General features: G+C 33.7%; 4 protein-coding genes across 5 annotated transcripts; all 4 read right to left on the bottom strand.

The window, feature by feature from the left end:
- Positions 1–16,247: 16,247 nt before the first annotated feature.
- Positions 16,248–20,385, bottom strand: LOC140890559 (protein SAWADEE HOMEODOMAIN HOMOLOG 2). 2 transcript variants are annotated; one of them, XM_073298433.1, is made up of 10 exons: positions 20,245–20,385; positions 19,318–19,403; positions 19,198–19,243; positions 18,966–19,122; positions 18,803–18,853; positions 18,004–18,082; positions 17,810–17,861; positions 17,299–17,442; positions 17,060–17,179; positions 16,248–16,806 (listed from the first exon to the last, which is right to left on the bottom strand). In XM_073298433.1, the coding sequence occupies exons 1-10, from the start codon at positions 20,296–20,298 to the stop codon at positions 16,444–16,446; spliced, it is 1,152 nt and encodes a 383-aa protein (XP_073154534.1). In that variant the 5' UTR covers positions 20,299–20,385; the 3' UTR covers positions 16,248–16,443. The 2 variants fall into 2 exon arrangements, with proteins under 2 accessions (XP_073154534.1, XP_073154535.1); XM_073298434.1 differs by having other exon boundaries at positions 18,004–18,079.
- A 720-nt stretch (positions 20,386–21,105) lies between these two features.
- Positions 21,106–22,972, bottom strand: LOC140892982 (ras-related protein Rab11B). The gene is made up of 2 exons (XM_073302044.1): positions 22,597–22,972; positions 21,106–21,768 (listed from the first exon to the last, which is right to left on the bottom strand). The coding sequence occupies exons 1-2, from the start codon at positions 22,818–22,820 to the stop codon at positions 21,339–21,341; spliced, it is 654 nt and encodes a 217-aa protein (XP_073158145.1). The 5' UTR covers positions 22,821–22,972; the 3' UTR covers positions 21,106–21,338.
- A 1,042-nt stretch (positions 22,973–24,014) lies between these two features.
- LOC140892981 (uncharacterized) lies at positions 24,015–28,722 on the bottom strand. Its single transcript, XM_073302043.1, has 9 exons — positions 28,293–28,722; positions 27,629–27,745; positions 27,415–27,497; positions 26,694–27,157; positions 26,425–26,600; positions 25,560–25,645; positions 24,831–24,964; positions 24,378–24,680; positions 24,015–24,212 (listed from the first exon to the last, which is right to left on the bottom strand). The coding sequence occupies exons 1-9, from the start codon at positions 28,659–28,661 to the stop codon at positions 24,025–24,027; spliced, it is 1,920 nt and encodes a 639-aa protein (XP_073158144.1). The 5' UTR covers positions 28,662–28,722; the 3' UTR covers positions 24,015–24,024.
- A 38,734-nt stretch (positions 28,723–67,456) lies between these two features.
- LOC140890033 (uncharacterized) lies at positions 67,457–68,167 on the bottom strand. The gene has a single exon (XM_073297781.1). It carries the CDS (start codon positions 68,165–68,167, stop codon positions 67,457–67,459), a length of 711 nt encoding a protein of 236 aa, XP_073153882.1.
- Between the last annotated feature and the right edge of the window lie 3,922 nt (positions 68,168–72,089).

The raw sequence follows: 72,089 nt of genomic DNA, 5'->3' as shown, positions 1-72,089 counted from the left end.
TATTCTTTAGCCCCTGCTTTAGATATGATGTAAAGGATAAAAGCGTTGTTAAGCTCTCCCTACCATGTGCCTGTCTGAAGTGCAGATAACCGACGTCCTTCATCTTCATAAATTTTTACTGCCAAGTGTTGTGTTAATTCATCTTCCATGGCAAACCCCAAATATTCACTCCAGACGATATGCCACCATTTGTTATTGACAAGTGTCGTGTTCTCCTTTGCCTCCAAGGTTCTCAGCGGCTTCCATTCCATGCCACTGACTTTGAGTACAAAAATCAGCCTCTTCTTTTACCTCCAAGAAAGACAAACTGGTCTAAATCTCTGGAACCTCAATTTCTCCACAACAGTACGTAAAACAAAATTTTGGCTGGCCTTCATGTCCATCACTTCCAACATAAGGTTTATATTAAACATACATGTGTTAAATCCAGCTCCTACTTTAATTACGTACTTCACGGCAATCGAGTCCCCAAGCAAAAGATGTTCGCCCTTTTCTGTTTTTTCGGCCCTTCCTTCTTCTGCTGCATACAATTCCGGTTGTTTATGTTTTCCACTGTAGTGTTTCATTCGGCCACCAGTGATAATGGGGTGTGGGGTGTCGCCCCTTCCGATCAAGTGCGACTTTCCGTTGATGGATCCCTCCCCTTCTTGGGTTGTTTGGTCATAAACAATGGGAAAAAAAAAAAAAGTGAATGGATCTTAGATTCTTGCATGCTGGTAATTATTGGGGCCCAAACTCTATACCTAACATGCTTGTGAATGGGCCAACTTGAGCCCAATTCTTTCCAATTATCAATTTGGGCTCTAATAACCAGACAGTCCATAGTAGTGTCTTCAACCCAAGTTCATACCTCCAGATCATCAGCCAGGTTAGTGCCGCGATCCACCGCCGGAAAGAGGTGTCAACATAGATCTGGATTCTTCGTTCAGCCTGAGATTCCCAACCATGCGAATCTCTCCCACTAAGGCCCGGTGACTTCAATTTCCCGAGAATATGGTTCTTATACAATCGGAGTTCATCTTTCTCAGTACCATCTTTATCTAGCTCTGTACAAGTCGCACCGCCGCCTCCAATGTCTAGTGTGTTTTGACGAGTTGCATCTCATCCTATAGTATATCTATGAGGCAATTTCCTTTTGATTGTCGGAACCATGAATTTTTTTTTATTATCAATTTTTGCTTCTCATCGAGGAGTTGCAATTTCTCGTTCGAGAGCTCGTCTGGGGAACCCGTCTCATCCAGGCTAGGATGATTACTATCTTTCACCTCGGACATCTGCTAGGTGCGGTTTTTATTGCTTTTAGGAGCGGTTATCAGCCGCTCTTAAACTTTTACCAACTGTTATAAAAATGCTCCTCTTATTGGCGTCCCTATATCTTATAAAAGCGGTTTTGTTAACCGTTGGTAAAATTTAAAAAACCGCTCTTATTATTCACTATAAGAATGGTTATAAACCATTCTTACACTACTTGGATATAAGAATGGTTTCACACCACCTCTAAAACTTGGAATCTTAGAGCGGTTTCGAACTGATTTTAAATTCATTGTATTTAAGAACAACTTTAAACCACTATTATATCTAGTGGATTCAGGAGCGATTTCTAATCGCTTCTAAAGTTAGTAATTTAAGAATAATTTCAAACTGCTCTTGAAGCCCACTAGATATTAGAATGGGTTTGAAGTGTTCTTAAAATAATGATTTTAGAAACAATTTAAAACCACTCTTGAAGTAATGGAGTTTGAGCAATTTGAAAAACTCAAATCTTGAATATAAAAATCGTTTTATACCCTTCCTAAACCAAGGTATGGAAGCATTTTTTGATCCACAATTAAATCCCGTGCACATCACCGATTTAGCATTAGATTCTATTTCTTTTATATTCCTTTTCAATTAATATTATATTATTTCATTGCCATTCAAAATCAATAACAAAAATTAATAATATGACTAATACTAAAATTTAATAGATAAAACTGTTTCAAAATCATATATCAATAACAATCAACGTTCTTCATAAAAATAAAAAGATCATTACAAATGCTAAAATTAAATAGATGACATTAATTTTCAAAATATCTAACTACTATCCAATTCCAAAGTCACGTCTTGCAATATTTCTTCTGCTAACTTTAGCATGAAAGCATGTCCTCCCTTGTTACCAGAAAATATATATAAAATATAAATTTTATTTCAGGTCCTAAAAATTAAGTAGATATTCAGAATTTTTTCTTACGAAGTATAAAAAATTAAAATTTTTACCTTAGCTTCTTTACAAAGGCATCTATTACTTTATTCATATCTCCCGAATTGCCTTCAAATATCTTGAATCAATTTTCACATCCTTTTGGTGTCATGTCTAATATAAACTTGAAAATTAAAGAAAAGTAACATCAATCAATTTTATGCAAAATTCACCCAATACTAAATGATTGGGGAAAAAAAATCTAAAGTAAATGAGATACATCCAAAAACAAAAAGTAAATACAACAAAAGTAGGAATGGAGAAGTGGTTAGAAAAACAGAGAAGAATCAATAATTATAAACGTTAGATCAGAATGGACACCGAGAAGAGGAACCATGAGAGAGTTGAAGTTGAAGATAAATGGAGAGGTTTAGGATTTATTTCATCGTCAATGGAAAACTTGAAACTTAAATAGAGGTTTATCTTTAAAAGTTTTGAATCTTCCATATTAGTGGTGGAAATTTTTTAAAATATTTATCTTGTAGATTGGCGGTGAAAATTGAATGTGTGATATATTTGACGAAAATAATTTAATTTTTGGTGGTTCATATTAATTCAGTTACCCGCCAGTTGAAAATTTGAAATATTACTAAAATAAAATGATCTACCTATCTTCGGCATGCATTTGCATATACCAATCAGATTAATCACAAATTTAAATAATTAAACATGAATTGTAATTATTATAACTCGATAATTTATATTTAAAATCTTGAATGAATATTGATAAATGGTTTAAATTTACGTTACATTGATTATGAATTTATGAATCATTTGTATATATTTAATTAATATAATGTAAATTATTTAAATATTTTTCATTTTAAAAATGCGATTAATATATGATTTATATTTCGTGATTTCATGGTATTCGATTTTAAGCATTAGACTTTGATCTTCTTCGATTTATAACTTGATTTAATAAAATTTAAAGACTAAGATTAAAAATATTATAAGTTTTATTATACTTTTAGCATGAGAATTAATAGTAAATTTGAATTTACAATAGTGTTAATTATTATTATTAGATATCGAGATACATGCGATGCATGTATAATATAATAAATAAAAACAACATACATAAAATTTGAGCAAGATAAAGATAAAATAATTATATATGAAGTGAAAGGAAGTTGATAAATATTTTTTATAATTTTTAAATTGGAGATGATAATAGATTCTATTAGATAATGGAGAAATTTAAGTGTAATTTTGATTTTGACCTTGTTGCACTTAAACAATATAAATCAATGAGTATTTTACTACTTATATAGGTTAGAAATGTAATTCGACATTGGTGTCAAATTTTCAAACCAAATATGTTAGTATAGATATCTCAAACTTTATATATTATTATTATTATTATTATTGATAACTCATTAGTTTTAAAATTTAATATTAATCGTTTTATCAAATTTATAACTAGTAGTAAAATATAATTCATCTATTTTGAAACATACATCAGCACAAGAATCGCGTTTTGATCGCCCTTCAATAATTGCACTATTCTAATCTATGAAAATCAAACAAATGATCTTAGCTCTGATATTAATTGTAGGAATGAGTATTTTTCATTTCACCAAATTGTTCAATGTAATTCAATAAAAGCATTTTTTATACCATTACTAAAATTAAAAGCAATAGAACCGGTTTATAGAATCGAGTAACACAAACCATTACTAAAAATTTGGAATAAGCGGTTTAAAAAACACTCCTAAAATTTAAAGCAATAGAAGTGGTTTATCGTTTATAATAACGATTTAAATAAATCATGACTAAAAATATTTAATATGACCGGTTTATAAACCGCCACTAAAAGTTAAAACAATAGAAGCGATTAATAGCATTGGTTGCTACGAACCACTGCTAAAGCTATTCAATGTGAGTGGTTTTTTTACCGTTCTTAAAAAATTAAGCAATAGAAGCGGATAATAGCAACGGTTTATACCAACCATTCCTATAAGCATTCAATAAAAGCGGTTGTAAAACCGCTTTTAAAAGCCATGGCAATAACAACGGTTATTTCTGAACCGATTTTATTGCTTTGACTTCAGGAGCAGTTTATTAACCCACCCCTAAAAAACCACTCTTAAAAGCACATTTTTTTTAGTTATCCGCATCATTTGTTGAACACATGCGAGGCTCTCGTCGAAGGTACGTGGTCGACCTTGAGTTTTATGATCTCTCTCCAATCTCGAAAGATCGTGATCTATCCAATTCCCTTTCACATCTACCACCCAAGCACCCGTATCCTTTTTGTTATTTTTTTTCACAACATCATCCAATACTTGAACGGAAACAGTTAAAGCACTAATCCGTCCATCTAATGATTGTAATCTGGATTGTAATTTGGTGAGGTTAACCCGATGGGTTTCTTCCTGAGCAACTATCATCTTCCTTGGCTGGCGTGGCAGGTCGGACCAATTGATACGAACTCAAGCGCTTAACTCGATTTGATAAATATAAAACAGAGAATTGAAGCAATCAATCAGAAGCAACAAGTAAAATTGTATTAATGGGAATTATGAATTAATATGAAAGAACACAGTATGATAACTCCACGATATTCTAACCCACTCTCACTCAAGAAGGAGCATTCAAACTCCCCTTGCCCTAGCTAAGCTAGCTTAACAACACAATAACCATCCTCTCTCTCTCTCTTCGCAACAACCACCTTCTATTTATCCCCTATTTCGACAGTCTCGGCTCTTCCACTTGTGAGATAAAAGCTTTGGCCTCCTTTATGGGCTTTTGTCTCTCTTTTGGGCTTGGGCTTGGGCTTAACAACATTTTTTTCCCGTAATAGATTCAAAAAACAAATTGTGTTTTTCAAGTAGAGTCTACTAAGCGTGTTCATCATAAAGACATCATGAGAAAAGCGAGAGTATTTTTTATATGGTTTAATCCTTGTATGATTATAAAATTCTCGAGGTTTAGTGGATTTTCTTGATAACTGGGCGTGGTCCCGTAAATGTAGGTCTTTCGACCAAACTACGTTAAAATTAATCGTTTCTTTTATTTTTCTTTTAGCTTTATTTTTTATAAATCAGACTAACAATGAAAACTTGGCAAAATAAGGGAAAATCGGATCAACATGTCTACTAACATATGTCCTGAAATTTAAGAATATATAAGCTTGAGTATATTTTTTATTCTTCTTTGTATCTTGATTTTTAAAATAATCCACACCCACAAACTATGCTTTAAAAAAGTGATCATTTTTCCAGCTATCTCACTAAGGGACTCTCCTACATAGACTGATTCTATGGTTTTTGCTTATGTCATCTCCCAAGAGATCTTTATTGATCCCATGATATTCATCTCTAAAAGTTTAATGAATCCTTCTTTATTAAGATCAAGCGTTCCTGCTGCGATTCTAATAGCTGACGTCTAGTCATCTATAAAATCTTATCTGATTTTGAAGTCGAGTACATCAAGGTTAAGCATAACCCCATAAGAATGTATTGGTTTTAAAACAGTCTTCCCATAAGGTGTTTGGTGTAAGGAAATTTGATTCCTTCTTGACATGGTCCCCGCTGTGTGTAATTTTCTTTCTGTTTGGAAGTCCATATGATTTTCTCCTATATTTGTGTTATGAGATCCCAGACTTTCTTCTCTATGTGTAATCTTTTTTACCAGGGATTGATTACACCCACTCGTGTTCATTTTTAGATCTACGACCTTCTTGAGATTTGCAAACAATTCTACTAGATTATGTAGATCCTTAAGACCAATCTTTTCTATAGGGGTGACAAAAATTCCCAAAATCCCAACCCTTCCCGAATCTCATCCCATTTCCGTCCCGAAAAAATTTCAACCCAAAATTTTCCCGACCCGAACTTTCGGGATTTTTCCCATCCCGATTAATATCGGGAGAGGGATCGGAATAAAACATTATCCCGACGGAATTCCCGACCTGTCCCGAAATAATATAATAATATATTTTTAATAACTTTATTAATATAATAAGCTAAATATTATTAGGTTTCAATTCATATAAAACTTAATTGTGGACTTAATTCGCATAATTTTTATTATTGAAACGATCAAATTGTAAAATCACGAAATGACATTATATTTTTGTGTATTTTAAAAAAAATTAAATTTAATAATTTAATTAACGATATTAATTCATATGTATAGTTATCTAATTAGAACAAATATGTAGAACAAGACTCAAGAGATTAATGAAAAAAATTTATTTAACAAAATTTATTTAGTAATTGTATCCAAATATTTTATTAATAATTATCCGATACATTTTTCTCTTAACAAAACTTTGAAATATTATCCGGAATATTTTAATATTATATGTTTTAAGTTGAATATTTATTTTTATTTATAAATATAAGTTTCTAAATAGTATATTTAATAAAATAATCACATTTTTTTTTATATTTTTTGAACGAAATCTTGAATACAAAAAAAAAATTCGGGATTTCCTCTCCCTACCCGACGGGATCCCGAACATTCGGGATCCCGAATAATCGGGTCCCGAAATGTTTTGGGTATGGGATCGGGAGAAAAAAAAGTTTTTCGATTTTTTTCGGGACGGGAGTTGGGTAGGAGGTTTACGGGACGGGTCCCGACCCTATTCCACCCCTACTTTTCTATAGTTGTCATCAACTTATCTTTTCTTTGACAATTTTTATAAGATTGATCAATTCTTCTTCTTCGGTTATAGGTTTCCGCACCATTTTGGCTTTTTCCCTATGATGTAATAGAGGTTCTATACCAAATGATGCTGGTAACCTTTCGCTCTTGATCCTTTGACTTGAACCAAGTTGTTGTTCTAGATTTTGGATCCTTGTTTGAATATCCTTAAAATTTTTCAGAATTGCTTCTTGATTTTTAAGGATACCTTCAATTAATTGTGGTATATTATAATTTATTCTTGAATTTCTCTAAAATCTCCCGAGATCTTAGATGAATCCAGAATAATTTCTAAGAATTTATTACTTTGAATCATAATTTACCTTATGTAGGACCGATCTATTGCCGCTTTAACAAAAACTATAGCTGCTCTAAGATCACATCGGATTCTAACCCTCAGGGTCGTGATGGTACAACTCAAATCTTTTAAGCTGTACAACAACTCAAGCGCCATGATTCGATCGCTCTACCAGCGGAGACAATTATTGCACTCCAACAATCTGTCTTCCAATAATTGCACTCTTTGCAATCAATGGAAATCCAAACTCATGACCTTGGCTTTGATACCATTTGTAGGACCGGACGCTTTTCACTTTATCAAAAGCTATAGCTGATGGTAATGATGCAACTTAAATTTTTTAAACCACACAACATCTCAAGCGTCATTGTTCAATTGCTCTACCATCAGGAATATTTATTGTACTCCAACACCTTAGTATTCTGATTGGCTTCCAACTCTTCCTGATATCTAATCTTAGTCAGATCTCCTTGCCTAAAATTTTCCAAAATATTAGAATTAATCCTGAAAATAAAAAATCTCGAACATGTGTTTGGATCCATAATTTGAGAAGAAATATCATCTTCCACCAAATAAGTTATAGAGTAATAATAATTTTATACGTCTGAAAGAAAATACATAGGCTCCAATACCATTTTCATGGTCCAATAAATATAATTATGAACTAGGGGTATTATATAAATTTCGTGAGTGTTTTTTTAGCTTGAGGAGACAATTTAGGGTATTATTTTGGTATATGAGGGACTTATTTGGGAATGATGAAAGAAAAGGGGTATAATTGAGAATTGTGTAAAACTATATAAGCTTTTTCATAATTATCCCGATACTAAGCAATAGAATTTAAAAAACTTATGTTTGTAAAATTTTAGACATCATATCACATAATAAGTTAACTCACCATCATATTCGTCTTAAGAAGAAGGGAAAAAAAGGTCTTAATTAAACTTCTTTTTTAATGAATGAAGAATTCATTAAAGCTAAATGGATATAAGTACAACTACATCGTGCATCCTCGGGTGATTACGATAAACCGAAATGCAAGGTAACAAAGCCACGAAAACACAACATCATAGTTCGAATACATAAAACGTAAAACCAAAATCTTAATGCGCCAAACTATATTCTTCAACGTCCGAAGTTTCATCTTCAAAGCAAACTCTATTACGTGCACTCCATACTTGGTATATGCAAGTCGCCAAACCCATCACTCTCAAGAGGGTCACGGCACCCGCACCCCTATAGACTCCTCGAAATGTTTTCAAAATCTTAGTAGGCCAGTGATCTCATACACTTCCTCATGTGAAGCCAATCTCTGATGCGATCTCAAACACTGTATGACATACGGTACTGAAAGAACATGTGTCTAATAGACTCATCACAATCCTTACAAAGTCAAATGATATATCGTGTTCGATGTTCAGTCATAATAAAAACCCTTCTCTGGTAAAATGATACAATCGTAAAAATAGCCCCTAATATCTGGTACTGTTCATAATAGGACTGTGAATACCTTCTGCAACTCGAGATTCTTGTCTCGTATTTTCCTGGATCTACATTTCCTTTTTTTTCATGGGCCGGTTGTTATCAACAAGAGCCTAAAAAATGAGACAAACGTTAAATAATTTTGCAATCCGTGGCTAATCCTATGTAGCAAACGCAGCCTTAATTCCTCTGACTAATAAACGATAGACTACTCAATAATTGATTTGTATTTTGACAACTATAATTAAAGAGACTAATTTATGATTAGCTTACCCTTTTTCCCTTTCTACTAAAAGGCTAGTAACTAAATCATTAAATGATTATAGACAACCCACTTCTAGGGTTTGAGCATTTGGTCAACTTGGTTATAGACTGAAACCAAATTTTCTTAAACCGGCCAATCGATATTTTTATAAACCCGAACTAGCAAATTTGTTTGTGAGAATTGAAGAAGACCAAACCCGTTTAAAATCCGTTAATTCAGAACGTAACTGACTATTGCCAACATAAAAATTAATATTATTTATTAAAAAATATCAATTAATAAATTGATATAAAAAAATAAAAAACGAACCTATTTAAACTATAAATCACTTCTATAATTATAATTATAATTTCAATTATACCTTTTTCATATGGTTGGTATATATGAAAGGACCTTTGTGAAGTAAAACACGTGACTCGCAAACAAAGGAGTTCCACCAATTATAAAAACTTAACTTTATTTACCTAAAAAGAAAAAAAAGTTAGTGAATAGAAATATATAGCTTGTGTGTGCAAGCAACTTTTGACTGAGACCGTAACAACATTTCTGGGTGGCAGAATATAATTTCAGTCCATCAAAAAATATTCACACCTACCCGTTTTTATGTAATTTAATAAATAAAAGAGTTGTATCCATAAAATTTGAAAGAATTATATTAACTATATGTCAATTATTAATGAATAAATGTAGGCCTAGGGAATGGAATTAATTATTAATTTCCAACTGTTACTATTCAAATGCATGCATGTCACGCGATATCGACCTAACTCCAACCATTCATTGCCCCAGAACATGACTTGGAACTAATAGAATATAAGCCATTAAATTAAATTAAAAATTATTTATCGGTGATTAATAGGAGTAATTACCCTTTTAAAAGATAATTAAATCTTGAATCTACGTACTCACACAAGCTGCACATTTATTATATATATGTGCTGAAAAATCTAGCAATGATATCATGTATTAATCCATACTCTGCATTTATTATGTGCGCGTGTGTAGTATATATATAAAAGACAAAGTCCACAATTAATCGATGGGTTCGTGTCTCAAATCATTGGTATCAAATTCAAATATATATATATATATATATATATATATATATTATGAGACGATTTTATTGATATTTATTCGTGAGATAGGTCGAGTTAATATATATATAAATTAGAAAATAATATATGTGACATAAAAATCAACACTTTTCAATGATCAGACTAAGTAAGAAATCCATTTGAGAAAATTAACTTGTGCAATAATCACACAAAAGTTTTTGTTTTTATATATATGGGTAGATTAGTTCGCATTTATAGTCGATATGACCAAATGGTTACAGGTCGATATGATCAAAGATCAGATGCTGGCCCCTTTCAAATTATAGCCTGCAGCCAGCCAGCCATGCATGCACTTGGTAATTGATGAAAGTAACATCCTTCCTACCACTAATACTCTCCATTCGTTCTTAATTTCTATTATTATTATTATTATTATTATTATTATTATTATTATATATCTTCGATTGAGATCTTCATATCTATACAATTTATACAAATACAATATTATAATACAAGAGGATCACATAATAACCGAATGGTTATACAAAAATACCCCTACTAATTTCATTAAAATTAAAAATATATAAATGATAAAATTTGAAAATCACAACCCCATTTTCTCCACTGTTTCATCATGTTCTTTTTTTTTAACCACTCATGTTGTAATAGTGATAAACAAATCATATTAATTAAAAATTATACTCTATAAATTATATATAATATTTTTGTATTGTATCACAAACGCAACGCGTGCGCGTTTGTGCTAGTGGTAAATAAAATATAAATCATTTGTACGTGTTTCGATAATAATTTTATGACTTCGAAAAGGATGATTAATTAAAACACAATAAGTACTGAATACTGATATATGGCATACACGTCTTAGCTAGAACTCGATGATAATTAACTTAATATATGTAGATTATGATATCGTTATCAACTTGAAAGAATTGGATTTGGTTAATTCCTTCACCCATCCCCAAACTATTTAATTGGGAAAATTGTAAACTTGATCCTGTATGTTTGTCACTTTGCGATTTTGATCCTCTATGTTTTCATATTTTAGTTTTAGTCCTGCATGTTCCGATTTTTGGCAATTTCGGTCTTTTTTATTCGAAAATGCTTACGTGACACTGTACACTTCAGCGCCACGTAGGAAAAAAAGACTAAAATTGCCAAAAAAATAAAGATAGCGGACTAAAACTGAAATCTGAAAATATAAAGGTTTGAAATCGCAAAGTGACAAACATACTGAACTAAAAAAACAATTTTTTCCTATTTAATTTTGGTTGTTTTTTCTCTGGATATATAAAAGCTAATAATTTGATTTATTGACGTGTTGTGACTTGTGCCATATATAATTGACCCAAGCAAAGAAGAAAATTAATTAGATGGGGTCAAAACCTAGGGAAAATGACAGATGCAACGTTCGAGTCACAAGACTCTCTTGTCCATTTTATGCACTTACATATTCATAATTAATTAATTTATCTATTATTTTCTCTTTTTTTGTTTTTATTTTGACAATAGAGGCTTGTAATTAAGTCGGGAGATATTGATACCCTGTAAAATGTAACCGGGCGAAATATATAAATGGACAGTACTTCAGAGAAACTATAAAGTTCATATATATTCCGTTTATCGATCTTTACGTTCATTATTCGAATATATTTTCAAGGAAATCAATAATCATGAAATAGCAAAAACAACAACTATAAATGCATGCTATCGATCGATTAGCATGAAACTAGAAACCATTCACAACCAAGGCCGATTGTTTAGATTATAGGTTTTTTTTTTAGAAATATATAAGATTGAAATCCAAATAGAGAATATTTTTCAAAAATTTATTAAGAAATTCATATATTCCAAAAAAAAAATTATTTCTATCACCAACACAAATTATAAAAAGTTTATAAAAAATCCATAGAAAAAAATACAGGATTTTTTTTATAAAAAAGGTTGTTAATGGATAATTGGGGGTTGCTCGGTTGGAATAATTAAAAATCCTAATGCCTATAAGCCGAGATGGTTTATTAACAAAAAAGCTTTCCAATGAACATAATAATCGTGTCGAACTCCATTACAAATTATCAACTTAAGTAATATTGCTGCACTTTAAATGGATGAATTTGATTTGGAAGAAAGGATTTGATTAGGGAAATAATTTAAAATATGGATGAGTATCATTTGAAATCAATCATATATAATTAATATTGAAATTGCATAACGTGATATGAAGTTAATAATATCGAATTTTAGTTCATCCTAGCAACGGGAATTTAGGATGCACTAGTGGAGATAATCTGAAACAATACGTTAAATATTAAATTAACACCTTATTTATTCATAAATTAATAATATAAAGTAGAATATATTTCAAATGACACAATTATTTATATAAAGATGAAAGGTGAATATGAAGTTTAAGGTATTACTTCATTCCCTAAACAACAAAAATATATTTAAAACTTGTCAATCAAAACAAAATCTTAGCTTGCGCTTGAATGAAAGGATATATATCAAATCCATAGATTTCGATTGTATTTTATCGTTAACAATAAAACAATAGATCAAATTCTAAATACATACACTACTTATTTACATATTAGTTATATAATATGCAATGAATTTCAAATGACACCATTATCAGGTGGATATGAAATTCATCCCAATTAATATAAAATATTATATAAACATGAAAAAAAAATGAATTTGAAGTTTATGATATAACTTTCTAAACACAAAATACACATTTGAATATATTTGAAATTCATGAATTTGAAAACTTTCCATCCGAACACAACCTTAATGAATTTGAAATTTATTTTCTAAAATCAATACACTCAAGCACAAGTTAATATTATAAGCAGAGTACTCCTCATTAAATAAAGTTGGTATCTTGTGAGATGAGTCGATCTGAACCATATCTATAATGAAAAGTATTGTTTTTGACATCAAAAATAATATTTTTTTCATCGGTCAAGTTAAATAAAAAATCTATCTCAAAAAATTGGCTCATAAAACCATCTTACATTAATTTTTTGCATGATAATAATTGTAAATTCCCAATCAACATATTGCACTCTCCTCTGTCCCAGGAAACGGGGACCTACAAGATTTTCCCCAACTACACTATTTTCAAGCTTTTATGGAGCAATGACTCCTTTCGCTCTCTATATTTCATTCCATGTACCCCACAATATTTGCAATTGGAAATGATAGGAATAGGGTGCAATGTGCAAACTCCAATATTTTGAAAAAACAAATGATAAAATCTGTATTAATGCACATAATATGTAAAAAAAAAAAAAAGAAATCTAGAATGAAAATTATAAAAAAATGAAAAATATTTTTTTAGAAAATAAATGGTTGTAATAAAATATAATTAAATTTTATGAATTTCATTCGAAACTCTTAAAAACCCATCTATAAATAAAAATTAATTTTAAAAAAAAAATCTCCAAAATTATTTATAAAACAGAGCATGGATTTGACAGAAAAATATTGTAAAAATAACTGAGGACAATTATGTAATACAACACAAACATCCTAGAACATTTGTACCTAATTAGAACCTAAGATTGTACCTAATTAGAACCTAAAAAGTGGTTCTTAAAAGCTACCTCCTTAGGCTGTGTTTGGTACCATGGATTAAGTATGATTGTTGGCAGTTTTCATGATAATCACTTGTTTGATAGAATTTTTATTAAACAAGCTCAATGTACTCTAGAAAGGACTAGCCTCTATTAAACCTGGTTAAATAAACTCACCCCTCACCCATTATTAACAATCCTCATTTCTATCTTACCATTTATTTCAATAATACCCTTTTCCCTAACAAGCCCAACCTCAAATTAGAAGTGCATTTCTTAAAAAATTGCTTCATTCTAGCACCATTTTTTCAATATCATGTCATTGTTCTAGTTTTAAGTTGTCAAAAATAATAAACCAACATCTGGATAAATGTCATTTTTTACTGGACATTGAAATATATTTCTTCATCACAGTATTATTGATCACAAATTCTAAACTTGATAAACACCATCCATATTCCGACAACAAATCGAGAACCCGTGATCAAGATGTCTTTATTCAAACCTATATACGGCAACACATCGACAAACATCAAAATCAAAATTAATTTGCCAACTTATTATAAAAGCTCCCAAAAACGTCGATTTTCCGATCCTATTTCTAAAGGAACATATAAAAATGGTTCAAAATAGGAATAATAGTGAATAATTAAAGAAAAATGAACAATATTCAAACGAAAAAAATGGATAAGGATTTACAAAACTCCAACAACTCGAAAACCTGAGAAGACGGCTTTCCAAACTTGAAGCAGAATTCACCATTTCGCGTGAGGAAAAAATTGAGGAAAAATAGTTCTAGATATTTTTTGTGGCGCCGATGGAAGATTTTTGGGAGTTTGTCAGATTTACTTTACTCTCGTTAAAGAGGAGTAGTTGAGCGACAAATTTGGGCAGTAATCTGAAGAGAAAAAAAAACCCCAAAAAATAAGTAATTTTAAGGTTGTTCAAGGGTAATTTTGTCCGAAACAATTTTTTATTTATTTATCCATCTATCAAAAATATTACCAAACACAATACTATTTTATCATTATATATTACTTTCTATCTCAATCATTCTTTTTATCATTTATGTACTAATCATTCAATAATCTCATAAAACGAACCAAACGTAGCCTTAAAGTTCACACATACACACAATATATATACATATTTAAAAGGTCAGATTTTCGAGCTCCCCCAAAGAAAAGAGTTTATATTTCTAAACTGTTACACTAATGTTGGATCTTATGTACTATTTGGCCTCATTTTAATATTATTAAAAATACAGTGTGAACTGTGAAGTGTGGCAATGGCGGTAAAGTAGATGCCACCCACAGAGTAGTGTCCTGTGGGTGGCGTGGTGAACTTTGATTGATTAAAATCAGTGGGGCTCACATGGAACTCACTAATTTTGATCAATTATAGGGTTATACATTACCCGCAGAGTAGTACCCTACGGGCGGCATGAAAAAAACCGGCAAAAAGGCATAGAAGGCAAACCATTAATTAACTCCGCGTTGGTAAAAAAAATAGTGAGATGCACAGATACACACACGTAAAAGGTTGACCAGTGGTCATAGTAATGTGTTAAAAGGGAAGCTGTACCTTAAATCTTTATTATTATTGAACAGGTCACCGCCCCAGCAACACCAGCTAGCATTTGCTTTCTTTGGACTTTGGACCACCCCACCACCCTCCAAAATTTCTCTATAAATACGCATACAGCCTCAGATTCCCACAGCACAGTTCTTTGCAGACAAGTTTCCTATGCCCGTTGCGATAAACTAAAGGCAACCCTTCAATTCACACACCAAAAAGGGCCTTTTTATATATTTTTTATGTGATCGGCATTTCATCGAACACGTTCATGGCCAGACTCTTATTACTCGTTCTGCTCACATTTTCGGCAGTATTCGTGATGCTGTGTCAACCGGCAGACTCGTCTCCGGCGAACACGAAAGCCGAACTATCACTTCGTGGTGCCCGGAATCTGCTCCAGAACCCGGTTGCCAAGGACGGAATAGCGAATCCACCGGCGCAAGAAAAGACACTGCCTTCGTCGGAGGGACACGAGACGGGAACGAGTGCGGCAGCGGAGGCCCCGGAGAGCAGGAAGATGGGGAAGCATCACTCTTCGGATGGATCCGTAGCGGGTGGGGGCGTCATTATCGGTGGGCTGGTCACCGCCATTTTCGCTGCTGTTTACTGCTATATTAGAGTCACCAGAAGAAAGCACTATGCTCAAACTTTGACTTGATTATTTAGCCAAGGAGGTGTTTTTTGTTGTATTCTTCTGTTTACCATTCTGTGTTAGAATCTGTGTATAGTGTAGTGGTTTAGAATATAATCATAGGCATGCAGAATACTATGGGAAGTAGTAGTGGTCATGTTTACAAATTTGTTGAGATTAGTGTTTCCATAATATTGTGTAGTAGAGTGCATATATTTATACATACAATCGAGGAGTTATATCTTTAGAGCAGTCGATTAGTTATATATAATTTCGGTTCTACGATGTCAAATTTCAATTTTTTTTTTAATGTGACAACATGATATCGGACACATTCATAATTTCAATTTCAGTAGAAAAATGATTACCATTACCAAACACTAATATAACACCGACATTCACAATGTATGAAACTTTTCTTATATATTATGATCGTGTTTACAATTTTGTTGGGACTAATGTTTCGATATATGTATGCATGCAGCGAATGGAGAAGTTATATTTCATAATAGTATACACAAATTAACTAAGTTATGTTTACACGGATACATGTCCCTTCGTTGGTCATAAATATGCCGAATAGAAAACAAAATATCCCTAACCTAGAAGATAAACAAGGTGGAGTTAAAAATCAAACCACAATCTACCCCTGCTGCACGCTTAGATTGGAGCCACTAGGGACAGTAGCAGCATCTAATGGATTTGAGTTTGCAACAGCAGTTTCAGTTTTAGTCTCGATAGTATTTGAAGGAACCAATGTCGATTCTACTGTTGCAGGAGCATGCGGAGGAGTAACTGGAGAAGCAACGGTTCTTCCTCCATCTACATGCTCCTCGGTTTTTGGCTGCTTTTGGGTTTCATCTGGGACGCTGATTTTTGTTGAATTCACAACATGAAGATCCAAACCTATTTTCTGTGGATTCACGTTTGTAGAACTGGTATGAAGTTGCTGCAACCTGTAATCTGTCTCAGGTCGACGACAAACCTTTCTGAGAGGAACTATTTCCTACAGAGGGGCGAGAGAAGAAGTACAAGTCAGTTCAGATTCTTGCCTTCAAGATGTTTTCTAGAAAAAAGAAAAGCAAAAAAGATTTGCACTCGTGCACTCAGTACGACTCGAATCCAAGAACCAAGAACCAAGAACCAAGAACCAAACACCACCAGATAGATTATCACTGGGCTACTCTGATTAGTCGCAATAAAAATGACATTGAAATGGATTTCATTACTATATACAATAGTTGGATATGTTTTGACACCTCAGCTTGGTCATGATCGTATCGGACTAGAAATCTACAACGACAACCTCGTACATCATGCCTCCGTCTTTGGGCATCAAGAACATGTGCGTCGAAGTATAAGGCCTGCTCTTTCCCTTCCTAGCAAAGCAGAAAAATCTTAAATGACAATATTGGAAATCTTGCCAAAAAAGAAACTTTTCATGATGTATAATCTGCAAGACGTTTGTTATCGGTTTGCACTACTACTAAATGTGCACCTGGAAGCATAGCGTCAGATCTCCCGGCAGAACAGCTACGCATTCTGATGATTCACATGGGAGTGATCGCTGTCTCACGTGCCTGCGGATATTGACCCATTCATCCTCTTCTGGACCAAATCCAGCAAAACGCACAAGAACTTCCTGAGATTGTCATCTAGATTGTGTCATTATGAGTTAATGCTGAAAGTACGACGACTGTGTTTAGGAAGCATAAGGTGAAGCGGCAGAAAGAAACTAAACATATTTCATCGAAAAACAGAACTCGGAGATTCTCTAGGGATAAAAGAAGCATGACAGAGAATCATATACCTATTGACACAGCCTGCTTAATGGAGAAAAGAAGAGCAGTAAAAGATTACAAACAAGAACCTACTGACACGCCTAGAAATACGAGATGACAAGGTTCATTTACAAGACATTGACAACGGCCACGAAGACTCATGGTAATACAATTAGCCAAAAACTTTCCTCATTAACTGTATAAAAAGATGTAAGCATCGAGAAGTACCGGATCTGCAGTCTCTAAGGATCTGTGCGATAAAAATGAAGCGACATCATACCTGACAAGAGAAATACATTCGCTCAGTATTGCCAGACTTCTCAAATAGGAATTAGTAGTTACCTTGAATCATCCAATGAAATATCTCAAACAATTTTCTTTTTTTAAGAAAAATTGCAAGTCTAAACAAACTAATGGCTAACCATGCACCATCTCTCGCAGATTTAGCTTCAAACTCCAACTGAGAATTATCCGAAGCATTCCTGATGGCATTTTGTGCTGCTAAAAGATAACTATTTAATCAATCCACTAGGATGCAAACATCAATCTAGAGGAAAGAACAAAAAGAAAAGTTTAACTAAGATGAAATAAAAAAATTGATTTTCACCACTTCATAAAAAGGGCAAACTAATAGAATCTGCCAGTATGTTATACCCTAGATAGTAGATAACATACTACATGAGGAAACTATTGCGCACTTGCAGTAGAAACTCAATCGTCGCTATAGGAAAATTTTTTGACGACAACACTGCACTATGGTTACAAACTCCATGATTATCTAATTTTCTGGGACCTATTCGTCATTCAATTTGGAAAAATGTGAATAGCCAAATTGAGATTGAGAGAACTAAAAAGTTAAAAGCCATCAAACATTCTACATGAGAGGAAAAAAGATGGGATGTTTCATACAACTCCTGTATCTTCTGGAATGAACAGAGCATGAATGCAAGGTATCAACCGATAACTTAAGTGGGGAATATATACATAGAAAATATATTTGAAATTTGCAACTTGTTCCTGTTCCTTTCGCTGCTGAATTCACCGCTAATGGACACTCACCATTGAAAGCTCAGATGCAGACTAGCATAAAAAATGTACATACACATGGGAAGAGAAAGATGAGAAGTTACATCAAAAGCGATGAGAACGATCCCATGTTAAGACATTGAGAGTAAGAAGAAAAGGAAAGAGAAGGTAATGCCATCATTTTAACGTCACTACCTGATGGAGCAGGCACAGACTGAGTGACTTGAGGCATACTTTTCACTGTAGCTGAATGAAATTAATATACAAATATTAAGAAACAATTATATATTTTAAGGACGCTGATTCAAGACAGAAAATGATTAAAACATTATGGAATATTAGAGGGACATGGTAATACTTGAGTTGACAGGCTGGGGTTGAGGAGTCGGGGGCAAATTTCTCGCTACAGCTTGATCGTCTCTGGGAACAGGAGGAACGTATACCTGCTCAGGAGCTGGAGCCTTAGTTGCTTTAGCTCGAAGGGCATATCGCCTGTTCTGAAACCAGTTCCATACCTGTCCCATAAGATTAATATAGTTAAGAAGTTTACAGATAGTAGAAAGAACTTAAACAAGATACAAGTCAGTTACTTGTTTAGCTGAAACTTCCACCTTCCCAGATCTCTCAGCTGTATTACTATATCAACACAAAGAACACAACTGTTACAAATCATAAAGTTAAAAATTATGCAATAAGCATCGAATCCCTACCTGAACCTTTGAGCAATAGCTTCAAGTATTTCGCGTGACGGCACGGTATAACCATGTGCTTGCAAAATTGAATCCATTTCCAAAACCTTTGAATTTAAAATAAATATATAAGTTTCAAAAACGAATTGGAATTCCGAAAATTCTTACAGCTTCAGATACCAGAATACATGCATGGAGATAATTACGGAGATGTGGCATGGAAAATATAGAATTCAATTAAAATGGAGACAATTATGGAGATTAAGCATGGAAAATACAGAATTCAATTAAATGTGCAATGAATTCCATGCCTTTCACGAGATAACCAAAAGGTGATGCTCATAATCACATCTTCAAACATGCTGTTCTTTGTAGCATACAAAACAGAAGGTACGAGAATTCACCATCTTACAGATGGTAAACTCTTCTAAGTGAAGACATGCTAAAAAAATATAAGGACAGTGAAAAGCCTGAATCAGATTCGGAAATTTAGTCAATTCGTGGAACGTATGGTTAGGGGCCAAATTGAAAAATATAGCAAAATTAAAACTTTAAAATGCTACGATTGAGATAAGCGTCCTGGCATTGGCATGTCCGTCCCTAATTGAAGCTTATAAAGTCGGGATGGAATCTGAAACAACGGAAATATCATCATGTGCACCAAAAAGCATTACGCAATAAACTTTCATAAACACAGAAACAAAAAGCCATTCAATCAACCCCATAGAAAAATTTGCCAAAAAATAAAGCTAAATTCCACAAATTCAGTATACCGTGCTAAGTAATACTTCAAGAACGAGCATAAAATCAAGGAATTCACAACATCGCATGAGAAAATCATACTCCGGCAAAAGTTCTTCCCATTAGGTGGAAAAAAAAAGAGCTAAAAATCAACAAGATGTCTCTTCATTAGACATGAGGTTCGGGGACAAGGATTTGGTGAATAACCTCGGATTGGTTGAAGCGGAAGGAGGGGCCTCCGTTGCTGGGCGGCCGACCCATAGGCGTCCTCCGTCGGCTCCGCTCAAAGGAATTCAAATAAATAGCGGCGAAACCAGCAAATCAGATGGATTTCAGTTAAACCCTCTTCCCAAATTTATTATGCAACGAATCGATTTTTAATTTATAGTGTTGTGCTTTTTTTGAAATAAATAAATAATTTTTTACCTTGTTATGCTTTTAATATATAAGATAAAATAAAAGATATTAACGAGGACAATTTTATTTTATTTGTACTTTGTTTAATCGTCTACTTTTTGAAGTAAAGAAAATGGGCAAATGATAAATAAATTTCTATCACCAAATTTCTCTTTGCTCTCGATCCTCATATCAGCAAATATTTGTTCTCACTCCTTTACAAAGTTTTGGCATTTGTTTCAACTCCCTATTTAAGCACAAAATACGAAAATGCCTCCACTTTCTTTTAAAACCCAATAATACCCCCTTTAAAAATAAAATAAAAATTATTTATAAAGCAACGTACAGTTTCTTTACCTCATTCTTGTTAAAATTCTCCCCAAATTTATCCATCAATCGTAAACGACTAATCCACCAATCGCAATATTACAGAACAAATCACCATGAGTATAATACCACATATACATAATTATCTATTCTTTTTCTTCGGTGTCCTAAATATACATTTCAGTTTTTTTTATCTGCGCATGAACTGAGAATAATTAATAATAAGGAATTAAATGTCATTCTTAATATATAAGGATTTAAACTAATTAAGGTCTGAATAATATATAAACAAGGATGATGACGAAAAGCAGCAAAGCAAAGGCATCGGAAGGATGAGACTGAATGGAACATAATACAACACAAGCTCTCAAGAGTCGATGAGCAATACGATACAAATGGGGGAAAGCTAAGTAAAACGCTAATGATGTCTGCATTTCTAGCTCCAAAATTGAAAGAAACCAGCCTCATGAACCAGAGTGTGTCGTCGAAAGAGTAGCGAGCACGAACGAGACTAGACTATCGAGACATCTCATTCCTGGAATTATACGAACAAATCCAACGCTACATAACTTGGCAAATCATACGGAACAGCAACCCATCTTTTTCACGGCTGAAACGTCATCCTTCCCGACATTTATACTTTGCCCTTTGGGCAAGGCTGCAGGATCATCTCCAATATCAAGTGCTTTTCGACTAACCACATGGTATATTTGGGTGAGTACTTCAGTGAAAGCATTCTCAACATTCATCGACTCGAGCGCAGATGTCTCCATGAAATAGGTTTTCTCCCTCTCAGCAAAAGCTTTGCCATCCTCGGTGGAAACAGCGCGGAGGTGACGTAAATCTGCCTTGTTGCCCACAAGCATGATCACGATGTTCTGGTCTGTGTGATCTCGAAGCTCTTTTAACCATCTCTCAACATTCTCAAATGTGACATGCCTGGTGACATCAAAGACAAGTAATGCGCCAACAGCTCCTCTGTAGTAGGCACTTGTAATTGCACGGTATCTGAAGGTAGACAAAAAATAACGATCTTAATGTGCTTATAAATGATTGCAACAAATAAACAGCAGAACCGAGATCATAAACTTTTGGTTCCACCAACGTCATACAAGTTCGTACTTCTTGATGGGGTTGAGGCAAATTCCAGTAGGCAACACTTGCAATAGAATAATAGCCTGTTTCTTATTTTTAAATGCAGTTCAATGCAAATTCCTGAGATCCTTGACAGTAACAAGGAGACACAAAAAACGGATTCTTTAAGTTACTAACATATAGGTAGTGTTTGGGATTTCGGGCAAAAAAATATGATTACCGGTTTTTCTTTACAAAGTTTGTAAGTATTTTTTTTTGTAAGCATTTGCAAATATTACTGTAGACCAAGCCGCTAGAGCTCGACATTCCATCCCACAAAAGCTCGGTCATTTCTGTCAACTAGATCTCGTTTGCCATGATAGAAACTATCCCCTTATTTTGACACAAAATGCATATTCCAGTCGATTTAAATCTGTATGTACATGTAAAATGCGGCAGATTTGACTGCATTGAAATCCAATTTTCTATTCAGTCCCCATCCTCAAAACCTAATCACAGTTTCAAAGACAGATACAATTTCGTTTTTTGAAAGTGATACATCAAATCTAACTAAACCCTAACCCTCTCGAGGCTCTCACTAAGTTAAACACAGAAAAATCAGTGACTTCCGAATCAAAAAAATAAAGGAAAAGAAAAGAAAAATGAAGATAGCAGGAAATATAATTTTTTTAAAAAAAAAAAATTACCGAGAGGAACCGAGCAAAAAAACAGTTGGAAAAAGACGGCGGAGCAGTGATTTACCTTTCTTGACCAGCGGTATCCCAAATCTGGGCCTTGACCACCTTATCGTCAACACGAATGCTGCGCGTGGCGAATTCAACTCCGATAGTTGATTTTGACTCCAAGCTGAACTCATTCCTGGTGAACCTCGACAACAAATTCGATTTTCCGACGCCCGAATCGCCGATCAACACCAGCTTGAAGAGGTAATCGTAGTCGTCTTCCGCCCTATATCCGCCCGCCATCTTCAATCAATAGATCGATCGTGCAAATCTCGGAGCAGAATGGAGAATTTTTACGTTACGATATCATAATTGGGCAATAATATATATATATATATATATATTGGGGGATTGGGGTAGGGACTAGACTAGTGTGTTTTGTCACGGTAGCTGGAATGAAATGATTGTCACGATGGTGGGAGGGAGAAATTTATTGCTATTTTTATTATTAAAAAAAAACAAATATCCTATTTTTAATGAATAATCTAAGATGTACTACCAATATATGTACAACGATATTTACAACAATTATATCGTGATATTTTGTTATTATTTCGTAAGATTTTGATATCATATCGTGAGATTTTGCATTCAATGTATTGTCAGATTTGATAAATTAAAATTTTGTATTGATTTTTTTATAGTGTGAAAATTATTGTACAAATTTGGTTGTACATGTAGCATTACTCATTTTTAATTTATCAAAATGTCAAATATTTTAGACACTTGTTTTTAAAATTTTCACCAAGACACCAACCATGCCTTTTTTCACCTAAAAATTTTCTATCCTAAAACTTTGTGGTTAATTAATATCCATTTACCCAACTATCTGTTTTTATATACAGCTGATCGTGAAATATGCGATACATATAGTTAGAAAAAATAAAAAGAGAGAAGTAGTTTATTTTTCAAAAAAATTTAAACGAAAGTTATTAGCATTTATGATGTTGAAATAGTTCACACTGAAACCAAACAAAAAAAAAAGAAAAGAAAAGAAAAGTGGTGCATCGAGTGGTTGCTAGGATATTTTGAAAAATTACTATTGGTCAATCCTTGTATGAGTCAGGCGTCAACGCATATACATGAGATATAAGAGAGTCACACACTTTCTCTATGTCACAACTACCCAAAGAATGTTTGGAATTGTTGAGAATTTTGATCAAAAAACAAACAAAAAAACCAAAAAATAAATGTCTTTGATAATTTATATTGAAGAATGTGATACTGTCAGTTTGGGATGGGGTGTGTGTTATTACTGATCTTGGTATTGCTAAATTCATTTAACAATAGAAGATTAATTTACAAACTTTTATCGAAACACAATTTTCTCATGCATCCTCTTGATTATTAAACTATGGATTTAAAACCCAAGAAATTTAGTGCAGAATTGTGCGATTCTCTTGTGCATGTTTTCTATTTTAGTATAATAATATATAAAATGCAAAGATTATAAAGAGTTCCCGTTTTCTGCTTTATAAAATCCAACAGAATTCAAAACATGCGTTTGCAAAAGAGCATACATTTCCATATCAGCTTCCTTCTCTAAATATTCGATTGTCTTGGCGACATATCTAAAGTCTCGTCCATAAATATGTGAAGCCGCCGCTGCTTTGTATGTCAACCGCTGCAGGTCACCTGTCGTCACAAAAGAACATACAAACCGGATGCAATTATACAAGTTAAACTGAAATTCTAAACGCTCGAGATTCATCTTCCGTTTCAATCATTTTGTTTAATTATATAGTAATACATTGGACACGAAACAAAACAAACTGGGCTTGAATTTTTTTTTGAGAGTACCTGAAGTCATATCTGACTTGAGGATGCTGTTGTTGAAATGCCGTCTCTCCCACCATCTAAAACGAAATCTCCATGATTTTCCAGATTCACTATCAGTGAATATTTCTGGGATCTTGTTAGAGTGACCCATAAATTCCCGACTGCATTGATCACCGTCATCACCACACATGGAAATTCTATCTTCTTCACACTGAGAGAGCTTCAAGAAGCAAGATGCTAACTCCTTCCACGTGTCACAGGTTCCATATGTGGCATCTAGGTGTAAGGCTATCATTTCTACCAGATTGTGAATGTTGTATTCCCCTGCAACATGTTTTTGAGAATATTCAACCCACGAATGCTCAGGGGCACAGGGCACCTTATAGAGTAGGATCAAGGATGTTCATGAATTTAGAGACACATTAGCACCAAAGGGAAAACTCAATGAAGACCTCATTTGAACTGAAAGCGTACCACGCTGATGTAAAAGAAACAGTTTTGCCAAGGAGTCACCACATGTTGGATCCTTCTTCAAAATTTCCTCAAAACATGTACAGAGTTTGACATAATTTTCACCATCAAAATGCTCCACTAGGCCTGCTTTCAGTCTGCAGTAGAAGCAACAAAATTCCTTAAATACAAACATGTGCTCTAATTGATTCCCAATTTATTGTGCATGCATCACAAGTATATAACTGGTAATGAAAGCTGCGGGGACCCCCAATGTACTAAGTTTTAGAAAATGGACCGTATGTTATAATATATAAGAGAAGATTAAGAAGTAGACAGGGAGAGAGGGCTATCACTCCACTATAAATAACAAGTTTAAAATTTAAATTAATATTAAGCATAAAAATGCACATTTCACCCCTCAAATCCATTGGATCAGCCTATCACACACTTGCCCCCTCCCCTCAAAGACCCCAATCCCACCCCTAATCTTGAATCCTGAGTCTACCACTTGGAAAGGAATTGGGAAAGGAATTGGTTTTAAGATGATTGATTAATATTACAGATCTTCGTATGATTCCCACAGGAAAGTTATCGACATTCAAATATATATCTGATGAGTTGTCTTCAATGATTCTCTGCACACATATGCATGGTGGTTATGTATTTTGAGTTGTTTATGTTCCAATTTGTTCACCTAAACACCCATATCTACTACACATACACAGCCAATAAATAAAACAAAATCATAACCTCCGATGTACAATCGAATCTGAAAACTTAGACATATTTTCGACTTCACCAAGGGCCTCGCCAACCTGATCTCCAAGAAGCAGCATCTGCGACAATTAAGAATGCCAAACAGTCAGAAATATAAATTCCAAACTGTCAGAAATATAAATTCAAGAGTATAGGCCATTATGCCTGAGGTAATTAACAGTTGACAAATGAAAACATCAAAAACACCAAAAGAGGTAATACTGTCGACAAATTAATGTGCCATCAAGATAAAAACAAATTGTAAATCGCAGCTGCTGATTTTGGCCATCAATTTATTTTTTTTATATTTTGCAATCTCCTGTTTTATCCTTGACAATCAAGACATCGGGAAATTAAACATAAGAAATTAAAGAGAGGAAATAAAAGGTCATAGTTGTGCCTCAAGTGGTTGTTTCTAATGTGCATACAACAACTACTGAGCAAGAAAATAGTCTGTATTCAATTTGGAAATGATGGGAAAAAACATTTTATATGCGCAGGGATTTCACCAAACAGGGTAAGTATACTGCACGCAAGCATCAACTTTCAAATAAATCTGCTATTGCAGAGTAAGGAAAACTAAGGACAACCTCCTCATATAAAACTAGTCACACTAATACCATAAATTTTAGATTATGCCAATTATCACCGGGTGATCCCAAAACTTATCCAGAACATGACAACCACCTATAAGTAACAACGAGGTCAGATTCACAATCCCACGAGCAAGAAGAATTATGTGACCAAATTGCAGAAATAGGGACTGAGTCACATTTACAAAAAAGTTGATATGATGCTTTCCAAAAAAGCATAACAACAATCTTACAAATTATTCTAGTGAAACAGGGTGATGCAGTACCTGTATTAAAGGGTGAAAGGCCTCAATTACTGGAGGTGTTGAGTACAGGGCAACACGTAAGCAATTCACCGAGCTTGTATAGAAGTCAGTACGTAATTTTTTGTGCATTTGCATGGCATCCTCCAAATTTTCATGAGAATCGGGCAATTTTAAAGGCAATAACCATGGAGGAAGACCTATATTTATCAAAAGCTTGGAAGAGTTGGGTTACAGTTGATATAGTGGTGAAACAGAAAGGCAGGTGGGACCGTGGGAATTCTTAAACTCACCTTGGGTGTAAAAAATAGAGGCATGTGGCTGATCATCACTATCATTAGAGAAAGAATAATCCCTTTGCTCGCTAACCTTAACAGAATTCATGTAAAAACCTTGAGACTGAAGATTGGGGTGAGAAATATCTTCTCCCAGTTTTTCATCAATTTCCATTGGTTCTTCTTTGATTCGGTTACCATTTTCTTCAAATGCTTCCTTGTTGTTGGCAACTGAGGAGTTTGAATCACCTCGTAAGGGAGATTCAGCTCCTCTGAATTCAAGACCATCATCTTCCATAGAATTATTAATTGACATGTGCATTCCACCCATGAATGTATTTGATTGCATAAACGTGCCAGAGGAGTCCAGCTCCGTCAACTGTAATTCTTTTGGAATGCCAGAATACCATAGCTGATAAAATACCATCCCAACAACCAAATTTGACACAGGGTCATTACAAAAGCCCCTTTCCTGCATGAGGCTGATAAACAATGTTGGTGTAACTAAGCAAGATATATACGTGGCATTTAGAAGTTCACAAAATCTAAAGATTTGTCATTTGAGGTCAGCGATTTCCAGAACAAGGTAAAAGTGATGACTGATTTACAGCAGGAGTAATATGTGCACTTTCCAGAACTTCTAGGAGCTAACAAAGGATAATATAGGAGAACCCTAGAAGTTAGAGAGATGTTTCTAACTACTAAATAAAAGCATATATAAAAAAAACAAGGACCATACCAAAGAGCTGCTTGATGTGCATTCTCCATATTCCCATTTTGAAGGCAAAATAGAATAAACTCCACTTGCACCGCAAACCTATTCTGTTCAACACAAGCAGCAAAAATTAAATAAAAAAGCCTACTGGATGAGATCAGATTTTGTCTAGCATTTGCATGCGCTAGGGCTAACATTACTTGGATCTGAAGCAAAAAATAATATTTCTGTACTGTACCCTTTCTGACCAATTTTTCAAAGAACCCATCTTTTTCATCCACAGCTCATAAACATTGCGGGCTTTTTTTAGGTTGATACTCCCATCTTTAATATAATTGAGAAGCTCTAATGCAGCCTGCAGAAAGTATGAATAAAAGCATTCACTGTGTTTCCAATGTCTATGAAGGAAAAATCCAAATCTACATAATTCGGAAATGCAACCAATCAAAAGCTAAATGAATACTGGACTACATTCTTTCAAAAATAAAAATCTTGAACCAAAAACCTAACGAACTACCTCTGGTCAATTCTGAGAATTGGAATGTAAAAACCATCAAATTCATTTGATTTCAGACACACAATTGATGTTTGTGGATGACTGCCATTATCAAAGACACGGGCTGACCACCAAGGCTAGGGGAGGCGGGGAAGTTTTCATATATTTTGAGAGTGATCCTTAGTTAACAGAAACATGAAATTGATGTAATTCTACTTCAAGTGCTCGTGATGCCCTCCCCCAACCAAAGACAACAGACTCCACTATTCAACTCTCAATCACCGCAAAAACGAAGACGCCAAACGCGTCATTCCGAGATAAACAAAAGCAGTAAAGAAATAAGATCTCATGATTGAAATGGTACAAAACAACACAATATCAAGGCCATGAGAAGATAAATGGATACCCAATACTTGGCGCGATTCCGAGAGGGAGACTTGTCCCTGCCACTCCCTTGAAGCAACACGCTCAATACGCCACCCGCTTCTGTCCAGTTACGGGCCTTGATAAGTTTCTTGACGAGCCATCGCAGCTTCTTCCTATGCCGAGATCGCAGGCTTTCCCCCTCACACTGAGAACTCCCACCGAATTTCATCAGGCAATAACTGGGCTTGTGGCTAGCTAACGACGCCCCATTGATTCTTCTCTCTTTTTTCAATTGCTCGTCGGGATCGTCCTCGTATTCATGAGGAATTCTCGGCCCTCTTCGCTTGGGTTTCACCGGTGTTCCAAATTCTTGATTCTTCTCCGGTTCCGGCGACGATTCTTTCGCCATGAATGGAATGGTGTGGGATTCAAGAGCAGCCTTATGGCGCGAGCGATGGAGCGATGGGAAGAAAAACGGAACCCTGGAATAAAAAGACTTTATAGTACAAATCAATAGCCGTTTGCCACTCAAAGTTTTGGTCTTTTTACATATCACCCCAACAATACTTACTGGAAACCCAAAAGCCCTGCCCAATACGGTAGATTGCATACTGCCTATTGTCCACGAGCCCACGACTTTACCCAGTAGGCTGTAGCAAGGCCTATTTTGAACGGCTTTAGGTATTGTTTGGTTTGATTTATTATTAATTTATGTATAACTTATCACATTTAATTTTGTGTTATTCTCGTTATATTATTTGTTCATTTATTAATTATTAATTTTACATCAATTAAATCAAATAAATTATAATCTATCCATCAAATCAAATAATGTATTAACTATTTTTTCTTATTTATTTTTAATTTACATTATATTACTTATCTATGTATTACTTATCCTATCACTCAAACTAAACGGTGTCTAAAAATACGTACATCTAGTTTTGATCTTTGGAGTTCATTAGTATCAAACTGTGAGTGTCTTTGCTATCTTTTCATGGGGCATTTGGTTGACAAATAATCATTTTGTTTTTTATGGTAAGTTCACCGCTGCTCAACGTGTACGTAGTGCTCGTGCAAATTATGTTTGGGGTGACTTTTTGCAATGTCAAACTATTTGTACCATCTTCTCCAATTCAGTCGGCATAGTCAAGGTGGGTTGCACCTTCATCATGCATGGTTAAAATTAATTAATGTTGATGCAGTTGTAATCCCGGATCTTCCTTTTTATGGTGTGGACTGTGGTTGTTGTTGCAATTAAGGATGAATCAGGTGTGGTTTTGTGCACGTCATGTGGGAACTACTATTCGCCATTGTCCATGTACCGCTAATACAATAGCGCAATTCATGGCAGTTAGGATATCAATTATCTAAGTTTTGGTGTTTGACAAAACTAAGAAGCAGAACTCTGGAAGAGCAGTAGCTAATCGATAAACATGAGCAAATCATAAGAGCATATCTACAGAGCAACCAGTAGAAGAGAAAGCAGAAATAGTCAGCAGAAGAAGAATGGAAGAATAAAATATGCTCTCCAGTAACCAGTCAGAGCTATTAACCTTTGGATAAAGTCTTTCGTACACTGATGGACTCAGAATTGTACAGCCCCAAAAGTGTACATTCTCACAGTGAACTAAAAGACAGGAAAACGGCTATAATACAACGGATATGTTTGAATCAAGATAACCGTTTTCCTATTTCTATAAATAGAGACCACAAGCCAGTAGAAGAACCATCCGGCTCACAAGAAATCTCAATCACTCATATCGTGCTATAGAATGGCTGAACACTTTCAGTTGTTCACATAAAACCAGTAGAAGAGTTCCAAGCTTACATTGCAGATCATATCAAGAACCGAAGAGCACTGAGCACACGCTTCAAGTAAAACAAATATTTTAGGATCACATTGTGTTAAATGTTGTTTTGTTAACATTATATTCATACACTTGAGTTGCTGCAAACCTATGTAACCTGATTTCAGTCGAGGGCTGAAACCAGTAGAGTGACTAGGAGTCTCAGCTGTAGGGTAGGGTAATTCCTAGCTAAGGAGGACTGTTTAGTGAAAGTTTTCTAGTGACACCTTCTTGAAACAGAAAAAAGAGTGACGTAGGAGCAGTTGAGTCTCCGAACATCCAGAAACAAATTCATGTTTTTGTTATTTTCTGTTGAACACACACACATCCAGTAGTAGGGGTGAGAAAAATATCGGTCAAACCGATAAAACCGAAAAAAAATTTATAAAAAAATATCGGTTAAACCGATTAAACCAAAATTAATTTATATAATTAAAAAAATATTGGGCTTTTTAAAAAATAAATATTGGGCCTTAACTTTTAACTATAATTATTTATTTATTTTTGAGTTTTAACTACATATATCTAACTATGTTTTAATTCTAACCCACCCAACAAAAAAACATCTCATACTTTCAAAATATATAACCTAAAATTATTTTTTTTAAAAAAAATTAAGAAAAATTAAAAAATTTTAAAAAACAAATAAAAATCGGTTAGTTCGGTCGAAAACCGAAATAACCGATTTTCTATCGGTTCGGTTTAGTCGGTTTTATATACAAATTCGATCGGTTTGGTTTGTTAGAAAAAAAATTCGGTCGGTTCGGTTTTTACAAATATCAGTTCGGCCGGTTCGGTCGGTTCGGTTTTGACCGATTGATTGCACACCCATATCCAGTGGAGTTGCTTTGATGTAAGTTCAACTTCTCAGTAGACCTTGTTCCGCACATTCTTATGTTTGTTGGTTAACTGCTAAGGAGAAACAGGAGAAAGGAGAGTTCAATGGCTCACACTACTGAACTCAATACTGAATTAGTAGGTGGCTGATTCAACAAATCACAGTATTAGGACAGTAAAAGCTCACTACTCGTTTATTTCCAGTAGCACAACGATCTTGACAAATGGTATCAGAGAGAGGTTCCTTTCTCGCCTCTGAACGATGCATCAAATGGCAGAACATCATGTTCAAGTACCCTCAAACAACTGCAATTTCAAGAAGATCAAGGCTTGACCTACTGGATATTTAACTGAAATTGATTTAGTTAGTAGAAGAATAGCAGATGTTGAGCAGAACAGAAGCCATCAGACCAATTTACTGATGAACCTTGCTGCTCAAACTCTTCAACTAGCTCAAATAATGACAAGGCAACCATGTGCTTTACATTGCATGATGATCAAGCATATACAAGCACTTATGGTGACGCAGAAGCCGACAATCAGCAGACCAAAATCAATATTGGAAAGGAGCTGGAGTTACGGGGAATTTCGGCCTCACAAACTCTGCTAAGGACAAATCTGGAAAAACAACAATCGCTCATTTCGGCTCATGACTAAGATTTCTTATCTCTTAACATTTAATTTCAGCATTAATTTTTTAGTTTGCTTCATTTATGCTCTATTATTCGTTTTTGTGCAAAATATATTCATGCAACATTGGTATTGATCGTTAGGAAGATACTTGCATAAAATAAAAAGGAACAACTCAGTTAAACAAAGATAGTTATTATTCATATATGATTCTTTACAATTTTTATCTCCTACGGACATTATCCAGTATCTCATCCAGGTGCCCATTTCACCTGAATGAAACTCAACATAGAGTGAGAACAAATTCAATATCTGAAGTTCTTTCATGAGCATCAGAAGACGAACACCCTCAGCACTGTAGACGTCCTCAGCGTTGTTCGTCTCCAATCGATGCTTATACTTCTCCGGCCTTATCTTCTCCTTCGACAGGAAAATTGCAGCATTACAAGATTGGAGTACCGATATTTTAGCCCGGAGAGATTCTGTCTTCTACGGGACAAAATCTTCATATTCTTTTTTTCTTGCTTCAATATCGGCAGACATTTTTGTTAATCTTAGCTCTTAGTGTGTATCTGGACTTCTAGGTAGAGCACTCATTTTATAGATATATTCATGGTATACTAAGAGTCACACATAAATGCTAACTCTTTTCAATGACATGACAGGTACAGTCAGGAATGTGAAGAGACTCCTTTGCATTGGAAACTTCTAACTTCACCGTCTCTGACAAGAAAGATTCTTTGGAGTCTAAGAAATCTCTAGACTATGGATAGGCTGCACAGGATGGAAGAGACATTATCCAATGGAAGAAGTTAAAGGCCACTCTGCAATGTCTAATCAACAGTAGAAGAAGAGCAGACGACACCAGAAAATCCTATCTGCAGCACTATCAGAAGCAGAATTCAAAGAAATTTCAAGACTATTTGGAAGACATCCTTGGCATAACTTTAGCAGAAGTAGTAACTAAGAGGGAATAATAGCAGAACAGAAGCATGACAAAAGTATATCAACATACATGTTCTATGAATTGGTAAGCTCAATAACCCACTTAATTCTTAGTTCTCACTACTGAACCAGTGAGGCATCACCCATTAAAGAGATAAACTACTAGAGGAAATCGTTAACTACTCAAGAAGGAAGAGCAAAAGAGTAGATTGACTGAAGCAGTAGCAGAATAGTAGATGTGGAGAAATTGAAAAACTATGAAAAACAAGTTCAGCAGACTACAAGAATTGATATGAGGAAAATGACAAAATAACCTATTTGTCAAGTTTTGTCAAAACATCAAAAAGGGAGGAAATTATTAGGGTGTCAAATATCTAAGCTTTGTTGTTTGACAAAACTAAGAAGCAAAACTCTGAAAGAGCAGTAGTTTATTGATAAACATGAGCAAATCATAAGAGCAGATTAGCAGAGCAACCAGTAGAAGAGAAATTGTTAACAAAAGAAGAATGGAAGAATAACAGATGCTCTCCAGTAACCAGTCAAAGCTATTAACCTCTGGACAAAGTCTCTCTGAAACGACCCAAACTCTCTAAATTTTTTTTAAAAAATAATAATAATAATGCTATATATATATATCTGCCCATACACACACACACACACACACACACACACACATATATATATATATATTATACTTAAAATAATCTTAACATAAAATAACTTACAAAAGTATATTTGCATGCAATTTAATTAAATAATTAAACATGCATAAAAACTCCACGCAACTTAGACGTAAATCCAATAATTCAAAATCCATACATATGTAAACATATTTTCCTAAAATCCTCCAATCGTACAAACATAATTTAGAAAATCCTCAAACCCATAAAATTAACAGAAATACTGACATGTGCGGAAAAATAACATAATGTTTGAAAACTCTCAATATACGGAAAACTACTAAGAGAAGGTCACGGGCGGACTAGCTGCATGGGCGCTTAGACGTACTCACCACCAGCCGGGGAAATATGCTTATCATCCATATTATGCTCACCTGCACTCATTAGATCTAGTGAGCCTAGAGGCCCAACACGTTCTATCCGTACATAACAATATGAAGTCACATGCGCTTATCATATTTATATCATAATATATGTATGCATGCATGCTCATAAAAACTTATTCGTAAATACTGGACCATAATCATGATCTTATTCTTAATCATAAGAATAACATAATTCTTAAATCATCATAGGGCATCACATAATCATAAATCTTTCTGTGCAGGTTGTATTCATGAATGTGGCTCTTAAACATAAGCGATTGATCAATCTGAGAACCAACGTGGAATCTCCACTTCTATGCCGATATTATAACTACCTCTGTGATGGTGGTAAAAGCACCTTTGTGCCGCCACTGCACCATCCCGCAAGCAGGTTGGATTTGTGACTCTTAATCATAACTGTTGTCAGATCACTTCAAATTTCATAAAAATATTTTTTTCTTAACTGTACTTAATCATAAATATATTTAATTATTTTTCATAAAAATCATACTTATACTTAAAATACATGCAAGAATTAAATATATATTTACGGACCATTAAATTTTCATGGATTCGTTCGAGCTGCTGACTCCTTAGACTTAAGCACATGGACTCTTAGGTTAGTCCTTAATTTATTTAATTTAATCCCAATACCTAGACTAGGCCCAATTACTTAATTTAACCCATTAACTCTCACTAGCCCACTTATTCCTAGTCTGGCCCATATAAAACTTAGCAAATATAACTTGGTCCAAAAATTCTCATGGGTCACTAGGCTCATGAAAAATTAATGGACTTACTTAAATATTAAATTCAAGCCCAAAAATATTTTTTATAAAGTTCAAGCCCATGAACATTTAATTAATCACTTAATTTCTAATTAAAATACTCGGACCTGAAATAACTTAACCCGGACCCATATCCACATGACTTGACCCTAAAACACATCGACCCGACCCGGGATGACCTGACCGAGCCCCTGCCCGTTTCCCTTCTCCTGCCCGAAATCATTGCCCTTCCTCAACCTCTCTCCATCGCGCCCTGCAGCAGCTGCCGGAACTTTCAAGTCTTCGGCCGCCCAGATCCGGCCACCACTGGCCGGAGCACCACTTGTAGTACCTTTATCTCTGTCTTTCGGTTCTAACTCAACTAGAATCAGACCTTAACTTGTCCTGTGGACCGAGAACATCGCACGCAGACTGCTCAATCTGCGTCTAAACTTGTGTCTAGCTTAATCCTAGACCAAACCAACGACTAAGGCCACTAAACCATCATCAAAACACAACCGTAAGGACCCAAAATCGACCCTCAATACCTTGGTCAGCCTCTTGAACGAGCCCATGTCAGAAACGTGAGCCATAACCATCAACATGTTCAGAAAACTCAAGAACCATGCAAGAAACGTGAGAAATCTAATCTTACAATCAAAACCATGAAAACACACGAATTAAATCTTCAAAACAGTAATAATATTGATCTAACAGGTGTCAAATAAGGAATCAAACATGCCTTTTTCAAAGATTTCAGGCAAATAGTTGATACCGATGCGTTTAGGGCTCTCCGGGACGAACGACTCTTAAAAATCTTGCAAAAATTTTCAAGGAAAGTGTTGTGTGTGCTGTGAATAAGAGAAGGAGCAAGTTTCTGATCTGATGGTGGCGGCTATGGAGTGAAAACATGAGGTAGGAGAAAAGAAAATGGGTCAAACTTGTATATATTTGTGTTTAAAATGAGTTGGGCTCACTTAAAAAAATTAAACTAAGTTAAAACATTTAAGCCCACTATTTTTCAGATTAAAATTTTATAATTTTTGAAATATATGTTTATGGACTTTTGAAAATATTTTAAAATTCCATAAAATAGCCTATTTTAATGAAAAATAGGTTTCTAAATAAATATATATAGAGAGAAAGATTTGATATTCTGAAAAATAATTAGTGAGCACTCATGTGCACCCAGTCTATGTGGCAGTCATGTCACTTTTTTTATTAAATAATATAATATAATATCAATATTGAGAAAGCGGTGTGAACTCTTCTCTCTACGCCAATTCTAGATTCTCCTTCTTTACAGTGTGTTTGGATGTCTAAAAAATGGAATTTGAAATTGGATTTGAATTTGGAATTGTATTTGGATTTTAAAATCCATGGAATTGAAATTCCATTTTGTGTTTGGCAAAAAGTTAAAATATATTTTGGAATTTGATAGTATAAATTTAGATAAATGATATTTTATAAAAAAATTATTAAAAAAAACTTAAAATTTATAAGTAAAGTATATGAATTTATTATTAAAAATAATTTTATTGCTTTATAAACTCAAATCCCGTGAAATCCCGTGAAATCCGATCAAATTTGTCAAGATTTTATTTAACTAATTGAAATCCTATGAAATCTCATCAAACACCAATCCCGTTTTGAAATCTCAAGTTGCCAAACACTAAAACGATATTTCCAATTCCAAATCCCATAAAATCCCGTCCAATTCTCGTGATCCAAACACAGTGTTAGTCTCTCTTGAAATTTTCTACTCAAATTTTTAGACGATCGTTGCCGTTGCCGTTGTCGTTGCCGCTCCGCTGCCGCCAACCCCCACTGCATCTGCTCTCACTCGTCTCTCTCGCGCACGATTTCAGATTCTGTAACCTTTTACTCGTCTCTACAAAAATTCCTCTCCTCAAATTTTAGGTGGCCGCCACTGCCGTCGCAGCCGCCGTCCCTGCCGCTCCCGCTTCTCTAGGTAATTTTTTAATTCAAGTTTATAGCTTCTCCTATATGGAAAATTTGTCTTGTTTTTTGTATTTTTGCAGTTCGGGCTATTGAAATTGTGTAAAACCATTAGGATATTGTTTTTTTAAAAGAAACGTTTAAATTTTATAATATTTTGCCAAAAAACTAAATTTTACACGTTATTACAAGTGATGATGGCAAATTGAATGTTAAATTTTGCTATTTTGGTCAAAGCAGGAATCTTTTTTATGTCTTTTTGGTGGTTGGCGAATTAACAAAAAAATTTCTCGACCCCAACATTTTTTAAACACCACTTACACAGCTCGATCCATCTTGTCTCCATTACACAAAAAATTTCATCTTTTCTTTTAATCCATTTTCATCTTTTCTTTTCACCATATTATTTTCAGCTTTATGATTATAGTAACTTTCTAATTTTTTTTGTTTTATTATTTTATATACAACACTTAGATTTGCAATGATGTTGTGTTGGATTAAGTAAACGAGAATAGTGGATATGCATCAAGTGTTGTAGATTTAATGAAAGATGTAGAAAAACAAATAAATCTCCAGAAGTCAATGGTGATAATTGAAAATCATATAACAATATACTTCAAAGTGGTTGAAGTTAAACTTAGATTATTTAAATGTGTTTTGAAGATGATCGTGATTTTTTCATGAATTATTTAGGGTGGTCAAGCTGCTGCTACAGTACTTGAGAGTATACTTCGTCGTCTAGCTATGTGGTCATGCTTTTAATATTTCCGCCAAATCATAAAAGTCTTAGTTAGCTCTTTAGTAGAAAATAAACTTAATTTCTCACTTTTTTTTATTTTGTACAAGTTAGATGTTTTCATTTATTGACATCTTAACTATCATTCTAGAGGATGGCAAGATGCCTTTTTTTTCTTCTTTTTTTTTATTATAGAAAATGTGACATTTTGAATTATATTATTTCTATCAATTGTACTTTCTTGGATCTTTTTAAAATTGGGGTAAATGATCTTTTTTTCCATTAAATAATAGTACAATGATTGTTTCGAATGTCAACATGGATTCACATCTTCCATAGAAATTTCTCTCTCAGAACAGAGGTCTCACAAACTGGTAGTAATTATTGGCATGTAAGAGCCAAGTTTTCAAAATGAACTTTACATACACAAGAAAATGCGGGTTGCTTGCTTTTCAACACATGTAATCTTGTTCCAACAACCAGAATATAGATAGAAGTGCTCAAGTCAAGTCTATCTTACACAACTCGACAACAGCAGAATTTCGGAAATATATAGGTACAATTCTTTTGGAACACACAAAGTTGAATGTTCGAACCTGCTCCGCGAGGGGGTCAAAAGCTCCATTCAGTTCAATATCTGAAGTGAGCCAGCAGAGTAACATTGGCATTTTGGCACCAACGGGCCAGTTAACAAAGCATATCAAATAGAAATTGAAATAAACAAATAATGGGCAAATGCATGAAGGAAGTCCATATTTTGACATCTTAAAACCCATATGACACCATTGAACTATAAAAATGATAATCGATTTTCCTAGATTTCACAGTAGTATTTAATTAAAGTGCAAGTAAATATAAGAATCAAAATGAAGTTATTGCTTCCGGTCTCAGAGAATATTCAAGGAGCAAGAGAAAAATAAATGTGATATGTTACAGAACTACTTATGGAAAGCAATGGTGAACTTAAATTTTATAAGCAATATTCCACTGCATATCAGAGAAGACAAAAAATAATAGGTACCACATGTTGATTTAAGCAAAACGTTATTGAGATTTGAAACCATAAGAAACGAGAAAAAAAATTCAAAAACAATATATAACCACAATTTGAATTTAAAATATGAAATAAAATTTCAAAACGAAAAAAGAATTGCTCTAACATCATCCCTTGAACAATTCTATGCAATATGTTCATCAATGACGATTCATCATTTCTAAAATTTAACAACTCTCCTCGAAATTCAATCCCTACTTCAACGCATATTCAAAAAAATTGTGTCTGCTTGTTGTTAGAACCTGCAATAATGAAGACAATTATCAGCATCAATTTCTTGACGGCACAATATAATTTTATAAAATAAAACATTTATAGTACCAGCTATATATAGATGCAAAATCTTATTCATCTGTGCTTCCAACACTGTTAGGATGAGTATGTATAGCTGATCTGGTAAACAACACGTTTCAAAACTTAATTAAGTTAATTGGTTTTTTTTAAAAAAAAAACAAAATTATAAAAACAAACAAAAATTAATCAACTCATACCCGTCATTTAAATTTGGACAATTGTGTTTGTCATGTAACACACCACGACGCCCACATCCATGACATACCCTAGCCTTTGAGGTTGATTTCTCCTTTGATGATTTTAATCTATTTCCACATCCTTTTGCTCTCACTTCAGAAGGATTGATAATTCTAAAGGCCCCATCCATCGTTTTCTTTCTTTGACTTCCATTGATGAATGTTTTACTATTGTTCATATCTTTAATTTTACTGTGGATATAATCAAATTGTTCATCCAAGAAATTTGCCCCCTCATCTGTCAAAGACGCATCATCAACTAATATTGATGCTTTGTGAGATAACCTCGAGTGTCTTGACATCAAAGACCTCTGTAGATCATTGCTGATATTTTTCTCACCTATAACATATGTTGCTTCAACCTTTGCCTCTCGTGTCCATCGTTTGAGTATATATTTATCAGGTAACTAAGACACTTGGTTGATACGAAAAAAACTAACATATGTGTAGTAGCCCAGTTCCATTTTACAAGATTAAGTGATTTTAAACATGTTAAAAAATGACATATAATTTTAAAAGTGTCAAAACATGTTTAATGAGTCCTTATTTGATAAAAATAAGTGGAAAATCAGATCCAAAACGTCCGAAAATGTTAGGGTAGGTCCCGGGGGTCCAAAAATGAGTTCAGAAGGACCAAAACAGTTCGGAGCACACGAACCAGTTCGGGCCCTCCGAACCCGAGTTCGGATCGTCCGAACTCCGCAGGGTCCAGGTGTCTAAAAGGCTCGGACAAGTGGCAGTTCGGACCGTCCGAACTCAGCCTATAAATAGGCCATCCGAGGGCCTCATTTCTCACACAATTTCACTCTCTCTCTCTCTCTCTCTCGGTTCCAGCTTGGTTTTAGGGGTTTAGGGGTGTTTTTAGCCTTCCTAGGCTTGGTCCGGAGGTTGGCCAGGTGCTTCGAGGTTGCGGCGGAGCGGTGCCCAAGTTCTGGGGTAGTCGTCATCAGCGGGCTGACGATGGACGCAGTGCGTACTATAGGTTTGGACATTAGAGCTGGTGTAGCTTGCCTAGTAGAACTAAGGTGCATAAGTACAGACTGAGATAGCCAGCTGAATATACATGTTTATGTGTTGCATAATTATGTGTTGCATTATTATCTGTCATGATATGCATGATTTACTGTTCATGATTTGTATGCGGCATTTGCATACCATGTTGAGCCTGTTATCCTTTTGAGATAGCCAGTTGTTCTAGGGTCGCTCAGCCCTAGGGTTGTTGTTATTATACGATCGGGTACCATGTGACACCTACTGGACCGACGGGACAGCGTGTGCGGTTTTACCTAGAACGGTGATAGTCCAAGATCGGGTTCAGTATGTGTGGCACCCACTGGATCTTTGGAGCAGCGTGCACATATTGGAGGCGCCTGTGTACTGAGCATGATTTTACAGAATTGATCCTAGTTTACCCAGAGCATTCATAGTTCATGTTGCATGCATCATATAGACATGTATATTCAATACTTTACGTACTGGGCGTTAGCGCTCACGTCCCTGCTTTTATCTCGAACACCCCATTCGACAAGGCATGTTTGCAGGTGGATCAGGAGCGAGAGATATAGTTGGTCGATGACCAGGGCTTGGTAGCAGGAGTTTTCAGAAGAGTTTTAGATTAAGATTTTAACTGATATTTATTCGATTTGGTTGAATCATTATTTGAGGATTTATTTATGATTTTCCGCTGTTATCTCTAATCATTTTTTTAATTAAGTTAAATGCATGCTTAAGCTTCTGATTAGTAGGTAAACACGGTGCGGGTCACTACAATATGTCTGCATGGAATGCCCTCGAAATCAAATTTCATACAGCTACATGATATATAGTCCCTTTGTTTTTCATGCATGAGCAGCCTTGGTTTGGAGGAAGAACTATGAAAATTCATCATATTGTAGACCACTGACTCAACTTCTATAGAAGCTTGTTGCACATTATAACCATCACTCTCAATCATTTCACTTTGGAACTCAACGAATTGTTTTTGGTGTACACCTTAACCATTTGAGTTTCCATTGGCCATTTTGTCTTAATTTTGGGATGCTCATTAATATCAATATGGTCAGCAACTAACTCATTGTGTCTTTGATGTTTGAGTACCCTATTGATACGGATAATAAAATCCATCAATGAGTTTTTTTTTAGACATACCTCTTGAAAAATGAATGTGAACTCTCAGATCTCTGACTACTTGACATTCCAGCTGAAAATACATGGTTAAAATAAGTTGGCACCCACTTATGTCATATTTCATACATCGATGACAACCAATCATTTTTCTCCAATTTTGTACGTTTGATAATCTCTTCCCAAGATTTCTCAAATTCATCAAGTGTTGTAGAATTTGCAATGACATTATTTATGCTTTGATAGTGGTCATGAAAACTCACGGGGTCTATTTTATCTGGGAATTTGTTCAGTATGTGCCATAGACAATATCGATGAACCGTTTGAGGAAAAACCTATGCAATGGCTTTCGTCATTGCAGGATCATGGTCGGTAATGATCATATTTGGTGCATCTCTAGGCATAGCTTCAATGAACTTGTTGAGCAACCAAACAAAGATTCGGTTTTTTTGTCACTTAAAAAGCCGCAACCAAAAACAATTGTTTGATGATGATGATTAACTCCTACAAATGGCGCAAAAATCATCCCATATTTTTTGGTGTTATACGTCGTGTCAAACACAACTACATCACCAAACACATTGTATGCATACCTTAATACAGGATCCGCCCAAAAACACCTACGAAATCTGTTATCTAAATCAGTCTAAAAATCAAAGAAAAAAGTTGAGTTCCTCTCTTTCTTAGATGCAAAAAACTCAGTCAGTGTTTCGGCATCGATGCCCTTTTGTTCATCCCTTAGTTCTTGCTAAGAGTTTCTAATATCTCTTTCCGTGCAACCTACATGCTCAGGCCCTCCATACTCTATCTCCAATAACCGCATTTGTTGACAAGTTGGCACATTGACTTCTGAAAATAGTTGAGTTAATACTTTCTTTGCTACTGAAACATTACGATGTGAGCGTAGCAAATGCACCTTTGAAGGAGTCGAGAGCGGATGATTGTGACTTTACTTGAACTTACTGACCACCCAATTATTCCAGTTTGTTCCTTAACTATTGAAATTCTTGACTCACAGCCAGTTCTAATTTCACCACGATCTCTTTTCCTTTTCACTTTATCAAAATTTTCTTGTTCATTAGCCCGGATTTCATCTCTATGCCCTTCTTTAGAGCATACAAATTGTTTCCAAATAACTTCATTTGACATTTTATTTTTCTTGCTAGTGCTTATTCGAGTGCTAAATCCGAATTCTCGTGCATATTGGTTATAGAACGAGAATGCCTCCTCTATTGATGCGAATTTCATCCCACTTTTGGGTTTTCGATCATCTACAACTTGGGGAATGTATAGTTGATCATCACCGCTATTTTCTTCCATCGCAGGCAAAAATATGTAACTATACCTAATAAATGAAGATTTTTTTGTTAAGTATTGTTCTGTTACTAAGTTTTCTTCTTTTGCAAAGAGGAAACAAATTTCTTAAACCATAAACAGATCACGTAAATCACAAACAATCACAAGTTTTTGCAACCACGGAAATTTAGGACCAAATTTTTTGTTAATTCTTGTATGAGTGAATCTGTAAGGCCCGAGATTATTTAATTTAATCCGAGTTTATTTAATTTTAATCTGAGTATATTTAATTTGGAAATATTTAGAGTTTTAAATTAAATTCTAATATTCTTAAATTATTTTGGATTGAAATTGAATTAAAAAGAGGGCCGAGAACTGAATTGTAATTTTTGGAAGTTTCAGGGGCTAAATTGCAATTTGTCAATACATATCCAATTTTATTAGAAACTATCAGCATGTAAACGTGTACTTTCCTTAGCAAATTCAGAATTCCAAAACATAGAAGCCGATCCTCTTCATTTCCTTTTGAAATCTTGATTTTCAAATCGCCGTAACTTCTAATTCGATCGTCCGATTTCGATTTCGAAAAGTGTTCTGGAATCCTTGCAACAAGAGCTTCGATCTAGTGTAAGGTTTTATTTCTTTTTGCATGTTTTGAGAATCAAGATATGGCAGAAATCAGTACTTTTGAATATGATCATGTTCTTGAAGTGTTGTATCGTTTATTTTCAAAATCGAATCGATGAACGACTATCGATTGTGTTCTTATGATTTCCAGCTTATTATTCGAGTTATATACCTGCTGATATGTGGGATTATGATGATATGTTGCTGGTTTTTATAAGTTATATGCTGATATGAGTTGAGAATTGATTTCGATGTTTTGTCGGCTACCGATTTTCAATCGCTACGCCGCTGGTTTAGGTTTTGAAGTCGTCTTGTTAGCCTATGATTGAGATGAGGATCTTGTGATTGTATACTGATGCTTCTTGATCATAATCGTTACATTTCAGATTAGTTTCAAGCTCGATCAACTCAAGAAGTCTGACTTTGAACCGAAGAAATTTGCTTGAGGTTTGAAGTGATTGTATTGAAGTTATATTGATGAGTTTGATCAGATTTTGGACTGATCATCTTGAATGAAGCTTGATATGAATGTTCTGATTGTTATATTTCAGATTTGAAGTATTCAGAACCGAGAAATATGAAGGTATAATACGACATCGCGGGTCAGTGATTTGAAACTCGAGAATGAAACTTCTTGAGTTGTCCCGCCAAAATCACATACTTTTTATCTTTTCGATTTGATTTTGATGTTGTCGATCCATCTCAGGTAGTGGATCTTTGAGTTTGAGTCGATATGATTACGATATGATATTGAATTGATTCTATGCCAAGATCTGAGGCGATCTTATTTTCTAGTCTGAGACGACTATGATAGATGGATATCCATGTCAAGATCGGTTACGAATCTTGACGGCAACGACGAATTATGAATCAATTTTTAATCGATATATGCGCTATTTACTCTATTGTTGAGTCGATTATGAACATAGTCGATATGATTTATTTAACGCTTTATATATGTCGATTATACTGGAAATGATTTCTCACCGGAGTTTATCCGGCTGTTGCATTGTTTTGTATATGTACATGACAACAGATGGGGCAGGAGCTGGTCAAAGATGACATTGACAGCTTGAGAGAGAGTTTAGCAAGTGAGTACTCGGGTTGTAGCTGAATTTGTATTGTAGAATACATCAAACTTGTGATGAGAAGTTTAGACATGAAATCCTTATGAAATTTGGTTGAAGGTTGTTCGTTTAACATCTTTTAGATGATCCGTTTGATGTAATAATCACATGGTTGAATGCTAGGAACTTACTACATATATGTATGCATATTTCCAGATTTTATAATATGTTTAGAATCCATGTTTGTTGATGATTCATGCCTGCAACTTTTTTACTTTAACATTATTTTTGAAAATAAATTTAATTTTTACATTAAAAATAAAAAAAATCGGAGAAACCAAGTTTTGAACAATATTATATGTCGAATATACAAAAATCTTCTTTTTTTAAATCTATAATGTTTTTCAAATTCATATAATATTCTCATTGAAATATAAAATTTTCAGATCCACACAGCAAGATTAAACAAAAAATCGTGGAATCTAAGAGCGATAAACTATGAAATATTGCTTGAAGGTTCGATGGTTTCTTGTAGAGAAAAATATCAACTCAGATGTCGTTAGGTTGGAGAATCAAGGAGAATAAAAGAACTTTTTTTAAAAAAAACACACACAAACACAATTCTTTAAAAATTGTAGTGTTTGGTTAGAAAATTCGTTTTAGAAAAAAGAGGCTCATCTCTAGCTTTTTGGTCTTTTTTTTTCTATATTTTAAATAAAAATAAAACCACTTTTCGATATTTATTTAAACATCAAATTGTTTCTGTTTTTTTTAATAAAAGCATTCAATAGAGCTTAATTCATTTAAGCGATTTTTTAAGTTACAACTTTTATATCCAAATGGACTCTTAATGTTGGGTTTTATGTGTTTTTTAACCATATCACGGGTGTTTGTTCAAAAAGTCAAGAAAAGATAAATCGTATAATTTTATTTTATTTATAAAATATCAAGATCTGGGATGTCAATTTAATTTTAGTATCCATGAAGTACACATTTTTTATATTTCACATTGAGTTTTGGTACAACAAACTCTAAAAAATTGACTTGGTTGATTTATATATGAAAATTGAAAATTACAAAAAACTAAAGTTAGAACAAAAAATATGAACAATCATGAAGCTTAAATAAATATTCTATTTGAATCTGAGATGTGAATTTGAAATCAAATCCATTTAAACCCTTCAATCCAAACACAATCACAATTTAGATTAAATGAAGATGAATTTTTTTAAAAAAAATCAAAATTAAAATGACCATGAATATAAAGTGGGGCTAATTGTATCCACACCCCTGTGAAAAGTCTAAAAGGCATAAAACCCCCTGTGTAAAATTAATAGCATGTTAGACCCTATGTTTTAAAAAAATTAGCATAAAAACCCCTATGAGAGGGTATAAATGTGCCCGAGTTTGTATAACATAGGGGTGAAATGTGCTACATTTTAAAAAAACTAAGGGATGCATTAGCCTATTAATACTTTTTAAGAGGTTTTATGCCTTTTAGACTTTTCACAGGGGGTGTGGATGCAAATAGCCAATGTAATGTGCTCAAATATTTAATTCCACGAAAACGATCAATGTCACAAGTATATCCACCTTATCCTTTTCCTAGCCCCAAAAACCTTTCTAATCATTAGAGCTGTCAAACGGGCCAACCTATGGCGGGGCAGGGCGGGCCGGCCCACCAAAAAACCACCTTTTGGCAGGTCGATGGCGGGCCAGAAATCCTCAACTCAACCCAACCCAAGGTGGGTTGCGGGTTAGGCGGGCCGGCCCGCGGGTTAGCTCACGACAAATAAAAATAAATAAATAAAATTATAATTAATTATAAATATCATTTCATAAATAAATATTAGTAGAAACATATTAATAAAAATTTAAATTATTGATTTTATGTGTGTAAATTTTATATAAAGTAATTAATACAAAAAAAATTCATAAATTTTATTAAAAAATACATATATCATAATAAAAATAAAATAAATTATTAATCTTCTAGGCCCGCGGGCCAACCCAGGCCCGCGACGGGCCTTGGTGGGTTGGCCCATCTAGGCCCACCTTTTGTTGGGTTGAAAAAATGTCAACTCAACCCACTTAAATTGTGTGGCGGACCGAAACGACCCGACGAGCCTAACCCAAATTGACGGCTCTACTAATCATTCAACTCCTCGACCACATAAATCATATATAGCAAAATTCAGTTGAATGAGAGTCAAGCTCATGTTCCTAACAATAAACTAAAAATATTTCCTTCTCCTCGTCAAAAAAATATATATTTATTTCTCCGCAACTTTAATATATCTATAAAAAAACATTTATTGTTCCCCGACTTATACACTTTCCAAATATCTATAATGATATCAAGAAGCTAGTAATATCAAAATGAGTTATTTTCTATGGCATATCCACTAGAGCCGTCATTTTGGGTTAGGCCCGTCGGGTTGGCCCGGCCCGCCGCACATTTTAAGTGGGTTGGGTTGAATTTTTTTCAACCCAACAAAAGGTGGGCCTAGATGGGCCAACCCACCTAGGCCCGCGACCCGCACGGGTTGGCCCGCCACGGACCTGGAGAATTAATAATTTATTTTTATTTTTATTGTGATATATGTATTTTTTAATAAAATTTGTGAATTTTTTTGTATTAATTACTTTATATAAAATTTACACACATGAAATCAATAATTAAAAATTTTTATTAATATTTTTCTATTAATATTTATTTATGAAATGATATTTATAATTAATTATAATATTATTTATTTATTTTTATTTGTCATAAGCCAACCCGCGTGCCGGCCCGCCTAACCCGCAACCCACCTTGGGTTGGGTTGGGTTGGGTTGAGGATTTCCAGTCCGCTAGGATGGTGGGTCGGCCCGCTATCGACCCGCCAAAAGGTGGGTTTTTGGTGGATCGGCCCGCCCCGCCTTGGGTTGGCCCGTTTGACAGCTCTAATATCCACTCCGTCATATAAAATATAAGTTGAGTTAAAAATATTCTGACACATCAAAATTACTAGCTGTCAAATGTTGGATTGAGGGTTGGCCTGCCTCAACCCACTGAATTACACGTAACATCAGATAGATTCGCAGGTCAGTCCATCATGTTATCTAAAATAAATGAGTTGTGTTGATAATTTCACAGTCTACCAAATAGACAAGTCATTCACTCTATCCAACTTAATGACGGATTGCGTCGGTTCACCTACCAATACATATCTACCCCAAACATCGCAATTTGAGTAGGGGTGATCAAAATTTTTCAAAAACCGCCAGAACCGACTGCACCACACAGAACCGCACCGTTGTATCTCATTTTTTTAAAAATAACCACGGTTAGGGAAAAAAAGGAAACAGCCCCGCCCCAACGGTGCAGTTATAATATTTGGCCAAAACCGCTCCGCACTGCATCGCCCTGTCATGTACAATTTTATTTAGCTAGGATTGTATTTATTAACTAACAATATATACACAATAGATTTTCTACTTGTGCCACCTTCACTCTCTCAACTGTCTTTCAATTTTTTTTCCTATTTATCTCTTGTTATTTTTTTCCTCTTTATCTCTTGTTATTTTGTCGTTTGACTGTTTTTTATATAATTTTATTTTGTTTATTATAGTTTTCATTCATTGTTCTAAATATTTTGAATAGTTCAATTTTTTTCATTTTTCTTATCAAACAAAAAAAAACTGCGAACCGACCGCCATCGTTTAAAACCGCCTAAAACAGCAAAATCGATTTTACATGCAAAACCACAATTAAAAAAATAAAGTATAACCGAACCGCAAATGACAATTTGGTTTGAATTTCTTCGAAAAAACCGCAACCGTGATCACCCCTAAATTTGATCATGTACATGAAGATAAACAATTTCATTGGTCCATCAAAATTATTATATGCATATCATATGGTAAATCATAATATAATTAATTCAAATAAAAACATTTGAATAAGATATTTATCTGCATTTTAGTTGTATATATATATACTAATAATTGTGACACATATGCGTGGTTTTGTGTCCTTGTCATGTAGTTTTATTTTTTTTTTTACCAAAATTTGTTTAAGAGTTTTAAAATATGATACTGTAATTGTTTCAAAACAAAAAATATATATATGATACTGTAATTGTCAACATTGTAAGGGTAAAATTGGTAAAATATCAGTGTATAAAGAAAAATTTGTTATTGAAAAAAAAGACGTGTTATGACATCAATTTGTTTGATATATGAGTTTCGATCGAGTTTAAACATATAATATAATTACAAATAACAATTTTTTTAATAACAATAACCATCCTAAAAGTTAAAACAACACTGAGTAGCATAATCATGCACCATTCCATTGTGGAAGAGGTCGGAGTTAGAATCGTGTGACTACAAACACCTTAAACCCCATCTAATAATATATCTATGATTTAAAAAAATGAATAGTAATTTAAAATCCATCTTTTTTAAAAATCAAGCACAACACGTAAAAACCCCTCGCAAATGGGTAAATTAAATATGGAATTGTTGGGATTTCGGAGTAAATGAGATAAACTCATAAAAGTATAAACAATATTTTAAAAAGCGCCGGCCGGACAACCTAGGCGGTGGGCTGCCGCTTTTAGAAAGCTGATGGTTTTAGGCATTGTTATATTAATCGGCTGCTTAAATTAATTTATAATTTATTTTTATTTTGTTTATTTTTTAAAGAATATGTGACATATTCGTTCATCAAATTATTAGAAAAATGTGAAGATTAAAAAAAAGAATTAAATATTTAATTTCTAGACGATGAGTAACCGACCACCTACCATGTACCACTTTCACCTACCATCTACCACTTTCTAAAACCGAGTATATGACATATTAGATAACTAGATAGATAGGCACAATAATTTTCCACCCGGCGAAAAATAAATATAACAATGAAATATTAATAAACATATGAATAATTCACGAAATGTCTTGTATGAAATCAAATAAAAATAATCAAGATAAAATACGTAATTAATTTTTTTTTATTTAAAAACACTCGCTAATGTTTGGCTTAGTTCAACAGCGTTGCGGGTTCGATTCTCGTGTAAAACATATTTCCTACTAAAATATTGTGGAGTATGCATTGGGGGTTGGTCATGTTGCTCTCTCCCTCACGTCTCTGCCACTCGTGCACATCCCTCGATTTAACCCCGCATGAGCCAATAAGCATTTGACTCATGTAAGATGAGATCTACTTCGAGTCAACCTTTTTTTTTTAAAAAAAAAAAAAATCGAATTCGAAACCAATTTTCCCCGGAGTAGAAAGAATCTCACTTAAGCTGATTGAAAATGCATGTTTTTCATCCTCTTATCGTGTTGTTTGGAAATATCTACACAAACAACAAAATTGGACATGTCGAATTGCGTAAAAGGAATCCACAATTAATATTAATTTTCATATAAGTTATCATGATAGTATACCAACAATTACAGACGCCATTTGCGACTTGTGGGGTTTGGCATGCATTTGATTAAACTCTATGACTTATTATTATTATTATTATTATTATTATTATTATTATTATTATTATTATTATTATTATTATTATTATTATTATTATTATTATTATTATTATTATTATTATTATTATTTGTTGGGTTTCAAAATCAATATCTATATCTATATCTATAATCTATATTTATATCTATCTATAATCTATAATCTATCTATATCTATAATCTATAATCTATCTATAACTATCTAAAAGAGTAAATAAAAAGACAAAGTTTTACGATTGTGAATCAGAGACATTGTTCTTTTATTCTCTTGCTCATGTTTTCCTAATAAATATACTAGGGATATAAAAGTAAATACACAACACACATAGTATATTTTCTATAAGGACATATATACAAGTAAATTTTTGTAGGACATTAATTAGTGCATCATAATGGTTTCATATATCTTATTATTAGTCCTTTATTATTGGCATTTAATTAGTCAAAATGGTGCCTTTTACAACTAAAATATGTATAATATATACAACGATATTTTTTTGATTGTGTGAATGAAATATTATATCAATTATACTAGTAATTAAAATATAAATTATATATACAATGATATTTTAAATTATTAAATTCTAAAAATAATAAACAATGCTATGTTTAAATAATAATAACAATAACCATAAAATGGGTTTAGAATAAATAATATTTTAATAGTAAAAACAAGTATCAATAAAAAAACAAAATTTAGGACAAGACCACCATTACTTAACATAAAGATTTCATTTAATTTGTTTTCATATAAATTTATTCATGGTATGCAATTTATGAGGATGATATTTTTTTGAATGTGTGAATGAAATATTAGATCAATTATATTAGTAATTATATATACAATGATATTTTAAATTATTAAATTCTAAATAAATAAACAATGATATGTTTAAATAATAATAACAATAACCATAAAACGGGTTTAGAAAAAAATGATATTTTAATATTAAAAACAAGTAACAATAAAAAAATAAAATTTAGGACAAGACCATCGTTGTTTAACATGACGATTTCATTTAATTTGTTTTCATAAAAATTTATTCATAGTATGTAATTTATGAAGATAATATTTTTTTGATTGTGTAAATGAAATATTAGATCAATTATATTAGTAATTATATATACAATGATATTTTAAATTATTAAATTCTAAAATAATAAACAGTACTATGTTTAAATAATAATAACAATAACCATAAAACAAGTTTAGAAGAAATGATATTTTAATAGTAAAAATAAATATCAATAAAAAAACAAAATTTAGGACAAGACCACCGTTACTTAACATTAAGATTTCATTTAATTTGTTTTCATAGAAATTTATTCATGACATGCAATTTATGAGGATGATAATTTTTTGAATGTGTGAATGAAATATTAGATCAATTATATTAGTAATTATATATACAATGATATTAAAATTTTAAATTCTAAAAATAATAAACAATGCTATGTTTAAATAATAATAACAATAACCATAAAATGGGTTTATAAAAAATGATATTATAATCAGTGTTCTAAAAAGCTCGCTTAAGCGACGTTTAATCTCGCTTAAGCTTTAATACGCTTAAACTCGATTAAGCGGCTGTTTTTTAGAACAAAAGATTTTATTTGTTTTTAAAAATGAAAACATTTTTATAATTATGTATATTCATAGTTTAAAACTTGAATTATCTATTAAATCTTATATATATGGTTAATATAACATTTTATTTAATGTTTATCTTAAAATAATTAAAATTATAGTAAAAATTAAAAACGTTTTTTCACGCTTCAACTCGTTCTAAGCTCGCTTAAGCTTGTAAAGCTTGAAACTTGACCTCCACGCTTCGAACGTTTCACGCTTTTTAGAACCTTAATTATAATAGTAAAAACAAGTAACAATAAAAAAAACAAAATTTAGGACAAGAACACCGTTACTTAACATGACGATTTCATTTAATTTTTTCTCATAGAAATATATTAATGGTATGTAATTTATGAAGATGATATTTTTTTGATTGTGTGAATGAAATATTAGATTAATTATATTAGTAATTATATATACAATGATATTTTAAATTATTAAATTTAAAAATAATAAAAAATGCTATGTTTAAACAATAATAACAATAACCATACAACGGGTTTAGAAGAAATGATATTTTAATAGTAAAAATAAGTATCACTAAAAAACAAAATTTAGGACAAGACCACCGTTATTTAACATGACGATTTCATTTAATTAATTTGTTTTTATAGAAATTTATTCATGGTATGGAATTTTTGAAGATGATATTTTTTTGATTGTGTGAATTAAATGTTAGATCAATTATATTAGTAATTAAAATATGAATTATATATACAATTATATTTTAAATTATTAAATTCTAAAAATAATAAACAATGCTATTAGCCAATAAAAAGTGAATAATATTAGGTTGATATAATTATATATTAATTAAGTTTGAATAATTATTATTTAAAATTTTGTTCTTCTTCGTATCTATACAAAATATCAAGGTTTCAAAAATATATTTTTAATTCTAATCTTTTTTAAATTGTTATCAGAAGTTTTAAATTTTTATTTTTGTCCTTTCAATTATTTTTTTGAAAGGTTTCTCTTTCAAAATTAGTAAGCCTTGTATTTTGAATTTATTTATATAAAAATTATTTCCAAGCCAATATTTTTTTTTTTACATTTATATGGTATGTATTTACTTTTATATAAAATATTTTTTGTCTCATTTCAAAATTGATACATGATTGTAAATTACATAATATAATATACATTGAAAATATATGATAATAGGATCATCAAGGAGAAGAAAAAATACGAGTACTTACCCAATCATGGAAAAACATACATTTCTTTTCAAGAAGGATAAATAACTTAGTAAAAACCAAAGAAGAAGCGCCCCTCTGTATTGTCACGGAAGGTTTGCAAATACCATGACAAAAACTTTCGAAACTAGCTAAAACTTCAAGAGTGCAAATGACACCGAAAAAAAAAAGATTCACCAAAATCTATAAATAAAAAATAAGATGAGCAAATATCGGAACTGCAACCATCACATGAAATCATTGATATCGAAGATGACGAAAAACTGGATGCGTTTACTCAAAGAAGAAGACACATAATAAAACAGAAGAATGGATCGGATGTCCAAGTGGTTACTATGAAAAAGAACAAAATTTGAATATTTAAGTTGTTTATCATTCGTAGTATGATGTAAACATTCAAATTAATCTGAGATGTACAATTAATAATAAAATTAAATTTAAAATTTTTTGAGTAGCTTAAAAAAATGAACATGATTTTTGAACTTCATAAAAGAACTATTTCTAAATCTTAATCCATATTTACAACCATAAAAAATGTGTTTTAAAAAATATACGGATAGAAAACTTCATTGATTTCATGAGATATATCCCGAAATATCGTCTGATGATATGTCGGGATATATTTATTTTTTCGCATGAACTTAGACCGAGATTTGTGATAAGCAGATTGTCGGTGGTGGTTGTATCAAATGATTATTACTTGATATGGGTTTTTAGATATTCACTATCTAAACCTGGGCCGGGACTTATCGGAATTATCAGAGTATGGGTCATATATCTCATCAGATCATGGGCCTTGTCCCTTCATGTGTGGGCACGTCTTTCACGTTCTACATCACAGGGAAGTTTTTACGATATATACTGGTTTTTCTTGATTATACAAACAACGTGGGAAGGGAGTTTCTACACTTTCTTCCCCATGATGTTTCCCATGTTTTCTTCTATCTTTTCTCCCATGTTTTTCTGCCTGACTTAGGAGGCATCGGAGGGGTCACGCCGGGAGAAATCCTGGCGCCCCTAACCGATTTTCTTATGGCTTTCAGGCAAACATAGACGGAAAATTCACAAACACAATGGAAGGAATTTTTTGGATTCGCATCAATCATCATACATATTATTAAGACTAAATTTATGAAATTTAGGTAACGCCTATATTTTGTAGGAAATTTTAACTCATTTTTAATTAAACTAAAATATTATCATATATATTAAGGAGATAAATTTTAATTTTAAGAAATAAATTCTAAAAAAAATGATTATAACTCTGAATGATATGACGAACAAATTACAAATTGATTATGTATGCTCACGTGCGACGCACATACTTTTTACTAGTTAAATAAAAAGAAGCACGAAACCTAAATTTGTATGTGAAAAGCTTTTTATTAATGAGAAATCCACTTATCTAATGGGCGAACTCTCCAGTCTCCACTTTGAGAAAGGTCTTCAATTATATTCATAAATACGGTATTTATATTAATACTCATATAATTTTAGTTAATAAAAAATGATATAACAGAATAAAGAAATATATAGAGAATAGGTTTTTGGGGCAAAACTATTGCTCTAATTGTGTTAATTAAATCACCACAAATTCTATTCAACTTTCCTCTCATAATTAATTTCCTTCCGCGGTCATGCATACATACATGCAATTTCATCAAAGCACGAAAATGAAAAATCTCTCGCAAATCTCCGTGGCTTCATAGATAATTTTACAAAATGTAAATTTTTTTTAAATAATTTCTTCATTTATTAATTGATTGTTGCACCACTATTTTCTTAATTTATATTACACTAGTTTTATTAGTATCAAACGCTTACCACTAGGCAAAAAACTATAGATATTAGCAAATATTAATTAATGCACAACTTTATTTCCCTATACTTGTGGCAGTGCAGATGAGTCGGATTGTTAAGCTCGTGAGTCCAAGGAGGAGCGTGTCTAATTACTGCTAGTGCTGTCTCATATTCTTTCGAAATCAGTCTTATCATTTTCCTACTGTCGGGTCTGTCTCCAACAGAGATAATATTACCCGTTAAGATTTGATGTCCTTCTTTTACAGTTCACCTAGCCAACCAGATCAAGCAACTCAAACGTGGACAGCTTTGATTTAAGAACCAATGATTCTGAGTCCAACGAAATTTGAAATTAAAAATATCTGGGATACGGTTTCTGGTTATTTTCTGAAAGTATTGATTTCAATTTGAATCTATCTGAAGTAAAATTTATATTTATTTGAGCTTTTAATTTTTTTTTAAGTTGGGGAGAAAACAACAGTACAATTCCTAATATAATCAAACTAATTAAAATTAGTTATGACATTAATATTATGAAGAGCAGGAGAGTGTAAAAGTCATTCAAAATGATGGAATTAATTGGACATATATAACTCAATCTCAAAACCAAAATCGATGATTATGGTTTCACTCTAGATCCTAAAAATAATAATATTGGGAGTCGTAATCATATATGTGTGTGTGCGTGAAAAGTGTAAATAATCACGTCAAAAATCGTTCATTAACCTTATACTAAGGGACCACTACGAATGAAATATGAATCTCGGCCTTTTTTATCCACATACCACACATTTCCAGTGGTCGATATATTTTTATTTGAAAATGGCATTAAAATCTAAATCCCATATCAAAATCTTACTCAGAATATACGTAGCTTTCATAAGACTCGAGAGATAACGGAGTCATGATTTGTATGGTGGTCATGACTAGGTCAGATAATATCAATAATGCCCTCTGATTTTTTTCCCTCTAAATTGGTTCAATAGATGAGCAATTTTGTTAGTCGATCAGTGTGATTGACTATCTTGATTTGTAAGCTACTATATAAGCTGAGATTTACTCGATGCGAAACCAAAAAATAGCAGCTAAGAATTATCATAAATAATGACGATAATAATTCACCTTTTTTTTTCCAAAATTAAGAAAGAAAAAGAGTAGCTTTCAATATATTTTCTAAAAACTGCACGCATTCTCAAAAATAAAAAAATATATATATGCATAGCTTGAAGTAGAAAAATTAATATTTGTTTTAATGATAGTATTTCGAATTCTGAAGAACTTGACAACCAACAACAGCAACAAAGAATAAGTCGAGGCGAAAGAGTCTCTCTATCCACAAGACGAAATTGTCCGTTCAAAGTGCTCAACGTTGGTGGCAATCGTCTCTAAAATACAACGACTTTGCGAACGAGATATATCAGCACAGAAAATATCTCGAACTTCAGCGAACTAAAATATGTAAACAACTTTCTTTTGAGAGAGAGGGAGGAAATCGCAGTGAAAGCAAAAACTCTGATGTTTTACTTTCTCAGATGTTTTGTGATAAGTGTATTTTATACACTTAATTTATATATGATTTTAATTGTTAAATATTAGTTTTGAGCAGATTTATGTGGGTGTTTTGTTGTTTTTGTGTTTGCATAGAATTATTGAATTATTGTGAAAAGAAAAGAAAAATGAATTAAAGAGAATTTAGAAGAGAAAAGAAAAGAAAAGAAAAGGAAAAGAAAAGAAGAAAGAAGAAAAGAAAAGGAAACAACGTACAGATCAAGATAAGGAACAAAGTGGGCTTTCTTAATGGGCTAAGAAAGTTTAGCGCTTCTCTTTAGCGCTATCTCAAGTGCAAACGCGCAGTGTTATGTTTCTGAGAGAATTGAGATTTCGAGACTAAGGCGTTCCCGCGCCGTTCTTAGAGCGCCCGCCCCGTCGCTGTGATTTGGAAATTTTATTATATCGAGAAATAATTTTTATGGGCTTGAGTGGGCTTTTGTGCACCATATAAAAAGGATTTTTGTCAGATAGAAGGGGGGAGCCGCCACAATATTTTACACGCACATCAGAGTTTGATCGTGAACTTTTGGGAAGGATTTTTGGAGCTTAATTGAAGAACGAAGACGGAGTTCGATAGACTGGACACGACATCGACGACGGATTTGTTTCTTATCTTTTATTTAATTCTGAATATGTTTAGATTTATAAATTATTGTTTTATTCAGAATTTTATTATGAACTAATTTTTATAGTCTAGAGGTCGGATGGAACCTGGTGTAGAGGCTTTCATGAATTTTTGATTTTATTGGATTGAGTTTCTTCTAGATTAATTGTTTTTTCTAGAATTGATTGTCTTTTCAATTATCTGATTAATAATTGATTTTTTATATTTATTTGAAATCATTGCTCGGGAGAGGGAATTTTGAATAGGACATTAGAACTACACTGTTAATTATTTATACAGCTCGGAAGAGTGTATGATTTTAACAGAGCTTTTAAAAAAAACATTGTTTTGTGATAGATCACTGCAATAAATTCTTAATAGGGATATTGGAATTTAATTGTAGTTGATAAACATTATTTATTGCTTGGGAGAGGGAAATAATATACGTAAGTGTTCTTGGCTATTAATTGATTGGAATTCATGAAGATTAATTAATTAGGATTGACTATTGTTGAAACCAGATGAAATCTATACCTCTAGACCATTTTTCTCTGATTGATTTTTCCTGAAAGTTGTGTGTGTGCTATCAAAAATCATCTGATTATTTATTTTATTGCAAAATTCTCAAAGTTTGATTTTCTAGATAAAGTTTAGACTATTCTAATTACAAGTACTAAATATTTTCATTTTACTCCATGTGGGATCGATATCTGATTTAATCACTATATTAAAACTTGACACTCGTACGCTTGCGAGGAATTTTCACAACAAGTTTTTGGCGCCGTTGTCGGGGAGTAATTTTGATTATTTTTTTTAGTCTTGTTACCAATTAGTCTAGATTTTAATTTAGAGTTTTTTTTTATTTTATTTTAAGTTACTAATTAAATTCTTCTTAATTTTAATTGCAGTTTATGCGACGATCTCAAAGTGCGAATTCTCTACTTTTTGATCCGGAGATCGAACGAACTGCACGTACTTTGAGAAGAGCGAGAAGAGAAGAAATTAATAACATGGCTGAAGAGAATGTGAATCAAGCTCCCCGGGTGCCTATCAGAGATCACTTTAGGCTGACAATCCAGGCTCACTACTCTGGAATAGCTCGAGGAACAATCAATGCCAACAATTTTGAGCTAAATCCGGCCTTGATCAATATGGTTCAATCGAACCAATTTAATGGGAGTGCCACAGCTGATCCTCACTTGCATCTCAGGACCTTTTTAGAAATTACTGATACGGTAAAATTTAACGGTGTTCCTGCGGATATTATTCGTTTACGCTTGTTTTCATTTTCTCTCAGGGATCAAGCCAGAAGTTGGTTGCAATCACTGCCGCTTGGAAGCATCACTACTTGGGAGGGGATGACAGAAAAATTTCTTGCTAAATATTTTCCACCTGCAAAGTCCACCCAGTTGAAGACAAGAACAACACTTTCAGGCAGATGGATTCTAAACAGCTTTACGAGGCGTGGGAAAGGTACAAAGAACTACTTAGACGTTGTCCTAACCATAATTTTGCAGATTGGGAACAGATCGAGTGGTTTTACAATGGACTGAATGCGCCTACGAGGATGAACGTGGATTCTGCTTCTGGAGGAACTATTTTTGCAAAGGACCCCGCTCAAGCCTATGATATGCTGGAACAGATGACGATAAACAGTTTTCAATGGTCATCTGAGCGTGTGGGAGTCAAGAAGCCAGCTGGAGTGTATGCAGTAGATCCTCTCACATCTATCACGGCCCAATTATCTGCACTGACTACACAGGTAGCTTCTTTGAATAAGATCACTGTTGCAGATTCCATTGGAGTTGAAGGATCACATAACCCAGAGGAAGTTAATTATATCCATCCTAATGGCTACCGAGGTTATGGAGCTTACAGAGGTAATCCTATTCCCAATACTTTTCACCCTAATTTGCGGAATAATAAAAAATTTTCATATGCTAACAATACTAATAAGGGTGATGGTAAGCCATCTTTGGAGGATGTGGTTAGTACTTTTGTGCATAAATCAGGTAAGAGGATGACGAGAACTGAGTCTCGCCTTCACAGTTTGGAGACGCACATGGCCAACATGGGCGCGGTGTTGCAATCCATGGAGACTAGCATTGGGCAGTTGGCGAATGCACTGAAGGATAATAATAGTGGCCAGTTTCCGAGCAACACTGAGATAAATCCCAAAGAGCAGTGCAATTCCATAGAGTTGCGGAGTGGAAAAGAAGTTGAAATCCAAGAACCTGCGGTTGAAGAGAAGGAAGTCGAGAAGAAGGAACCTGAACTGGAGCCGAAACCGATGTACAAGCCTCCACTTCCTTACCCGCAAAGGTTCAAGAAGAAGGCGTTGGATGAGCAGTTCTCCAAGTTCTTGGAGATTTTCAAGAAAATTCACATCAACATCCCCTTTGCTGATGCGTTGGAACAAATGCCAAACTATGAAAAGTTCATCAAAGAGGTGATGTCCAAGAAGAGGATGCTGCTAGAGAACGAGGTGGTGAGCTTAACTGAAGAGTGCAGTGTCGTGCTTCAAAAGAAGATGCCACAAAAGTTGAACGATCCATGGAGTTTTACTATTCCTTGCACAATTGGTTCTTCTTATTTTAATAATGCACTTTGCGATTTAGGAGCTAGCATTAATCTCATGCCTTTGTCGGTTTTCAGGAGCTTAGGACTTGGTGAGGTGAAGCCCACAATGATTGTGTTGCAGTTGGCTGATAGATCTATCACATATCCGCTTGAAATCATTGAAGATGTTCTGGTAAAAGTAGATAAATTTATTTTTCCTGCGGATTTTGTTGTGTTAGATATGAAGGAGGATGCAAATATGCCCCTAATATTGGGGAGACCTTTCTTGGCCACTGCCGATGCCAAGATAGAGGTGAAGAAGGGTGCGTTGTTGATAGGTGTGGACGGTGAGAGTGTAATTTTTAATATATTCATGAAGTCATCTAACACCCCTATTGAAAAATTGTGCTTGATAGAGCCGATTATGAAACTAGAGGGATGTCAAAGAGCCGATATTGAGGTTGCAGCAAAGAGTAAAGCGCCAAGTTCAACAAAGAAGACCACGAAAAAGAGAGCAAAATTTAAAAGGCGGTTCGTAGAATTTATTTGGCGCGTGAAAGAGAAAGGGAAGACTTAACATCGGTGAAAGTCGGGCTGATGACTTTAAACCAAGCGCTACTTGGGAGGCAACCCAAGCATTTTCTTTTATTTTATTTTATTTGCTTTTTTTTTTAGTTTATTTAATTTTTTTTATTTATTTTAAATTTTTGAGCTAATTTTTCTTAATTTTCAAAAATTTGCAGGCTCCAGAAATCTGAAATTCGAGCAAGGGGCGTGCTCGCCCCATTTATCGGAGCGCCCGTGCCTTACCTGGATGAAATTGGAGTTATTTTGCGACTTAAAGGCGCGCCCGCGCCACCCCTGCTGAGTGCCCGCGCTTCCTCTGCGCCACACTTATTCAAGAACAGCGCACTACCTAGCGCTATCGCGCAGCTCAAAGGTGCTACATGAAGCGCTATCGCGCATCATCTTCAAGCGCAAACTCCTTGCGCAAACCAACTCCATCAGCGCCTCTATGAGCGCTAACGCGCAGCCCTACCATCACCATCTGCGCTTCTTCCATGCGCTATCGCGCTTCAAAACCCCACCAACAACGCGCACATCCCATCCCCAACAGCGCAGCGTCCCATTCCCTTCCCTCTGCGCAAACGAGCACCTCACCTTGCGCGATTGCGCAGTCCAGTATCCCATGTGCGCAAATTTTGAGTCAACGGCTACCCATCCGCGCAGCTAGTTCTTCCACTAGTCTTTTCACCTATGCATCAGTAGCGCATGTTCATCTGCTACCTCACTCATCACCTGCTCATAATCCTTTGGTTATTAAGATTTTCAGTTGCACATGCACATGCGACAACCAGCTGCTCTACAATTGCATATGAATAGCTCTATCTCATGCTATACGCTCCTTAGCTGCTCATGATTATAATTGGATGTTCTTGTTGTGTGGCTTCACTTTCCTCCGATGATCGGCTTCAGATGTTGTTTTACATGCTGCAAATTTTTTTCTTCTCATGACGAAGATTATGACGCCGAGTACTGATGTTCGGTGTCGAAGGTACGTGTCCCTTTGTTTTTTATTGTTTTTAATCATTAGGGATAATGATTACATTAAGTTTGGGGGGGATGAATCAGTGTATGATTTTGTTGTTTTAGTTGAGTGTTGTTTAGTTGAATATTATGTGTGCTTCATAGATAAAATTTTTGTTGAGTTTAGTTGTTATTTTAGTTGAGTTGAGTTGAATTTAAAAGAAGTCAAGAAAGAAATGGATGCATGGATGATGAAAAATATTTTTGTGCTATAACTGAAATCCATGACTGTCTACCTATCTGACAAATATTTTTGAGAAAAATGAAACCAATTAGATGAATAATTTTCTATATACTCTGTGATTAATACTTGAATCTGAGTTGTGAAACATACAGACATAGATATGATTGAGGCTTTGTTTGAAACTTTGGGCCTAATTTTCATTGAATTAATTTATCCTTAGTTGCTTATTTGAGCTTACACGTATATTAGTACATTGAGGTACGAGAAAACCTGAATTTTTTGTGAAAATCATCGTTAACTGCTGATGATTATTTTTTCTGCACTGATTGATATTTGTATGATTTAATTGTGGATTGAGACTTGTCTAGAACTAGTTCGAACACTCTTCGAGGCGAAATACGGGCAAAACTGTGATTAGGAATGATTTAGGCGATTTTTCTGAATTCGTTTGAGCCTTTCAAGCTACCTAATTTTTTGTTATCCCTAGTACCTTATTTGAGTTTTATTGAAAATCGAATGGCATGCGTGTAAACGTGTGATTAAACCCCCATTCGTCATTACTTTAAGGTCCTACATTGACTACCTAATTAGCCTAAACACTAATTCCTACCTTTAAGGGAGTAATTTGAATGCTAAAATGTTGTATGATCCTAGTTTTTATTTGTGAATATGGAATGATGTGGTGGATGAATTGAAAAGATAAAAAGAGGTAGTAGAAAAAAAAATGATGAAAGTTGAAAAGATTTGTGAAAGAAGATGAAGTTGAGAAAAAAAATTAATGAAGTGAATTGAAGAGAAAAAATGTGAAGTTGTGAAAAAAAAGGAGTCTTAATTAGAGTTTGATAAATATAAATTACTCCTTAATTTGAATTCTTATCCTTTGTTTGTAGCCATGAGCCAGGCCTTACATTACAAGCTGATTAAGTTCTATTGATCGAGTCTCAGTTGCCCAATATAATAGTGGAGAAGAGTTGCGAGAATTTAGCCTATGGACTGTTGATTGATGCTTTTAATGATTATGAATTTTGACCGAAACACGCACACACTATTATTCTTTGCATCTACCTATTTGTGAGTGTTTTTGATTGTATATCCTTTATTTGATCCTATGCCTTCTTGAAAAATTCCTCATGATCTATGAATGTTTGAATTGAATTTGGAGAATGGTGTTTTGAACTTGAGTTGCGGAGATTGTGAGTTTATGCGGTTATTTTGTTATGACTGAAACTTTCAAGTGTTAGTAGGTTGGATGAGATTGGATTTGAAAATTCTTTGAAATCATTGCTGATGCCATTGCTCCATAATATTTCTTGACTATTCTTGTTGGTTTTTGAGAGAATGAGTTTTTGAAGTTATTTGTTTTGAATAGTTTTGCTCGGGACTAGCAAAAGTCTAAGTTTGGGGGTATTTGATAAGTGTATTTTATACACTTAATTTATATATGATTTTAATTGTTAAATATTAGTTTCGAGCAGATTTATGTGGGTGTTTTGTTGTTTTTGTGTTTGCATAGAATTATTGAATTATTGTGAAAAAAAGAAGAAAAATGAATTAAAGAGAATTTAGAAGAGAAAAGAAAAGAAAAGAAAAAGAAAAGAAGAAAGAAGAAAGAAGAAAAAGAAAAGGAAACAACGTACAGATCAAGAGAAGGAACAAAGTGGGCTTTCTTAATGGGCTAAGAAAGTTTAGCGCTTCTCTTTAGGGCTATCTCAAGTGCAAACGCGCAGTGTTATGTTTCTGAGAGAATTGAGATTTCGAGACTAAGGCGCGCCCCCGCCGTTCTTAGAGCGCCCGCCCCGTCGCTGTGATTTGGAAATTTTATTATATTGGGAAATAATTTTTATGGGCTTTTGAATGGACTTTTGTGCACCATATAAAAAGGATTTTTGTCAGATAGAAGGGGGGAGCCGCCACAATATTTTACACGCACATCAGAGTTTGATCGTGAACTTTTGGGAAGGATTTCTGAAGCTTAATTGAAGAACGAAGACGGAGTTCGATAGATCGGACACGACATCGACGACGGATTTGTTTCTTATCTTTTATTTAATTCTGAATATGTTTAGATTTATAAATTATTGTTTTATTCAGAATTTTATTATGAACTAATTTTTATAGTCTAGAGGTCGGATGGAACCTGGTGTAGATGCTTTCATGAATTCTTGATTTTATTGGATTGAGTTTCTTCTAGATTAATCGTTTTTTCTAGAATTGATTGTCTTTTCAATTATCTGATCAATAATTGATTTGTTATATTTATTTGAAATCATTACTCGGGAGAGGGAATTTTTAATAGGACATTAGAACTACACTGTTAATTATTTATACAGCTCGGGAGAGTGTATGATTTTAACAGAGCTTTTAAAAAGAACATTGTTTTGTGATAGATCACTGCAATAAATTCTTAATAGGGATATTGGAATTTAATTATAGTTGATAAACATTATTTGTTGCTCGGGAGAGGGAAATAATATACGTAAGTGTTCTTGGCTATTAATTGATTGGAATTCATGAAGATTAATTAATTAGGATTGACTGTTGTTGAAACCAGGTGAAATCTATACCTCTAGACCATTTTTCTCTGATTGATTTTCCTGAAAGTTGTGTGCGTGCTATCAAAAATCATCTGATTATTTATTTTATTGCAAAATTCTCAAAGTTTGATTTTCTAGATAAAGTTTAGACTATTCTAATTACAAGAACTAAATATTTTCATTTTACTCCCTGTGGGATCGATATCTGATTTAATCACTATATTAAAACTTGACACTCGTACGCTTGAGAGGAATTTTCACAACATTTTTTCTGCGTTTCAGATGTTTTTTTATATAGTTATACGTTATAACTGATCATATATATAGCCTAAGACTTCAAACAATACGTCTCATGGCCTAAGGATGCAACCCATGACCGAAAAAGCCCAGAAACAGATGCAACTATTCGGACTGTAGAGGGCGCGCTCGGTCGGTGATTTTTAACCGATCGAGCGCCCCACATTTCACCAAGTTTCTGTTTCTCTCAAACGATGCTGCGTTCGGTCGGTAAATTTCCACCGATCGAGCGCCCAAATTTTGGCCAACCTACTGTTTTCGCAGATGAGAGCTGCGCTCGGTCTGTAGTTTCTTACCGATCGAGCGCACTTAAAAAAAATAAATTTTGTTTATTATTATTTTTTTCTTTAACCAAATTTTATTCAAAAATAATAATTGATCATAAGACCTCGCCTCGCCATGCCGCGCGTGTGTTTGTTGCATCGATTAGCGTCTTGCCCTTTTACAAAACATCTGGTGCCCTAATAGCCCAATCCCATAAACCAAATTTGGGTTATTTAAGGAGTCAAACACATTGGAATTGTTCCAATGTGGGACAAACCAAAACAAATTTTTTCTCCAATTTATTCAACAAATTTGAATTTATTCAACACATTTGGACAATCATTTCAAAAGCCTTTGAAGCCCTTTGAAGCTCAATTCACAATTTATTCAACATTTCTAACAATCCCCTACATGAATGAATTTCACGTATATTAGCATTCTCACTAGAAAGTCTTTTTGAGTTATTGTTACATCAGGATAGATAGCTTGTGGCTTTGAACCTACCTTAGTAAAATACTATCGGATTTACTAGTTGCATAGTGACGCGATGTCTTGAACTAGTCAACTGTTTATGTAAACCAAGAAAATAGTATTTACATAACAATATTCTAACATATTTTGTTCTCACGTTGTGTCCATTTTGGCCCTGGACCGTATCTTAGATTCATAAGTGTTGCAATCAAAGCGGCCAATACTTTGCACTTATATAGGTGATCTCCTATCAAGAGTATCCTGCATTACTCCACCTCATAGGTATAAGAATTATTAAAAGAAAACTTAACCTCACCACATTTTCCAGGTCATTTAGACTTGGATATTTCAGGAATGAGTAAGTAACAATTTCAAGCACTCAAACTAATATTTATAACTTAGTTATCCCATTGAACCAAGGTTTTGGGATCTCCAATTCTCAAGGTTGGGTTACCGCTATAAATATTTTAATTTGTGGATTTTAAACTCATTCCTCCAAGTAGTTTGTACATTTGATCTCTATTTATACTTTTTGTAAGCGGATCCACAAGATTTTTCTTTGACTTCAGATAGTCAACCGAAATAAGCCCATTCGAGATCAATTGTCTTATGGTATTGTGTTTCCGACGAATATGTCGAGATTTACCATTGTACATACTACTTTGTCTCTTCCTATTGCTGACTGACTGTCACAATAAATCGTAATGGAAGACACCGGTTTATTCCAACATGGAATATCTTCTAGAAAGTTTCGAAGCCACTCGGCTTCTTCTCCAGCTTTATCTAGAGCAATGAATTCGGACTCCATAGTCGAACGAGCTATACAAGTTTGTTTAGAGGATCTCCATGACACCGCTCCTCCACCGATAGTGAACACATATCCATTCGTAGACTTGGAGTCTTTCGTGTCAGAAATCCAATTTTCATCACAATATCCTTCTAGGACCGCAGGATATTTTGTATACACTATTCCGTAACTCGAAATGTATTTCAAATATCCAAGCACTCTCATTAGTGCTTTCCAATGATCCTCACTTGGATTACTTGTGAATCGACTTAGCTTATTTATGGTATATGCAAGATCAGGACGTGTAAAATTAGTTAAATACATTAAACTTCCTATCACCCTTGCATATTCCACTTGTGAAACAGGTTCTCCTCTATTTTTGGCTAAATGTGTACCCAATTTCATAGGTGTTCTAGCCGGAGGACGATTTGTGGCATTAAATCGTTCAAGAACCTTTTCTACATAATGAGTTTGAGATAACATAATTCCAGTAGGAATTCTAGAGACTTTAATCCCTAGAATAATATCACACAATCCCAAATCCTTCATATCAAAATGTTTTCTCAACATTTCTTGGTTTTCACAATCAATTCACCATGATTAACATGTCATCTACATAAAGGCAAACAATTACATATGCATTTGTAGTACCTTTAATATAGACACATTTGTCACATTCATTCATTGTGAAACCATTTGACAACATTGCAGTGTCAAACTTTTGATGTCATTGTTTAGGTGCTTGTTTGAGTCCATACAACGACTTGACAAGTTTACACACATTTTCTTATTTTTCGGGTACAATAAACCCTTCTGATTGTTATATTTCTTCTTCCAACGCTTCATTCAAAAATGCTGCTTTAACATCCATTTGATGTATCACAAGATCATGCAATGCTGCAATAGCTATGAGAACACGAATAGATGTTATTCAAGAAACCGGAGAGTAGGTATCGAAGAAATCATATCCCTCCTTTTGTCTAAAACCTTGAACCACTAGTCTTGCTTTATATTTATCTATAGATCCATCTTTTTTGTATTTCCTTTTAAGAATCCACTTGGATCCCAAAGGTTTACATCCCGGAGGGAGATCAACCAACTCCCACGTATGATTGTGCATGATGAAATCTATTTCATTTTGTATGGCTTCCTTCCAAAAAGGAGCCTCAGGATTCGATAAAGCCTCTTGAAGAGTTCTTGGTTCATTATCTAACATGTATGTTAGAAAATCAGGACCAAACGATTTTTCAACTCTTACACGCTTGCTGCATCTTGGTTCTTCGTTGTTTTGTGGAGTTTCAGTTGTGTTTTCATAAGTTCGCTTGTTCGAACTTATTTTTTTCCTTTCTTTACAAGAAAATATATTTTCAAAGAATACAACATTCCTTGATTCCATGATTGTGCCTTCATTTACATCAGAAATTGTTGACTTATGCACTAGAATCGATATGCACTACTATTGTATGCATAACCAATAAATATGTAGTCAACCGTTTTAGGCCCAATTTTTATTTGTTTTGGCTTAGGTACTTCTACTTTAGCCAAACACCCCCACACTTTGAGGTATTGGTAAGAAGGTTTACGACCTTTTCACTGTTCATACGGTGTTTCATCTTTTCCTTTGATTGGAATCTTGTTTAGAATGTGAGTTGTTGAGAGAATCGCTTCAACCCCACATATTTTGAGGTAAGCCAAAATTTAATAACAACGCGTTCATAATTTCCTTTAATGTTCGATTTTTGCGTTCAGCAACGCCATTGGATTGAGGTGAGTAAGGGGTTGTCGTTTGATGAATGATGCCCGAAGTTGAGCAAAATTCTTCAATAGAATCCACATACTCTCCACCTCGATCACTTCGAATCATTTTAATCTTTGAACTTTGTTGATTTTCAATCTCAGTCTTATATTTCTTGAAAGCTTCGATTGCCTCATCTTTTCTTTTCAATAAATATACATAACAAAATCTGGTGCAATCATCAATGAATGTTATAAAGTACTTATTTTCACGTCGTGTTTGTACCATTTTTAAATCACATACATCAGTATGTATTAATTCAAGTGGCGTAGTACTTCTCGTGACATTATGAAATGAAGCTTTAATCATTTTCGCTTCAACACAAATCTCACACTTGTTTTGTGGATTTCTTTTAAACGTAGGTATTATATTTAAATTTGCAAGTCGTTGCAACGTGTTGAAGTTAACATGTCCTAGACGTTCATGCCATAAATCATAACTTTCAAAAAAGTAAGCAGAACCAACAATTTTATTCTTCGCCTCAAGGTGGGAAACATTCATTACATTCAATTTAAAGAGACCACTATCTTGGTACCTTTTACCAACAAATACACCAGATTTGGTTAATACAAATTTATCAGATTCAAATACCATTTTAAATCCAGCCTTGCTCAAGAGTGAACCAGAAACCAAGTTCTTTATAATCTCTGGCACATGCAACACATTCTTGAGTGTTACCTCTTTGCCCGAGGTCATTTTCAATACCACGTTTCCCACTCCAACAACTTCAGACGTTGCGGAGTTTCCCATGAACAACTTTTAATCCTCATCGGTGGCATAGGTGTAATACATATCTTTATCGGCACAAACGTGGCTCGTAGAGCCAGTATCGATCCACCATCCTCTTGGATAATCCACTATGTTGGTCTCACAAATAACAGCACTTAAATCAATATCAGAAATTTCTAAAGGTACATACCTTTGTTCAACCATGTTTACTTGCTTTGGTTTCTGATTTGTGTTATTTCTTTGGAAGACGGCAATCCCTTGCCATATGATTCGGTTTGCCACAGTTGTAGCAACTTCCCTGAAATTTCTTCGCTTTCTCCTTTTGCTTTCCAACATGGGGGCGCTTCCTCTTTTGACTCGTACTAGATTTCGCCAGATTTGCTTTGGCCTCGATTTTCATCATCTTTTTATGTGATTTGGCATTGGTATTTCTGTTGTCCTCCTCGATCCGAAGTCTCACAATCAGATCTTCAAGTTTCAACTCCTTACGTTTGTGCTTAAGGTAGTTTTTGAAGTCCTTCCACATCGAAGGAAACTTCTCAATGATAGACGCGACTTGGAATGGTTCATTGATTTCCATCCCTTCGGCCAATAAATCATGCAAGATGATTTGTATCTCTTGCACTTGACTCATCACAGTTTTTGAGTCTACCATCTTAAAGTCCAGAAATTTTCCAACCACGAACTTCTTGATACCGGCGTCTTCAGTTTTGTATTTCTTCTCCAAGGAATCCCAGAGTTCCTTGGCCGTCTTCACAGAGGAGTAGACACTATAGAGAGTGTCACCAAGGCCATTCAAAATGTAGTTTCTGCATAGGAAATCGTCGTGGTTCCATGCATCAACTGCGGTCCTCCTTTGGGTGTCAGAATCGTCTTCAACGACGACAGGGGGATCCTTCTTCAGAAATCTGGACAGATTTAGTGTGGTCAGATAGAATAACATCTTCTGCTACCAACGTTTGAATTCAGCACCAGAAAACTTTGGCGGTTTTTCTCCATGTGCGGGGGCGGAAGCGAGCGGAGTGAAAAAAACGGTAGACATCTTCAGAATCCGAGAAATACGGGCAATTTTGTCTTGCAATTGTTGTAATGATAGTATTTCGAATTCTGAAGAACTTGACAACCAACAGCAGCAACAAAGAATAAGTCAAGGCGAGAGAGTCTCTCTATCCGCAAGACGAAATTGTCCGTTCAAAGTGCTCAACGTTGGCGACAATCGTCTCTAAGATACAACGACTTTGCGAACGAGATATATCAGCACAAAAAATATCTCGAACTTCAGCGAACTAAAATATGTAAACAACATTCTTTTGAGATAGAGGGAGAAAATTGCAGTGAAAGCAAAAACTCTGATGTTTTACTTTCTCAGATGTTTTGTCTGCATTTCAGATGTTTTTCTATATAGTTATACGTTATAATTGATCATATATATAGTCTAAGACTTCAAACAATACATCTCATGGCCTAAGGATGCAACCCATGACAGAAAAAGCCCAGAAACAGATGCAACTGTTCGGACTGTAGAGGGCGCGCTCGGTCGGTGATTTTTAACCGATCGAGCGCCCCACATTTCACCAAGTTTTTGTTTCGCTCAAACGATTCTGCGCTCGATCGGTAAATTTCCTCCGATCGAGCGCCCAACTTTTGGCCAACCTGCTGTTTTTGCAGACGAGGGCTGCGCTCGGTCGGTAGTTTCTTACCGATCGAGTGCACTAAAAAAAATAAATTTTGTTTATTATTATTTTTTTCTTTAACCAAATTTTATTCAAAAAGAATAATTGATCATAGGACCTCGCCTCGCCCTGCCGAGCCGGCCACGCGCGCTTGTGTTTGTTACATTGGTTAGCGTCTTGCCCCTTTACAAAACATCCGATGCCCTAAGGGCCCAATCCCGTAAATCAAATTTGGGTTATTTAAGGAGTCAAACACATTGGAATTGTTCCAATGTGGGACAAACCAAAACAAAATTTCCCTCCAATTATTCAACAAATTTGAATTTATTCAACACATTTGGATAATCATTTCAAAAGCCTTTGACGCCCAATTCACAATTCATTCAACATTACTAACAATATTTGTTACCAATTTCACATCCACTAATTAGCATACTTATAATAAAAAAATACTAATCTCAAACCACATTCTAACTCACGATAATGTATGTGAATTTAGACATGCATGTGTGATGTGTACGCAAAGTAACATGTTAAAAAATCACTGTTATCCTGGCTGTCAACTGGCTGCAAAAACCATGATTCATATGCATATATAGTCCATAAATTCATACATGTATGTAGGCATTAATAATTGGTTCGTGGAGGTATGGTCAATGTTGAAATTATCGTAATATCTCTATTTTTTTATTTCATGAATTACAAATCTATTAATTATTATTGTTTGTATGAAGTAATTACAAGAAAGGATGGGGCACGTGTTTGGGGCGCGAGTATATATGATTGGTCTATGGCTGCTAAATATTCCAAATTCCAGAAAATATGGACTAATTATCACTCCGCCGTTGTCCGATTCTGGGGAGAAAATATTATTGGAATTTTAATTGGTTTTAAATGAATGAGAGAGGCTTATAATTTGCATTTGACCGATGACGTAAATTATCTGTCCCCTACTTTTATAAATTACTATCATATTTGCACACATATGTTGTGTGTGACGAAAAAAATGATTTTTTTTATTAAAATTAATTTCTAAAAAAAATCTAATAAATTTATGAAAACAAAAAATGAATGTTTTTTAGGTTAAAATATTAATCATAAGGAATAGTTAAGAGATAATGAATTATATTAGTTATTTCTCACTCTTTTTCGAATAATTTGAAATTTTAAAATTAGGATGTAATACCAAGAGATTATGTTAATTTCTATAAAGCCTTTTTACTTAATAAATATGTATAGATATATATGGTCATGATAAAAAGAACATCATTTTTTAACAACATGACTTTTATCACAAGATCTTATATTCGTAAAACGAATTGACTTGCTATATTTACAATGAAGAATAATATATTTAACATAAAGTAATATTTTTTAATGAATCGGGTGGAATATGACATGGACGGAGTCATGATTTTAGTTTAATGTAAGCAATAATATACTATAACTAATAAAGCAAACAAAAAAAAAAAAAAGACACTGGTTAATCAACAGCCAAAATAATGTGTCCTAAAGTTCGAACACAAGCTATGCACAGCCAGTAATACCTGTTAGTTCATGGGAAAATTTTGGAAAACTGATGAAGAACACCACGTACAAAATCCACAATAAAAAATATGATAGAAAATATACATTCTATATTCAAAAAATAAGCATGAATTCATGAAATTTTAAAACAACTGAATGGCCGACTAACATTGAAGAAAAAACGAACCTAAATTTTGGATTTTATAGATAATATGGAAGATTGAATAATAAGTAATACAAATTAGAATTATTAATTAAAACGTATGATGTTCGTGACTCGTGAAAATAAAATATTGTATAAAAAGTTATAGATTGTATACCTGAGTAATAATAACATAAAAAAATTTGAACTTAAAATTTGGGCTTAAAAAAGGAAAAATTATAACGAGTTCTCTAAATTTTGATATGATAAAATATTGTGTAAAAAGTTATAGATTGTATACCTGAGTAATAATAACATAAAAAAATTTGAACTTTAAATTTGGGCTTAAAAAAGGAAAAATTGTAACTAGTTCTCTAAATTTTGATATGTGGTAGTAGTAGCCACCAAAAAGATTCAATGTATTCAAGAAAATTTTCAGAATTCGTGACTTCTATTTCTTTTAATTGTATGATTTATAATTAATTTTGTTTACTTTTATTTTAAGCAATTCAAACTCTTTTAATTTCTCAATTTATTCATTAATTATATAAAATAATATTTCTGTATCGCACAGACGAGATACTAATTATAATTTATAAAATGAGAAAATTGTAATTTTGGTTCTGTATGTTTTTTACTTTACGATTTCGGTCCTCTAAGTTTTCATATTTCAGTTTTAGTACTGCATGTTTCGATTTTTGATAATTTTAGTCTTTTTTTTTCGAAAATACTTAAGTGACACTTTACACGTTAGCTCCACATCAGTGCTATGTTGGTGTCATGTCGGCGTTACATCGCAAAACGATTAAGATTATCAAAAAAATAAAAATAGTGGACTAAAACTGAAATTTGAAAATATAGAGAATCGAAATCACAAAATGACAAATATATATGACAAAAAAAACAATTGTTTTTTCCTTTATAAAAGGAATAAACTTGTTGCTTTATTGGGTCTCGTGTAAGTAATTGAACAATCATAGTAGATAAAAATTTAAAAATTTGGGTACAAAAATATTATATATATATATATATATATATATATATATATATATTATTTTTGAGTTCAATGTGAGCATCAAAACTAGCTCCGCCAGTGAAGTAGCTAGGAGATCCTTCTCGTAGAATTAATGAGTGAAACCATATTTTTGTGATTCATATTTGAATAACTATTAATTATCATTCCACACAATGTCACAACTCACAATACGTACCATGTCGTATAGCTCCACATGTTTTCCGTAAGCTCGATTTCTAGTTTTAACTTTCAGCCTGATCAACTCTTTGTCAATTATCGTTATAAATTTTCAAAAACTAATATTTAGAATTTATTTTCGTAATAATTTTTATTCTTTTTAAGTAATTAAATATATTTAATTACAGTTGTGATATATATTGACTGAAGTCTTTTCAAATACTACGAACAAATTTGAGGAATATGAAAAAAAAGGTTTTTAACGTATGCTTGATTATATCGATAGGTAGGGATGTAAATGAACCGAACTGTTCGCGAGCTATTCGGAGCT

Source organism: Henckelia pumila, chromosome 3 (assembly GCF_033568475.1).
Source record: "Henckelia pumila isolate YLH828 chromosome 3, ASM3356847v2, whole genome shotgun sequence".
Lineage (NCBI taxonomy): Eukaryota > Viridiplantae > Streptophyta > Magnoliopsida > Lamiales > Gesneriaceae > Henckelia > Henckelia pumila.
This window is presented reverse-complemented; position numbering and strand designations above follow the sequence as displayed.

What these genes read in the sequence shown, in the direction of transcription:
- LOC140890559 (XM_073298433.1), bottom strand. Translation starts at nt 20,298, where the DNA reads ATGGGTCGGCCGCCCAGCAACGGAGGCCCCTCCTTCCGCTTCAACCAA. An exon ending in TGGAAGTTTCAGCTAAACAA is followed by an intron (nt 19,123 to 19,197) that starts GTAACTGACTTG and finishes CTTATGGGACAG; the next exon opens with GTATGGAACTGGTTTCAGAA. An exon ending in ACCCCAGCCTGTCAACTCAA is followed by an intron (nt 18,854 to 18,965) that starts GTATTACCATGT and finishes AATTTCATTCAG; the next exon opens with CTACAGTGAAAAGTATGCCT.
- LOC140892982 (XM_073302044.1), bottom strand. Translation starts at nt 22,820, where the DNA reads ATGGCGGGCGGATATAGGGCGGAAGACGACTACGATTACCTCTTCAAG. An exon ending in GATACCGCTGGTCAAGAAAG is followed by an intron (nt 21,769 to 22,596) that starts GTAAATCACTGC and finishes GTCTACCTTCAG; the next exon opens with ATACCGTGCAATTACAAGTG.
- LOC140892981 (XM_073302043.1), bottom strand. Translation starts at nt 28,661, where the DNA reads ATGGCGAAAGAATCGTCGCCGGAACCGGAGAAGAATCAAGAATTTGGA. An exon ending in TGAAAAATTGGTCAGAAAGG is followed by an intron (nt 27,498 to 27,628) that starts GTACAGTACAGA and finishes TGTGTTGAACAG; the next exon opens with AATAGGTTTGCGGTGCAAGT. An exon ending in CAAGTCAGATATGACTTCAG is followed by an intron (nt 24,213 to 24,377) that starts GTACTCTCAAAA and finishes TTGTGACGACAG; the next exon opens with GTGACCTGCAGCGGTTGACA.
- LOC140890033 (XM_073297781.1), bottom strand. Translation starts at nt 68,167, where the DNA reads ATGTTATTCTATCTGACCACACTAAATCTGTCCAGATTTCTGAAGAAG.